This window comes from Amblyomma americanum, chromosome 4 (genome assembly GCF_052857255.1).
Source record: "Amblyomma americanum isolate KBUSLIRL-KWMA chromosome 4, ASM5285725v1, whole genome shotgun sequence".
NCBI lineage: Eukaryota > Metazoa > Arthropoda > Arachnida > Ixodida > Ixodidae > Amblyomma > Amblyomma americanum.
In genome coordinates, this window is record NC_135500.1 from 199,667,103 (window position 1) to 199,739,191 (window position 72,089).

Below are 72,089 nucleotides of genomic sequence, written 5' to 3' on the forward strand. Positions count from 1 at the left end.
CAACGGTTAGTGTGCTGCAGCTGCTTAGATGCTCGCTAAATCTGGACAAATAACGGAGTTTCGACCTTGCAACGCAGTTTAATTGTTGGAAGATGGCGGCATGCGGTGTAGTTGTCGACTGCTGTAAACACGCTGTAAACGACGGCAAAATCATCGCGTTTGGAGCATTTGTGATCGCATGTAGCGTCGCATACGGGCTGTAACTTCATATGGGGCCTTGTTTCTCTAAATTGTTATGTGAACGCGAGTACCGCGACTGTGATGCGCTTGGAGTGCATTTTGTCCGTAAAAGGACATGGGCTTATGTATGTCCTCTGTAATTGGCAGTAACATCGGAAATTTGCTTTGGCTCAGAAAGAAGAACAAAGCACCCAAATGAAATAACACCGATAAACGGCTCTGCCTCATTTGTTTTGTGTGCTCAGTGTTTTGGCACAGTAAATGTCGAAGGTTTCTTGAACTGCCTCGGGCCTCATAATTTTTTTCTATCTTTCTCTTTCGCCGAGGACGACGTTGCCGTGTCTTTTATGGCGCGGGTCGAGCTCATAATGGGTTTATTCGCCCAAAGTAACGCTCACAGCACCATACTGAACGACTTTAAGAGCGGCTTGCCGGTGTACATATTACGTAGTAGCAGCTAGGTGGAAGCAGAAATGCACGAAAGAGTGTCACTTTTACTTAGCGGATGCATTAGTGCTACAAGACGTACTTCAAAACGAATTTAAGGTCTATTGAGAACACTCATTAACCGTTATAAGTAGCACCAATGTGTACTCTGCACCTGTCATGAAATGTGCAGATGTATCATTTGGCACGTTTAATCACAGGTGATGAAAATTCCCGATCCCTTTGTAGCTTTTGTCTTGCCTACAACGTACGAAGGTGGCATCGCGGTGCATGAGAGTGCGAGTAGCTCTTTGTCGTATGCGGGTCCCTCTTTAAATGTCTTAATCCCTTCGCTTAATCTCCTTTAGCAGTCCGAAACCACGCTCGAAAAAGGAAGTTTGAAGGCAAAACTTGAAAAGCTTTTCCTCGTGAATATCGTTCACATTCGTCCGATAATAAATCAAAGGACCCCACTCAATATTCTAAACATCACGAAATATGTTTAAAAATTAGAAAATAGGCGTAAGATTTTAATATAACGATTTTCTCTGCCGCAGTTTTCGAGATTCAAGTTTAAACTTTTATATTAAGCTTGACGTAACGAGAAAAAAAACTCTGCTGTTCACAATAATTAATGTGTTGTTAGAAGGCTACTACTAACTGGTGCGGACTGGTTTGGTTACCCAGCTTTACCCCTGGTCTCCACGGTGGAATAATTATCGCAGCGTTACTTTTCTCTCGAGTTAATATTGTGAAACTCAGTTTCTCTCGGTACTTGTTTTTCATAACATTTTAACCACAAATGAACATGTCTTAAAGTATAGCAAAAGGCACACAGTAAAGTCGCTACGTCGAGATGCAACAAATGCAGACCGAACAAGTAACCCTGGGGGTAAATTTGGCGATGCCCAAACGCCACGGTAACCACAAGTTCCCCTTGAGTTTCCGCCACGTGCCTGATCCCGATGTCCCAATCTGGTCCTGTGTTTGCCATGCGCGTGCAATATACACTGGGAAGCGAAGAGAGAGAGAGAAAAAAAAAAACAGCCGACGAGGAGAAAGCCCAGCGAACTGGGACGCCCCCGAGATCGGCGGTGGTTCCAAAGCTCAGAGGGATTAGAGTAATTCGTTTAAGTTGGGCCGGAAGAGGAGCCCGCCACACTAATAGTAATAGTGCTCAGCTAGTGAAGATCAAAAAGCTTCCCGGTGACGGGGCGGACGTACCCCGAGAGTACATGCCCCGTGTGGCGCTCTTCGCTTCTTCCCACTTTCCACCCTCCCTTCTCCTTATAGCGACCCTCGCAAAATAGATTAAACCTTCGCGCAAAAACCGACAGCAGAGGAGCGGGACCAGTGTGAGATCCTCCGGGAGACGCACAAACGTAAGAATATGGCGCGGGGATAAAAACGCGCAAGATTCGGTACACGCGACTACGCGGATAATAATAATAACAAAAAAAAGCGGCCATGAGTACTTCCCCTTACTTACATGTGTCGCCGCTTGTGTGTTTCTTTTTTATCTTGTTTTTATTATCGGCTTGACGCGCGCGCTCTTTCCTTTGATGGGCGCGCGCGGGGGGCACTGGTAGAGGTGCTGGGACACTCGCACGAGGTTAGCAAACGTAATGGGGCTGTAATGGCGGCACGGCGGCGCCTATCGGGGCTCGGCGTTGGTAGGGGTGCCGCGTGCAGTGTGAGGGGAAACGAGAGAGAGAGAGAGTCTGAGCTTCGGCGAATGCGCTCAGGGAGCGTGCCGCGTGTGCCGCCGCCATCCATCTAGAGGCCACGTGTCTCTCAGCCCGCGGATTGGGACGGGACGACCACCTCCCTGCGCATACCTTGTTTCCCTTAGTGGCCGACCCTGTGTACACGTGCGCACAGACACTCGTCGTCGGTGATCGGCCTGCTCAGCCCCGCGCCACGTTAAAGCCGGCGTTTGCCTAAACAAAGCGAGCAATTGGGGGCCGCGGTTGCCTGGCCATTGAGAAGGCGTTTTGTTCGTCGGGTTACTATATAGCTTATTTCCGGCAGAGTGACAGGTGCCGCGCGTAGCTTGTCTTTCTCTTTTTTTTTTCACGCTTGTTTGTCGCTCTTGAGATGACATCTTTCTCCTGTTGGCGTTACTCACAGTAGTCCGTCCCGGACATCCCTGTATATCGTCCCAGTGACGCGATATGCCTTAGATAATAGATGTGGCGTGAGGAACATGGTGTGGTGGATTCGATATTCGGATGCTTGCTTGGAGGCTGCTTTAAACCGTCGCAATGCGTGGTCTCGTGCGCCGAGGTCCCAGCGACCATTAATGTTCTATTCTATCGATCTATTTTAATTTTTCTCGTTTTAATATAATATTGATATTATTCTATTTTTATTTTATGATTTTCTTCTTTCGTCGCTCGTCCATCTAAAGCTCACTAGTGACTCTCCCCTTCGGTTTCAAGTGTCCCATTATCCTCTGCTAAGTGATCACGACGCTCGTAATGATAGCAACGGTAATAGCAATAGTAGTAACGATAAGAAGACAATTTGATGATGAAAAGTTCATACTTTTGGTCTGAGTCTTGAGTGTCTGGCCTGTTACTAAGTGCTGTCGCTTTAGGGGCATACGGGTTGCCAGGCGGCTTGAACCCTTGCTAGCGTTGACGGAATTTTCTTCCCCTATATTTCAATGATCTTTTTGATCTTTTTAGCGTAGATTCCTGTCGTCTTCGACTTAGTATCTCAAGTTTCGTACCATAGGCATCGCCTTTAGTAATATGTTTATAATCCGATACTGTTGTTAGATAATAGTTTTGTATCTCATTTATGTTTCCTTTCTGCTTCAGTTTGTTTTGTGGCACCGCACTCGTAATAATGAATTTGTTCGTTTCTTTCCTGTCGGAATGTAACCTTGACTTTTTATTTTTTTTTCAAGTTTTCCACTCAGGTGCAGCTGCTTTCGCCCTATCATTACATAGCGAAGATGTTCTAGGTGTTAAAGTGAGTATCAGAGTTCACCATCATGATATGCGAATTTAGCGAACGAGAAGTAAAACATGCGACCATTTTTATTTATTGTTATGTATTTGTTTCCTTTATTTGGGCAAGGTCGCAATGAGAAAAAATTACTGGGTCCTGGAATCAATATATATATATATACGCATGTATTCCAAGTGGATGTTTTTCTTCATTAACCTTTCATTTTTGATCATCGCCTAGTAGAGACATTAGTAATGGTTACCTGTTTCTTTCGTCCTGTATCGGCGCCGGTTGCTGCACTCATGTCGAACCAACTGGCACAACAGCACGTTCTGTACCTGTTAAAAGTTTCTCAAGATGGACGAGCACAACATAGTCTTTTTGTTCATGCTATGGCGTGTTTAAGATTAGCCGCAAAGTAACGTCGGTTAAACCCCGACGTTGCGTACCGAAGAGCCTAAAAAAAGTGTTTTCTCAAGTATCTGCACCTGTAACGATTTCTCATTATGAGCTCGAAATTTAGGCTCAGGTTTCATTCGGTTTCAGTCTCTTATTGTACGAAGATGTGGTCGATAGTTCGTCCTAAACCCCATCGACATAACACTAGCCGGCGAAACTGTCGTCGACTAAAACGGTGATGGGTGACATATTCGCCTCAAACGTCCTACCCACTGTACGCGGTGCTTATATATATATATATATATATATATATATATAATATATATATATATATATATATATATATATATATATATATACTATATATATATATATATATATATTATATATATATTTATATATATATGCATTTATTCCAAGTGCATGTTTATCTTCATTAACCTTTCATTTTTGATCACCGTCTCGTAGAGACATTAATCATGCTTACCTGTTTTTTTCGTCCCTGTATCGGCGCAGGTTGCTGCCCTCATGTCGAACCAACTGGCCCAACAGCACGTTCTGTGCCTGTTAAAAGTTTCTCAAGATGGACGAGCACAACATAGTCTTTTTGTTCACGCTGTCACGTGTTTAAGATTGGCCACAAAGTAACGTCGGTTGGACCCCGACGTTGCGTGCCGAAGAGCCTAAAAAAAAGTGTTTTCTCAAGTAACTGCACCTGTAACGATGTCTCATTATGAGCTCGAAATTTAGGCTCGGGTTTCATTCGGTTTCAGTCTCTTATTGTACGAGATGTGGTCGATAGTTCGTCCTAAACCCCATCGACATAACACTAGCCGGCGAAACTGTCGTCGACTAAACGGTGATGGGTGACATATTCAGCCTCAAACGTCCTACCCCACTGTACGCGGTGCTTACAACTGAAAGACGCTGCAGAATAGTTACCTAGCGAGAAAAGATACAACAAAAACAGTGAGACAAAGGCGTATTCACAGGTTTTAAAACACATTTAATGAGCTCCACCGTAGTGTTCGCTTCATCCCCACGTATTTACAAACCACTGAAAATGACACATGCTCGGGAACCGTGGAAACAAACAAAGCAGTGACGACACTTGCAAGCAGTTCTTGAAACGCGTGACTTCTTTGAAAAGGATGGCTGGCATTCAAGCAGGTGCGCTCTTGGCACTCCCCTCACTGCGCTACAAAAAATGCTCGGGTGCTGATCGACAGTAACTTCACCCCACTTCGAGATCAAAAGTCGAGTTCCGTCCGCAGGCTCTAAATTCCACTGGACGTTTTCCTTATCTGCCTCCGACGTGCTTGGCGTACGCGTGAAAGGTGGTTTAAGAAATTTATCAAACAGATGTACAGTCTTATTCAAAAGTCTTAAGGCCAAAGCGTTCAGATGCAGCGAAATGAATGTTCCTAGAATGCTTCCAGTAGCGGATCATTCAAAACACAAGTCAAGCAGGAAGCCTCTCTACCGCAAGAAAAAAACTTTCTCCTAGCATTTCAAGGTCATTCGGTTTTTAATAGTGCCGTAATGACTATGTGCCTTTGACCTTAAGACTTTCGACTAAGACTGCACATCTATGGGTTTTTACCCTAAGCAAGTGCCCCGAGAAATCAAAGTAACGACTAAAAAGCAAGATAAACGCTTGTTAAGAATGGGAAAGAAAAATAGACGTGAGGGATCAGTACATTTTCCCAATAAAAATGTTCTGTTAAAGCATGGCTTTAGCGAACATTCATTTTCACGCGCCTCCGCATAAAAAGTAATTAAGTAGAGAATCGATAACACTACAAAAAATACTTTTTAACAGTTTCCAGAAACTTTGTGAAGTGTAGACGAATAGTTTCGTATTTTTATGGGCGGCATGAAGTACCACCTACGAAAAAGCGCCCGTACACGCCAAGAACGAACGCTGACGCCAGAAACACGGTCTGAATTGTCCACCTTTCTTGCTATTAGCCATTTTCTCAACTCCATTTTTCTTAACATTCCAGCGCTTTGCTTAAGTCCTGGAGTTATTATGTTGTGACTCTATACATATCTTATTTCAAGTAACCGCAGCGCTCACTCCTCTATAGGGACTTGTGAGATCTTACAAATCTTCCCGGCTTGCAATAGCAGTGCATTCTTTAGTCTTCTGAACGCCTGACTAGAGCTTCACTGATATGTATTCTGATATTTCTTGGTTCTTAGTCTATTACGCTTTACTCAAAACAACAGTCGCGCTCCGCCATTCAAGGTTACAGCACTCTCGCTCGAGCATGCCACGCAAGTTGAGTGATGTCCAGGGCATATAAGCCATGCCCGTTCTGTGTCGATCTATCCGGTCAAAAATAACGATAAAACTAACCCTCAAGCGACGCCGCGAAACTGCACTTTACCTGTGTGTTCGCCGCACCACTTATGTCACTGTGTAACTTTACTCAGAAACTTTTTCATCGTTGATGTAGATCACCGTAAAAACAGAACTTAAACGACAAAGAAAAGAAAGGTGGTCACGTGATATTTACCAGAAGCACATTTTCGCCCTGAGTGGTCAGGATCAGATGGTTAGAAAATTGCTAAATGCTAAACAAAACAATGACAACAAATCTGACAGATTAAACCATTTGTTGTTGTTGAGCTGAACCGCTCATTAGCAACATGCTTGATACTTCAAGAGCGCATACAGAAGGAGCATACTTTGCTATTTTTTTCAGAATTGACATGAAAAATTGAAGTAACAGAATTGCGAACCAAATGAACCTCTTTTTCACAGGTTTTCTGAGGTAAAAGATAACGTTTTGAGGAATCGACTAGATCACATGAATTGAAGCGACAGTCCACTATACCATCGACAACCGCGTCGCGACTTCGATATGCGAAACATTAAGAAACCAACTGCATATAGACAGCTGCACTTTTGACAGAAGCGGGCCACTGGACAGTAATGTGAGTCCAGAAGTCCGGCAGAACGCAGTTTTTTTTTTTCACCCGTTTTTCTTGAATAAATTAAAAGAGACGCGTAGAAACATACGATTGCAACACTGGTGTCTCGCGTCCCGTGAGACGGCGAGAGAGCTATAGTCGAGTCGTTTATCGAGGACGTCAGTGTCGGCGCTGAGTTGGAGTCACTGTCACAAAGCCGCAAAACTGCAGCAGTCTCCTTGAGAGCACAGATCGAACGCTGTCCTGAACGGAGAGCTTCCGGTGTTTGCCGAAGAAATCGAGACACTCTGGATGCACCACTAGGGACGTTTCGGGCGAAAGGATTGGTGAAAGCTCCACGCACGCGTCCAGCGACTGAGAGGGCGCTCACGTCGCCGGTGCTTGTCGCATTGCGGTCAAGGGTGTCGAACTCCGCTGCCACAAGCACAGAGAAGTCACGTGCCAGCGTTGCGTTCGTTTGTTCGGCTGTCATTAGCCACGGTTCACGTGGAAATGCCTGCTCAGTCGGCGTCTCATATCGCGACCTCGCAGCTCAAATACCTTAATGGGGGCAGCGACTGTCAGTGAGTGCAACAAAACGTGCAAGATGATGTTAGTCTCAGTATAGTACAGCGTTCTCTCAACGAAACTTAAGTTCATCAAAACACGCCAGATGTCCTTAGTCAGCCTGTAGCCGACTTGCCTTCCAAGACTGGAGGTCACTGGAATATTTCTTTGACGAAGACATCGCGGCCACTGCCACTCGTAAATACATGAGCTTAAACTTCGTCACCGCTGTCCAGAGGTGATAGCCGAGTCTTCGACCGCGAAAGGTCGCCTTTTAGACGCGTCGGTACCGCCACACTGTGCGCTGTGATTCGCGATTGCATGCTGGGTCCCAAACGCGGCCTCTCTGTAGGACTGTACGTAACAAATTCGGGGTCTGTTGTTCGCGTTCATCACGAAACGGTAGCTTTTCTACGCGGTTCCCCCGCGTGACAACTGCACACTTAGAAACTAAAGGAAAACCTTATTTAACGCGTGAGACGAGTCAGCAGTTTTCCGCCTTTCTCTCGAGGAACCCCAGCGCGAGCTCGTTAGCCCGTGGCTCGAGTGGGGAGAGGGGCGCGGTCTCCCGAGAGCGCAGCAGCAGCAGTCCAGCGGAGTGTCGGGAAAGCCGCCACTAGTGCTGCACGGCCGAGTACTTCATCCGCTTCTGCTTCTGGCGCTGGTTGCAGAACCAGACGCGCACCACGTTCTTTTTGAGGTCCAGCTTCTCAGCGATGGCGGCGATCTTCTCTCCCGACGGCCGTGGCTGCACGGCGAAGTAGGCCTCGAGCGAGCGCTTCTCGGGCGCCGCGATCGAGGTCCGCTTGCGCTTCTTCTCGCCCGCCGGCAGCACGCCCGGCAGGTCCGGGTCGGCGCGCTTGTTCTTGGCCTGCGCCTCGGCCGCCTCGAGCCAGGCGCCCAGGATGGGCTTGAGCGCCACCATGTTGTTGTGCGACAGGGTGAGCGACTCGAAGCGGCAGATGGTGCTCTGCGAGAGCGACCCCACGCCGGGCAGCTTGAGGTTCGCGAGCGCGCGGCCCACGTCGGCCTGCGTGACGCCCAGCTTGATGCGCCGCTGCTTGAAGCGCTCGGCGAACGCCTCCAGCTCTCGCGGATCCGAGTCGGCGTCGTGGACGGCCGAGCCGGGGAAGCCGCCGCCGCCGTGCATGCCGTACAGCGGCGGCAGCTGGTGGCCTACGGCGTCGGTGGCCGGAGGGCCCTGCATGGCGCCCAGCGGGCCAGGCAGCGACGACGGACACAGCGGGTCGAGAAGATCCATACCTGCGCACGGGCACGGCCAGTCAACGCACTGCTTCCAGAGCGGGAACTTAACAGAACTAAGTCAATGGTACGGGCTGCCTTCACTGTTTGAAGTTTTAAGAGTGCCACGAACGAAGCAGTCCGCAGTGTCTAAACCCTGCAGAGCACTACAAGCGAAATGATCTTTATCACTGTCTGAAGGCGTTTTACACCAATGCGAACGAAGTAGCTCTTGTTGCTGTCTAATGATTTTACAGTGCAACAAACGAAAGAGTCCTTGCATTTGTCTGATGGCTGTGTATAGCCTCCAGCGAAATAGTGTAGTCTTAAAAGTGCCACAGACGAAACACTCCTTGCAGCCTCCTACATCTTTTGCAGAGCAAAGACTGAAACCGCTCCTGTGGCTGTATAAAACATTTAATAGTGAGCTCCATGTGTTCAAAAAAAGAGAGCGACGCAACGAGGTGGCGCTGTGAGCCGTCGTCGTTCACTTTGTGGCTCAGTGGGAAAGCCGCATGCATGCGACTGCGACATACCCAACGTGCACCAGCGCCGATGTGGTGTCGCTCGATACCTGCACCTTCTGGCTTAGTAAATACTCCCGTGATGTTCTTGTCACTGAGCAAACTATGTAAGTGAGCATATGCTTGACACAGAGCGCTCAGAAAGCGTAAAGGATGAGTGAAGACGACAGAGAAGTGCTTCATTCGTCCTTGCGTTTTCTACATGTTTTGCGTTAAGCCTGAATTACTAACTAGCCCAGACCAGCGCCTTACTGGGTATGTCAGCAGCATGGCATTCTTCTCCGACCACTGAACGCAGCGGCACGGTGGATTGAGGGCTCCTCAACCCTGCCTGGCACACATTTCGCCCTGCACTGCGCCCGCCCGTAGCCCAATCAAGATGCTGGAAGCCCTCCGTTATCATAAAACAGATTGTTCTCTTTCTTTTATTTTAAATGCTGCTGGTCTGCCTTACAAGTACGGCAAAATATTTTTTTTGTATTGCAGTGGTGCAGCTGCAGCGGCGATCACCAAACCGACGCGCTTGCTGAGGCGAATACATCTCTCGGAAGAAGAAATGCGACAAACCAGGAAGGGCCAGCGAGAGTACGATTGGCTAATTATGGGGGGACTTCTGGCCAACGAGAGAAATTTTCTGTGGAAACAGAAGCGAGCGACAGGGCAAGCGATACGGGAAAAACACTTCGCACGCCGGCGCCGCTCGTCACTTGGGCCTTCGCGCGAAATTTTGCTTACATGGAGCTCAGCCTTCACTGTATCACAAGAGAAACAGTCCTTGTGGTTGTCAAAAACAAGGACAAGCAGTCCACTGTACAGTTAGGGTGCATGGCTTCAGTTGCACGCTATCTGGCCATGTGACTCGATCCTGAAAGCCACTGCATTTGGTGGCTGCACACCTCAGGGTATATTATTGCTTCTACTATATGAAGCCCCATGTGAACCGATGTTATTCACATGCCACTGAAATACATTTCCAAGAAATTTCGCTCTCTGCACGTAGCATGTGACAGAAGGCATCTGTTGCTCAAAAGCAAGTGCCAGGGATGACGCCGCCATTTGAAAAGTGCCTGCATACAGCTGCTTTCAATCTTGATGTCGATAAAGTGACAGCGTCATCACAAAATTGTGTGGTAAATTGTGCTGTGAGGACTTTAGAGGCTCATCTATCATGGTTAATTTTTAGGCTTTTATTCAGCTTTCCAATCTCACTCGAAAAATTTAAAACAACTCGCCATTTGGAGCTAATACTTAAACCTGGTTCTCGCTTTCGTGGGGCCGTGTTGCCGCTTTTCACAAAAGAAACCCTATCTGTAAGTTCTGTCAAGACATGGCGAATTAAAGCGACACTCAGCGGACTGGCCCAAGAAAGGAGGTGGCCGCCCTCACCGTCCATGGTGGAAGGGTGGTGGCCCATTTGGTGGTGGGGTGGGCCCGGGCGCGAAGCAGGTGGCGCGCCGGGTGCCCCTGGTCCACCCGGCGGTCCCATCGCGTGATACATCATGTCGTGTCGGATGGGCAGCCCCGCCGCAGCGCCCGTCGGAGGGGAGTGCTTGCTGATGTCCACCAGCGCTTCAGCGCGGCCCATCAGGCCTGCTTCATCCAAGCCGGGAAAAAAGTTGCCCTGCGCAGGTTGCGAAGTCGTCACGGTTGAACACTTCGCCGTACACTTTAAAAACTGACTCCATGGAGTACTTCATAAAAATTTCGTGGATTGTTTCTGGTTTCTCACGAAACTTTATGCAAAAAAAAGAAAAACGCTTACTGAGGTGGCACAATGTAAACGCCGAGGCGACACGATGAATGCATGTAAACTCTCAATACTATTTAGAAGAGCGAGTTGCCGAGCTAGTTGGTAGTACTTCTGCATGGTGATGGGACAGCCCTAGGGACGATACACCGGAAGAAACAAAGGAACAGTGCCGTGCATGTCCTTCATTGTTTCTTCCTGTGTACCGTCCCTTGCGCTGTCCCACCACCATCTATATACTAGTTAACATCGCAATGTTGACCTACATAAATGCACTGCAAGTATCAGGAATCGCTGCTTGTGTTAATTTTTAAAACCAGCGCGAAATAAATACCACGATAAAAATTTAACCTGAGCCCACTGACTCATTTTTCACCGTGATGCAATTTACTGCTTGCATTATTACTCGATCTATATCTCCAGAATTCATCGCAGCCCACGTTGGGCTGACTCATATGGCCGATGGCTAAACTGGCGCGAATATGGAGGTTGAAAGCTTCTATTTGTGTGTCCGTAAACTACCGGAAAATGAAGATTGGCAAATGTTTTTCCACGCAGGGTACCTTTTAGGTGCGACTGTTGGTGAAGGCGTATACTTAAAAACTTCTGCAGTGGGTCTCGTAATATTGTCAGGAAAACGGCTCTTTTCACCACAGTGTTTGGAAACACGTGTTGGGGAAACCCGCATGCTGTCGTCAACAACTTTCAAGTTCCCGATGCATATGTCCCTGTAAAATTACTCTTCCGCGCGTGGTAACGCTAAGAATCCCCATTATGCGCCAGCTTTATGAACTATCAGGCCTCACCAGGTTCTGCATTCGATACCGGTTGTCCGGGTCTTCGGGCCCCGAAGACATGTCCGCGTAGTGGAACCTTGGCGCCGCCGCCAGGCAGCGCCATCGTCGATTGTGGGCTTCCGCTTCCGGCATGGCCTGCGCGCAAGTCATACCCTGAAAGAGCAATCCCCAGACAAAACGCACATGCTGCACAGTACTTTCTGGTTTAATCTACCGCCGGCGCCATTGTTTGCGGTCTCCTTTCGATGAATCAGCAAATGACTGGGCGGCGTGGTTCTCAAAGCACGGAAGCATCCGCTGAGCTTCGCCTTTTTTTTTCTTGTCTTATCCTCTTGTTTTCTGTGTGTCCTCTGCAAGCGTAGGCATGCAACATGGATACTGTTCTGACTAAGCCTTTCTGCTTCTTTCTTGTCGTCTCGTAAATGATGAACCATACTCTTGATAAGATAAAGGTTTACTTCACCGCCAATGACTCTATTTCGGCTTTAAAATTGTACGGCAAAAGAATTTGCAGATAGGTGTGGTGTTCCCAGTGAAAGCTTTGGGCCAACTAGCCCAGCTAGAAGTACTGCTACCATTTCTTCCTTTCCTTTTCTTTTCTTTCTCTCACCAAGGTCACGAGTTCGATCCCGGCCGCGGTGCCCGTATTTCGACACAAAACCACCAGGTGGTCGATACAAAACCACCAGGCACGTTACAAAACCACCAGGTGGTCTAAATTAACCCGGAGCCCCCCACTACGGCGTCCCATATAGCCATGTGTTTCTTCAGGATGTTAAACCCCACAGTTTATTTCGTACATTATCTCACTGGGATTTATTCTCCAGCCTTCTCCGGAAAATCTTTTTCACGCTCAGCAAGATAACTTTTCTCCAGATAAAGCTCTTCATCTGCTCTTTAGGCTGTCACAAGAATGCCTTGCCAAAAATTTCTCGACTCAAAAACTACAATAAACTCTGCTTTCATACTCTATTTGCCCATGCAAGTATTCCTCTTTGGGGCGGGCTGGTGAGGCAGCGTGGTATTCAGCAGTTTGCTTTTCCATCTTAAGGTCTCGAAGCAATACTCTAGGTTCACGCCAAGCAATCTCTCTGTCTGCTCCTCATGAGAACTGGCTCATCTGCCCAATAGGAAATATTTTGACCATTTTTAAGATTTGTTTTCGCATAGCATTGCTTAAACTAGCCTAAAAACTAGCTGCAACGACGTACAATAATAGGACATAAAAGTAATGAAAGTGGGAACACGACGTGATCAAAATGTAGCTTCAAAGTTCTAACATGTGTCCAGAACCACAGTGTAAGCTTTCTTGCACTATCTCTTTCCGGGGCTAGCTCCAGGGAGTGCAGTATCACTGGTCCTTTTATATTACTTTCCGAGTACACATCATGTGTGTTTGTGTTTGCACATGTCAATCAATCAATCAATCAATCAATCAATCAATCAATCAATCAATCAATCAATCAATCAATCAATCAATCAATCAATCAATCAATCAATCAATCAATCAATCAATCAATCAATCAATCAATCAATCTTTAAAAAGGTGAGCCCATGGCATTTGAAGGGGGAAGGTTGATGTAATATATATACATGCATGTTTGCATATACGCATATATGTAGTTGTACATATGTTTAATGCGAGCCGTGTATTAGCAAACCCTCTTCCTTAGATGTGCCGCATGTATGTATTTATATCTTTTTCTGAAGCCGAATTCTGCACTCCTTTTGGGATCTCCAAACAGGCAAAAGTGGAGGTCATCTTGCAACTAAGCTGTTTCTTTCAGCCGAAAAGTAAATTTCACACTTCTGCAGTAAATTAACCATCGAAATTATGACCCAAACGCTGAATTCATATTTTAAAATACGCTAGCTTCAACGGGGCTGCGTGCGGTGGCGAATAAAAACCGTAATCCTCGTTCTAATCAGCCCCTCTGATAAACTGCAACTTGCGAGGCTCAGAAATAAATAGTCTGTGACCACGAAAAATTCATCATAGTTTGACCTTAAATATATTCCAAAGCAACGCTCGTTTCGAGGGCACGTCTGCTGGTGCGACCGCGCGAAGTCACCTTTACACCACGACTGTCGCGATCACAAGGGCGACCTCGTTCCGCAGTTTCCGTTTACACCAGTTGAGTGCACCTGGCGTTGTAGCTGCAGGCTCTATATCCTGTGCTTGGTGTGCATCGTTTTTGTCTGTTCGTTGTTTCTTTTTAACGTGAGAGTGTTAAGGGTCTCGTTCAGTGGAAAACCCAGCGTCGTCGTCTGCGGCGGCGTGAGGGAAAAATCCCCAGAGAAGCAACCAGGTGGGTCACCTAAGTCACGTGGCTTTGTGAGATCATCACAGCCTGCTTCTGGACTGTGAGCAAACTGTCCATCGTGTGCCAAACTGTCTTTCGGGACAAATTAATAATTTGTCCCGAAAGATTACTCGGGAAGAGAGTCGGTTCTCACAAGCCCCACCAGTGGCAGCACCTGCCATCCCAGGGCAGTGGCGCATCGCTTAATCGCTGCACCACTGCGCCAAGAGGGGTACGAGGACTTCCAGCGATCTATGAATGCCAAGTCGAGAATGACCAATTATGCATATATGAGTATTAACCCATTAACACTATCACGTCATACCCTTAAAGCGGAGCATAAGTATATCGTACAGGCATGGAATACGTGTTCGGCCGAATATTTACCCTGTGAGTTGTATTGCATGCTGCGGTCGACAATCGCTTAATCAAGCAATGCATCACCGTAAATTGATTTAAGTACAAGGAGAGGGCTAACGAAGTGGTAGCGAAGGTTCTTTCTGCGACTTTGCCGATGTATGCATCGCATCCATTAAGCAACCTTCCCAGGTGTTCCATCTGGACACTCTTTACAGATATGTTTTTTTTATGTGAGTCTCTCCATTCTGGTGTCTCACTGAAGCATGTTAGAGACGCAGCGCCGCGATGGCTGGACCTAAGCGTGTAGGCCTGTGCGGAGCTAGTCCTTTAGCTTGGCCTAGTATAGCCCAACTATAGCCAGATTATAGCTTAACAAATGGCTGTAACTAAACTCATAAGTATAGCAGGAGTTTAGCTTAGTCAACCTTTTTAGAGCTGTGAAAGGTGGGTGTTGCATTTTTTTTTTGTCAAGTCAAGCTTTCTCGGGCAAGAATTTTGAAAATTACAAAATTGTAAGACATTATTATGGAAATGTTGAAGGTAATGGTTCATTATTCTGATATGCATGAAAATATTTCATTTCAAATGTTTCCAGCGATCGCATCGAACAGTGAAGGCTGACATAGAAAACCAATGGAGAACGCTTTTAACGATAGCAAAAACGTGAATAGGAGAAAAACACAAGACTGACATCGGGTATCTGCGGATATATTGATTGTTATAGTGAAATCTTACATTACATGCAAACATTGCGTTCATAAACGGCTTCCCGCTCAAAAATGCTTTTGTCCAGAATTGCTTGGTATAGAACTCTGCTACGTAAACAGAAAGGAAAAAACAGCATGCTTTCCGCCTCTTCTGTAAACTGTCATCTATACGGAAGCACCAGTGCGTTTTTAAATTGCGGAAATAAAGGAAAACAAAATGAACTTACATCATCCATCAGTTGAAGTTTTCTAGAAGTCCATGAGTCTGCCTCCGTTTTAACCATGAACTCCCCGTTAGCCTTCTGACCCTGGAAAAATGAACAGAAAATGAAGCATAACTTAAATCGGTGCCACGGAAAGGTCGGACAGACATTGAAGAATTGAAACTTTGCTGCATGCGAGAAGCGTTCACAAGCCACAGTTACATGTATATATAAAAAAGAAAAACAAAAACAAAACAGGAATAGCAAGGAAAGCAGGCATGAGTTTTTCTCTCTGTCTATATGAGGTTGATATACGATGCCTTTTCTGCGCCGCTGGAGTAAAATAAACTGATGTACTCAATAGCTTATTAAAATTTTATTCTTTGGCGTAAAGCTCATTCAAGAACTGGATATTGAACACATTGCACAATCTGCCAAGCAGCGGCAGTTAAAAACATTTTTTTTTTACTCTTCGCTTCGGAAGAAGTGATAGTGGATGACAGTGGCGATGATAGTGGCGACTATGCTTCGGATGATAGTGGCGACTACGCGGCACAACTTTGTGACGCACGGAAATTCTTCACGTGACGCTGCTTAATGCCTACGGTGTCAGCTAGGGGTTGACACTGCTGACAGCGCGCAGCGTTTCGCAAAAACTGGCGAAAATGAGGGTGTCATGGACTGAGCTGATGCAGTGGTACACCACTTCCTCCATGCACTGCATAATGATAACACTAAGAAAACGAGGTCAGAGGGAGATGACAAAACATGTTTTATTTGTTTTTTTGTGGCGTTTAACGTCTCTAAGCGACTTAGGCCACGAGGAACGCCGTAGTGGGTGGCACCGGATAATTTAGAACACCTGTGGTTCTTTAACGCTGCTTCGGCACTTAAGCTCTGTAACGTGTTTCTGCTTGTGCACTTTCTTAGCGCTTGCATCGCTGCTCATCAAATACCAGAGGTCACCAAATTTGTGGGCTCCAAGAACCATTGATTCTCACCGTATTGCTGGCACGAGAAAACTCGAGCAGAACAGCTGAGCAGTTGTGGCATCTCGTTAGCGTGCTTACATCCATGAAACAGCTAGCGCTCTTAATATCTTCGACATTGTTATTGCGCTACTCAAGCTAACACAGACAAGAACGACACATACAGAAAGGGCGCAAACTATCAACTGATTTTATTGCGTGGGAAATTCGTTTTATATGGACGCATGCCTGTCAGCAGAAGAAGATTAGACACTCATCGTCATGAAGCTACTTGTTTTTGTGTCTTTTCATCTTAACAGTTCATATTCAACGAATTTCCCAAGCAATAAAATCAGTTGATAGTTTGCGCCCTGTCTGTATGTGTCGTTCTTGTTTGTGTAAACGTTGAGTGGCGCAATAACAATGTCGAAGATTACAAACCAACTAGGCCCATTTGAAGCTCTTCTTAGGCTCCTTAAGATAAATTTTTAAGTAAAAAACTGTGACAACAGCGTTTCAATACGCGGCTAAATATTCAGGAAAACGAGCAAACTACCCTGCTCTGCACGCGCTGATCCTTCTTGCATTAAACTGCGGCGCAGTCCGCAGCGTGGCGTCGATTTCGTGAAAATTGCGTGTAAGACTGGAACCTTGGAGCTCAACAACAACAACACTCAACAACAAGTCACGTTGCCAACCGCCCTCGTGCAATGTCACAGTCTGGCAGTCACTTTGGCCTCGGCATGGTTGTTGCTTACTCAAAGCCTAGCCGCTCCACATGCTAGCCATCCGCAAAAGGATGGCTTCCTACCGCCTTTGCCATATGTAACCAGGCCGTGCTTACGGCTTATTATGTTAAAAGCAGAATAATTGCAATTCATAGGAGAGTAGCGAGGGAGCAGGTTAACGTTGGGCAGGTTACAGGCGACGAGAGCTGGCGACCACAACGTCGCTGCCTCCGTCGCCAGCCCGTATTTTATATTGTTACATCACCCTGGTTATTTTTGGCAGAGACGGTACCTCAGAGGAAAAAGAATCTGAATAGAAGTGCGTGAATATGAATTTCTTTTCATACGATTCGAAAACGAATTGCGTAAACCTTCGAGTATCAGGTCGAATATCCGATGGTGAATAGCGAATGTGTATCATTTACAACAGCATTTTTATTTTCACATATCAAAGCATTGAATTTGTTGAAAAATGAAGTGGTAAGCAGTAACATTAAGGGCATCGGATCAGTAGGATCACAGGATGAAACATAATGCTTTTTTACACAATAAAAATGACCATCTTGTCACAATCGATAAACGCAGAGGAATTGCAAGTTGGAGTGTCGTCATGACATTTATAGTGTTGAGTCCTAACTTGTGCTGAGCAAAAAAAAAAGTTAATTGAAATATTACACGCTGGTATGCAGAAAAGAAAGAGCTGCTCTATGTAGCAAAGTATCAGGCTTTCTCTTCGGGCACGTACAAAGGAACGTGTGTGAATACAGTTGCACATATTTGATTGGTCGAAAACACAGGGGGGGGGGGGGGGGGGGGGGTAGCACATCAGACGGATCACTCGATTTTTCCCTACCTCTCCCATCATGTCTGAGAGAGAGAGAAAAAAAAGATATCATTATTATTATTCGCGCCGTTTGAAATATTCTAAATGCTTAGGAGGTTGAGCTTTCCAGTGGAGTACGAGTATTCAACTCTAATATTCTCATATATCTGCCCACCGCTAGAGCTAACGTATGGCTTTATGGTTACTTTTCCTACTTACTACTGCCCAAAGCAACGGTCTTTTCTAGCAGACTAATTTTAATAAAAGATCTGAGAAACAGCGAGCCTATTGCATATCTTCGAACGAAGTATTGTAACCAGGCAGAAATTTCAGATAGATTTTCGATGTTATCATATCATGGATGCCGTTAAGTGACATTCTGTCGGAACATGTAGCACCAGCTTAATGAACTTGAGTCATCGTTATTACCATCCTTACAATGGCCACCGCATGAATAGGCCTCTCCCATGTCTCTCCAACTAACCCTGGTCTTATCCAGCTGCGCCAACCGTATGCCCGCAAATTTCTCAATCTCATCCGCCCACCTAACCTTCTGCCACCCCTGCTACGCTTACTTTCTCTTGGAATTCAATCCGTTACCCTTACTGGCCATAAGTTGTCTTATCTTGCCTTCACATTATATGCATCCATTTATTTAATTTCGAGAAGGAGATAACTCGCGTTTGTTCCCTGACCCACTCCGGTCACTTAACGTAACGCCTATCACTTTCTTTTATATATAGCTTGCTGCGTTCTCCTCAATTTAAACCCGACCCTTATCGTTAGCCCCCATTTTTGTGACCCACAGGAGAGCGCTGGAAAGATATAGCTGTTACGTACCATCCTCTTGAGGGGTGCTGATAAATTGCTATTCGTCACCTGAAAGTAGTGTCAAATGTGTCTCGCCCCATTCCTATTATCTCAAATATTTCACTATCGTGGATCGGACCTGCAATCAATGCCTGTCACAAGTAGACATATTCCTTTAATATCAATCTGCTGAAAACTAAAGCAATGTTCTGCCGTCTCGAAAGGGAACATAAGTTTACTACAGGTAGCGAAGCATTGCAACTCCAGGCGTTAAGTACTTAATTGTCATTTCTTATGCTCCTGTGACATGTACATCGCTTACAAGTAATGATGCTTGCATTTTTAACAGCTAGAACAATGTGAAAACAACGCATATTAAACATTCAGCCACAACAACAAGAGTAGATGGTACGCCGTATGAGACGGTATGAAAGTACGCACAGCATAAAAGCACGTAATTGTTAACGCAGAACACTGCACTGCCCACGCCTAGCCTTCTTCTTGGTAAAAGCAGGAGACAACACGAGTTCTGTGGTGTATCGCTTCGGCGTATAGATAGAACTTTTCGTGTTTTATTTTTTCCAGAATTTGGAGGATAAAAATCTGCGATGTTTTGTGAGCTGAAATTCGGGTACAAATCGGGTTAGTCAGCAAAAATTTCCTTAAATCGGGCCTTCTTGGGTGCCTTTTGGACCAAACACAATCTGCTATAAGCGCGTCGTTTTTGTTCGGGAGCCAAAATGCCCTATTTTTGCTCAGTATTTCCCATACAACATTTGAATGGCAGCTTGCGATGAATAAATATTTCCCAAATCAGATTTTTTCTTATCTATTAAAATTTTTTCTCGTACGCTAGCAGTATACTACGCCGCACTTGTGCGTCCGTTCAGGACCTCCCTGCCTACCTTCCTTTTACACTGCGAAAACAGACACTGAACTTCACAGAGGCGATTTTAATTGCACAATAACCTTGGAGCAGGACATTGTTAAGCTGTATAGCTCTTGATAAAATGATGCCGATTAAATGCTTAGCCAGTGCCCATATTTTGGGCACTTGCTTCTAAAGAGTACTTTTCGAACATGTCTATCGTTCCACGCTCAACTGTGTTCACAGTGTTCTTAACCCCGAAAATTATGTGTATAATTCAAGTGCTTTCCTGTTGCGTGATAATATCAAGAAGTTTTATCGTGCTTTTGCTAATTTTATATAGGGCTCCACAAATATTTCCCCGCACAAATCTTTCCGAAGAGCTGGGGTTGTGGGTTATCTTTATGCTATTTACTCCTGAGGCAATTTGTCTTACGATTCATGTTCATGACAGACGAGCGAGACCCGCTTTTGTGCGGCTTCCTGCACACCCACTGCAAAGTTCCGCGTTTCGCACCCGATTTGTGTACTATTTTTGTCTACTATCTTACTATTTTTAACTCGTTGTTTTTCTTTTCGGTAACTAACCACTGTCACAGCAAGCGCTTGATGAAGTACCTGATAGAAGCTGTTTTTCCAATCCATATATACCGGTCCATGCACCGGGCAGGAGCACATCGGGGCGTCCTGAGAAAAGTTTAAAAAAATGCGCGGGCTGCCAAGGAACAAAACATCATTTATCAAACTACATGCGCAAACGCTGCCCGTTAAAGCATAGCTAAAAGAAAATGGCATATACATGCTGTGGAGCATGGATTGCCTCCTCTGTAACAAAAGTGAAACTGTACAAATTATTTTTATTTTTGGATTAACAGCACCGTTTTCTTTTGGCGCTTGCTTCGTCGGACCTTTTAACAACTCCTGTCCCTGACACACACAAAGACATTCCTGTGAGTGGAAGGAGACGTCATACCACATGACGTGCCGCTTCAGATCGGCCTAAACACCGTGTGGTGAAGCGTCATGGGGCACAGACATTTTGACTTTGATGAAAGATCGATGTATTCGTATTTTATAGAGGGTGTTACTTAAGTTCGAGATGCTTGCACACTTGATGAGCATAAAGCACTTGTGATTTCGCTGTCCTCCTAAAGAATACAGCAATGTGTATTATATCCATAGTTTGCTGGCTTGTCGTTGCTTAAGTTCTAGCCCATTAAGGCAAAAAATAAAAAAAATAAATAGGTGCGGTCTAGTAAATAGCATGCCCGGCTTCCAACCGACGTGACAGCGATTCAGTTCTCACCACGGGCACGGAAATTTTGATCTTATTTCAGCTGTCGCTCTCTTAAAATGAACCACCTGTTGATCTCCTTGGATGAACGGAAGAACAGTTGCGCCCTTAGGGATGATTCGTAGAAGCCGAAAAGTTCATTCCTTTTACATTTAGTCTCTCGAAGGACTAATGGTTGTGACAACGCATTTCGTCCGCAAAAGGAAAACTCGCTTAGAGTATACAGACTAAATGTGTACAAGCTCGAGACCGGACGCATCCAATGGCACCGCATAGACAAGCACGACAGTTCGATAAAAAAAATTAACGCCGACCGGTCATGTGGAACGAAATCAGCGCACAGGATTCCTCCGGCTACACTTGTTGGCTCTCTGGAAGAAGAATTCGGGTTCAGGTGCCAACGTGCAGAGGCTCGTGGGGATCACCAAGCCAAGCAAACAGGCGATTAACAAGCTGTAGTGCGAGGGACGAATTCTAGCACCCGCAGACAGGTGAGTGAAAATTCAATAGAATGCTTTTCGCAAAATCTGTCGAGAGTGTTATATCCGGCACATACACCCATAGTAAACACACGTTGATTGACACGACCTAAAAACACGTTAGTCACGCTGTCGTCTCTGCATTCATTCTCGATTCGGGCAGGGAACCTCTGTAGCTCTTACAGCGCACCTGTTAGGCGCCCATTTCGGACTTGAACGGCGTCCTATGGTGGCGTAAATTATGACGTGGCCATCTCGTGGTGACGTGACATCACGAGACCGTTCTTCACTTGCACGTCACCGGATACTGGACATCCCGTGACAGTGACGTCACGTGATCAGCGTCGTTCACGTGACCAGTGGCGATCACTTGAACCTGCGTCGTGACGTCACCGAGAGCATGCAGCAATATGAGCGCGGTTTATACTTGCTGATCATATGACTACTCGACGCTTCTGATTGGCTGAATGCGTCCCATCGAACTTTGTTGCGTCGTTGAAAGAAGGGGTCAGAACGTGCGCAGTGGGTTCAAGGGGCTAACGAGCGCCAGAGTGACGTCACGCAGTTCGAGCCGCAAGAGCACAAATCACAAAAGCGTGACAAAGCATCGTAGGTCAAGTGCATAAATAAGAAAGCATATAATATAGGGTCACTGTTTTCTGTTTTTTTTTGTTTAACAAAATACTGGCCTTACATTTTCTGCGCACACTTCTTTTCGTTAACAGAGGTAGCGCGAAAAATAAGAAAGTCAAATAAGAAAGTCAAGCGAAGTGCGTCTATGTTTGTAAACTTGTAATGAAAATTTCTTTTCATCAACTATAGCTAGCGCCGCGATCTCCGGGGCCTGTGTAGGTGCTAATAAAAAAACAGGGGAACACTTCATGTATGCCACTCCTGGTGGTCCAGCGCTGACAACTGTCGTTACGGGCATAAAAGCGCTTCGAGCTTCTATGCGTAGTCTTGGAGGCGCGACAGGTTTTAAATTATTGAAAACCGAAACCCATCTCCGGCCAATGGTTAACGGTTCTTGGGCAGAGAAATCTGCTATACAAGAGGAGGCTGTGGAATTTAATGGATGGGAAATAGAATCAAATGTAACTCCAACAAACTGTGAATGCCTATACTTCGTTGCTGCGAAATAACATACATTGTATGCGAACGTAATTAATCTCGGCGATATGAATCACTTTTCAAGTCTGCTGTAAACAACGAAGATTAGACGCGCGAGGAAATAAGTTGTATATGAAATGATCGGCAAAAAAAAGAAAAGCTGAGATAGGAAGAGACACCATTAGGATTAAACTAAACGCTGCCACCGCCTATGAATAGAGCACGATTTTTTACCTCGTTAAATTCGTCAGCAGGAAGCAACGATAGCCTGATTCGTATTTCTACTTAGAGGGCTCCTGGCAAGTTTATACGGATCACTCTCTTACACATCGGTGTACAGGAGCAGAAAACCTACTTTTAAGCCGTCAAATACAATGCAGTAATGGACATATTAGGGCCAAAATATGCAACACTAAAATGAAGGATTTCAGCAAAAACACGACTTAAGCTGTATACGCAGAGTGCGAAGAACAATGGGGACCGGAGTGGGACAGGCAATAACACGTGTGCTATGTTGTTGTCTGTTGAAGCCTGCTTGTTTGTCTATGTGCGATTGCCACTCTTGTCCCTGTTTCAATTGGCGCTGGACCACACTATACCGTAATGTCGAGCCAACAAGCCCACACGTGCACCGAGTACCCCGAATGCGACGGCGAAATGTGTGTCTGTGTACTTTCAGAACGGAAGGGCACGGCAACAACTTGATCTGATATTCGTCGCTAGAGTTGGTACCAGCAGAGTAAAGAGAGCCACAATAACGGGAGTGACAGTGATGCTGACAAAGCTTAAAGTATAGTAATTACACTGCGCTTTTATAGAAGAAATTTAGCGTGCCTCTGAATGGTCGTTCCGTGCACGACCAATTAGCATGCACGACCATTTAGTAGCAAACCTTACAACGCAACTTTGCACGTAAAAATATAATGGGTACAAGGTTTACCCAGGACTGATGCCTGGCAGTTTCTGAGTTCAAATGTTCAAAAAGAAAAAAAAAAGGTCTTTAGCACTGCCTTGGGGAGACCGAGACACGTTAGCCATGAAGGTCTTTGGTCAAGCAGCCCTTGAAACAATAAAAATCAAAATATGGTCATCATCAACAATGCATTAATTTCTCTCTCCCCCCCCCCCCTTTAGAAAACGTTAGCAAATGGCAAAGCGCCATCTTGCGCTACCGTTTTACCGCGAGAGCTGTTACTGGTACGGCTCCTGCCACAGGGTGGTTTCGGTAGGTACGCGATCACTTGAGTACCCCCTTCAAGCAGCCACAAAGAAAAAAGAACCTGCCTGGATTAGAGCCAGGAATCTTCTGATCTGCAGTCAGACGCGTTATCCGTTGCGCCACATGCTTGGGTTTTTTTTTAAACATGCTATTCTTTGAAGTGAAATAATATTCGATGTAGTACATGAACTAGCTACAAGACCTGCAGTAAGCGGTTTCAAAGACGTCTAAAAAAAACGTTAAGGCTACAGAGCATTAAAATGGAGGCAAGGCTGGGTACATCACCAGTGGGAATGCCACTGCGCTTTTAAAGTCTGTCACGTGATGCACTTCCCTAAGATGGATAATGATTTGGCTGAAAGGGGATTTTGTCGAAGCAACAAATTCACAGTCGCGGTGCACCATACGTGTTTTTCATGATGTGTGCAGCCAAATCACAAAGATGATATCAAAGGGATCATCAACGTATTGCAAAGCAGTAAGGCGTTCTATAGTATGAGAAGCCAAATTAATTCGCTTTTTCAAGGTCTGCTGCAAGACATCCCGGAACAAATTTGCCTGTTTACAACTGATGGAGTAATGTTCAGTTGTTTCTGGAACGTCAAAGAGACGGGAATCTACCGATGAAACAAAAAAAGGTCTTTTTCTAAAGCCATGTTTTCACGGATAATATCTCCGTATGCACCTTGTATAAAAGAGTCTTGGTGCACGGTAAAAGTGACATATTTCAAACATGCGCCAGTTCAACATGTCCCGCAATCAAAATTACATTGGGCCGTGAATTGGGTTAAGGGAAGAGCATTGAAATCAAATATCTGTACCGACGTTTTTGAGGCACTGAAAACTAAAATTTATTTTAAAATCAGGCTGCGAGAGAGCGCACAGCAAATGCACCACATGCACGACATGCATAAACTCCCATAAACAAAAGGTCACAATAGTTAAAGGATGCAACCAGTGTGCACAAAGCGTTAACTTAATTGGTATGCTAAGAACGCCCGAACTATCGCGCTGGAAGTGTCTCGAAAAAAAAATTACGCACGTAAAAATGAAATAAACCACGGTGGATTAAACCTAGCGCGTCGGTTGTGACAAGTCGGAAAAGATAATCATTTTGCTTAGTCTCAGATATCAAATCCGGCACAAGTGTCGTAAATATTTTTGCAAGCGCTGAATATCAAGCAAGGCGCAGTGAATAATCTACAAAACATAATAATTTTTTGTTGCTAGCAAAATGTTACAAGCGGTAGCCTTGCCGAGCATTGGCATTGTTTGGGACTAATGTCTGAGCATTGCGCTAAAGAGTCGATATGCGATCTTTCGAGTAGCTTTCACTTCGATTGTGTGAACTTAATGGGACGCCCAGGTGCTTGAGCGGACCACGCGTCCGCCACACCGGCCTATTCAGCTGATATAGACTCCCACAATACAAGCCACAGACCGCAACTCTTTTAATTAATTCGTGTGGGCACAGAAGTCTGAGCCAAGCTTCTCAGTCAAACGAAACAGCTTCATCAACGCTTGTCTTTTGTGCATAGAAAAGCGCAATATAATCTGCATAGGCTACCATTTCAGTTCGTTATCCGTGATACGAAAACCTCAGATGGCACTACTCTGCAAACCCGCCGCGATGGCTCAGTGATTGGGACGTTCGGTGACTGAGCCGGAGGACCCGGATTCAATCCCGGCCGCGGTGGCCGCGTTTCAACTGAGGCGAAACGCAAAAAGGCGCCCGTGGGCTTTGTGATGTCAGAGCACACATATGTATCTCAGGTGGTCGAAATTATTCCGGAGCCCTCCACTACTGCCCCTCTTTCTCTATTTCATCTTTCACTCCCATGCTCGCCGCTTCCTTCACGGCGCGGTTGAGGTCTCCATCGAGAAATGAAACAGTTACTGCGTCCTTTCCTTTCCTCAAAATCAATTTTTGTTTCGTTGTACTGTGTAGAATGTGCACTTATAGCGGCTGTAAGCATAGTGCAAAGAGAAATGGCTATGAGGGACACCTTTCTTGGACGGAGAAAAAAAACAGTAACGCAGACTGTGAAAGACGACCATTAACAATCGAACCTGTAGGGCAGGTATTGCAGAAAAGACGCATTCCTTTGTGGACAACGGAGTAAACATTGACATGTTCTAAAAGGGAGAAAAGGAATGTGTGACGAACTCGATCAAAACTCTTCACAAAGTCGACAGGCCCCGAAGCGCGCCAGACATTTACAGCGAGAGCTGTTACTGGTGCGTACAGCGGCTGTAAGTAGTTACAAGGAAAGGCGTGGTAGCAGTCTTGAAGTGGCTGGACACAGGGGCCGTACCCTGAAGGAGGGGATTCAGAAAGAGGTGAAGGGGGCAGATGTTTAAAAAATGAAACTTTTACGCTAGCAATCGTAGAATTCAGAGATTTGTGCAATAATCGTAAACTTTTTTTCACTTTGGCGCCTTTTTGGTGCCGCTGCTAAAGGAATGACCGCTCACAACAATTAAAATCAGTGATACACGAATGGAGGCCTTTTGAGTATTCTGAAAATAATATAAATAAAATAAAAACAAGATTGCCCCGTTTCTTGCGGATGCTCTGCTAAAAATGTTCGCCAAAAGGTCCAACGAAAGGCACTGTCCTGTTATCGAACACTTTTTCTGATATCGATAAATGCTCTGTCGAGTGATGCGAAAAGTAAGGGAAAAACATTAGGAATCCGGGACACAGCGAAGGCCGCGTTTTTCATAAGCGGCCGTGCGCATCCTTAGGATCCTTATGGACCGTTGCTTTTTTTCATTTTTATTTTTGACTGAGTTTGACACAAGAGCAGCCGATAACTGACGAAATGAAAGAGTTTCCGAGCATACCCGTATTCGATGGCAAAATGCAGGTGCAAAATGCAAAATCGAGCGCGCACCCACAAATGCCCGAGAGGCTGGAAAGAAGAGGTCGAATGGGTGAATAACAACCGGGGTACTCCGCGATCGACACAAAACGCCAAACCGGCACTTTCATAGTACGCCTAGCACGCACTGTTATACGCGTTGATTGCGCATTTCTAACCTCTTGATAGCGGCCGCCGAACCATCATTCAGGCCTGCGCCGATATGTTTGCCCCATTGAAGCCTGACCCCCCCGCCCTAGCTGCATTCTGTGCTTTTCATTCGTACTCACAACAGTGAGGGTAAAGGGGAGGTGGATGGAGGCGGAATGGGACACAAAAGAGCGCGTCTGCCTTTTGTCCACCCGATCGGGGCATCTCGACGTGGCTTCGAGCGCACCCCGCATTGTCTGGTCGCCGCACACAATGGGGCTCTTTTTGCGCCAAATCGAGCACGGGGCGGACGAGCACCTATGCCACCCTCTCCACCACCCTCTGTCGGGTTTCAATGACACGAGCCCTCCAAGCTGCTGCTGCTGCTGTCGTGGGCAGCAGCACAACGCTGGGCGTGGAGAACTTTCCCTTTTACCTCTCCACCGCCCCCCCCCCTCCCCTCCCCTCCATCTGAACAGATCGCGAAAACTTTCGACATAACTTGCCCTTTTCGGCTCGGCATTGTTTCGCTCGCATGGCAGGCAGTGGTCATTGAGACTACGCATCTTTTTTTTCTTTTGCTTCGATTTTCTTTCTTTCTGCTCAGAGCAAGCTTAGTGCTTTGTTTCTTAACCCGTCCCGCCAATCATATGCGGGTATGATGATTGTTAATCATCGTCTTGTTCAAGAACGAAACTTGGGCGACGTTCGATAGCCCCAGCGAATGAACGCGTCAGAGGAGTTGTATTTCGTCTCAGAGAGACATTTATTTTCCTGAATAGTATCGAGTGAAATTCGTACACCGACGAAAATATATACCAGTAAATTTTGCCTACTCACATGGTAAACAAACCACTTCCTGCACTTAACAGTTATCGGGCGGAAGGAAAGTTAATGGGGCAAATTAACGAGGATTCGTAATTCGACTTTAAAGCGAAACTATGGGAGGGGCGAAGGAAGGCAACGAGGCAATGTACAAAAAGAACTGTTCATAATATTCGCCCACACACAGCCACACCGCAGTTGCTATTGTCGTGTGGCACGAGTGCTTGAGATGTTCATTTAGTTTTTGTACCACTGGACCAAACAGCCATCAAAATTCGGTAGAGCGTTCGATACGGGGATGGTGCCTTTATTACACGTGCAGAGCCTCCGTGCTTTTAATAACTTCCAACCTTCGCTGAACTTTTCATCCCGAATTTCCACGGGACATAGGAGGGGTAAATTCTTCTGTTCGCTAAATTACCTAGGTGTGAGTGTTTTCGTATTTTGCAGCGTTTTATGCAGGTCCTGCATTTTTGGGCGACACTTTTAGTTGTGAGACAACTGTTAAATATTGTAAGGCACTGTGATGCACATATTAATGGGAATGGTCTAACCATCGATGCGTACCAAATCTTGCTCCTAAAGTTTGTCTGGCGCTGTAATCGAGTACTTAGGACTACCGTAGAAAACCAATGGAGTGCGTTTTTGACAATAAATAGCAGAAAGCTACAAGCGTACCGAGGAGGCATCTGTAGATATATTGATTGTTATGGTGAAATCATAAGATGTGCAAAACAACTGTGTCCATAAACAACTTTCCGTTGAAAAAATGTGCTTGTCGAAAATTTCTGAGCATGAAACAAAGCTTTATAGTTTTCCGACAAGCTTGCAGGAAGTTGCCTCAGGGCAAGAAATGGGAACAATGCGTTCTTGCGCTCCAGAGATGCACCGTGTGTTATGACAGAAGCCGTGTCGGAGGACTCCGGATAATAATAATAATAATTGGTTTTGGGGGAAAGGAAATGGCGCAGTATCTGTCTCATATATCGTTGGACACCTGAACCGCGCCGTAAGGGAAGGGATAAAGGAGAGAATGAAAGAAGAAAGGAAGAAGAGGTGCCGTAGTGGAGGGCTCCGGATGCACTTCTGCTACTCGGGGTTCCTTAACGTGCGCATGAATCTCAGTGCACAAGCGTTTCTGTCATTTCGCCTGTCGGTGGTGGTGGGTGTGTGGGGAGCACACCCAGCGCGCCTGGAGGATCGCATCGAATCGGGGCAACTACTGGCCACCCTGCGGGCCTAAAAGGCGTCCGGAGGTGCTCCCACTGGAGGGTTGTCCGTAGGGTCCCGGAGCATCCTCCATGCAGTAGCTGCACCGCCGGGAACCTGCCAAATTCGATGGAGCACGGTTGCAAGAAGACCCAGGGTGGGCTCCGTTTATTCGGCTGTCACCGCACAAAATTAAAAATAAATAAAAATACGTAAATAAGAAAATCAGCTTGCAGGCCATTCCTTGGTACGCTTGGATTACGCTACTACATTTCATGCATGCAGTAAGGAATTTCAGTGCTTCATGCATTAGGGCACTAGACACTTCTCGTTTCATTCCCCTCTGCGATGCGCTATAATAGAGGTCCGCGTATTCTTCGTGTATATCATTTACACTTGTAGATACATGCTAGCTCCTCTGTTTTCAAGCGGAGCTTAGACCTGTATTAGTGAGGTGGGCTCCGGCTGAAGGCGACGTATTACAGCACTAGCTGTTATAGGGACGCTGGTCCATTTCTCGGCAATCGGCATCCGCACAGGTGCACGATGCAGTTGTACGCAGGACAAGCACACCTGTAGAGCCGGGGTAGAATGACCTTTGAACAGGTGAGTTTGGGCGGATGGACGGACGAAAATGAACGTACGTTCGAGATTGGGACATTTATTAGTTGTGGCGTTAATAAAATAATTAACAATTGGCGAGAAGCGGCAAGCACCTCGTCAAGCTGCTTGTAGCAGATTCTTTGCTCTTGTCCTGGCATTTGTTTTGTTATACGTGGAAGACTGCTGAATAAAAATTGGTTTGATTTGACTTGGACAGCGGGAATTCGGGCACAGGAGAGTCAGAATGTAAAACGTATAATGCAGATCACTTATTAAAGCTCTGAAACTATTCACCTCTCTCGACGCAAACAAATGACAACGATAATCTCAATGCGTCTCACCGCCTCCTTGAGTGAAATAAAATGAATGAATTAATGAGCTCCCTTCCATGCTTGCCTGGACCACGTGATTAAGAGGCAAGACGCACGCCGGTTCACATGTGCCTTATGGTTTCCGCAGACCTGGGTTTCATACTTAGATTATCTGTGGGCGGCAAGTGAACATGGCAGTGTTCAGTCGCAACGCGCGGCTATTGCGATAAAAACACACGTACACGTTACGACTTGTTTCATCACCATGCAATGGCTTTCACATTCTCGTACACAACACAGCTGCACACGTATGCACAGGAACCGCGTATAGCCTATTGAAATGTGAGGTGGAGGGGGGGGGGGGGGGGGGTCAGTTCAACGCCGCAAGAGTTGCTACCAAGGCTGACCGTGCTTTTTTTTTTAGAGGGACGCGCAAATTTTAAAATATAGAGGTCCTGTTGACCGCGTCACCAATGCGGGAGGAGCGGATGAAGGTGGAATGAAAGAAGATCCGAGCATTCCTGGCGGCGAATGCGCACGAGGCGCGTTCCGAAGCGCATATCGAACCACTGGGCTGGTCGGACAGCTGAAGCTCGGACTGTGACGCGGAGGGGCGGCGGTAGGCGCCGCTAGTGGCCACTGCGGTCTGGGTCTATTGCGGAGAAAAAGGCGGAGACTGTGAGACCGTCACGGGCAAGTATAGGGCGTGCGCCTATGGTATCTTCTCTATGTTGCAAACGAAAAAATTAGCTGCGGTTTAAACTTTGGTTAACTCTGAATCTTCCTTTGCATGGCCCCGTTCACAAACGCCACACACACTGCCGAACGGATTGTCTGCAAGCGCAAGCTCTCCGTATCTGCCTTGGACTGCCTAAATGTGCATCAATAGCAGCAACTGTTCTCGTTGCCCGGGAACATCCTGTTACTACATACATTGCTGTCGACACCATGAGAACACATATTTGGCACCTCACACGGGTTCCCTGTCATCACCTCGCAACACTCCCAATAATTAGGCCGCGTACAGCATTCGCCAAAGTCATTGAAGCCCATCGCGCATATCTTCCATCGGAGTTCACCCCTGCGTCAAGACCGTGCTCACCCTTATGGAGTCTTCATGAACCTCGGGTTCACCTCTATATTCCTGGCATTACGAAGAAAGCTGGTGTATCACTGCCCGCTCTCAAACAACTGACATTGAATCACCTGTACTCTTACCACAGTCACCGCATACATGATTACACAGATGGATCAGTTCACTCGACCAGTTCTGCTGGGTCGGTGGTGATACCGGCCAGATCCATCTTCATGAAAGTGAAGACGACCTATCCAACATCTTCAACTGGTGCGGAACTCGCAGCCTTACGGGCTGCGGTTGAGTTCATCAGTCAAGAACCTCCACATGACTCCAATCTCCTGGTTCCAATAAAACGTCGTGCGCGCGACGTAAATGTGGTTGTACGTATAACAGCAGGCAGAAACAATACAAAAAAAAACGGAAATAAATGTGATTGAGAGCCATAGAAATATCAGCAGCAAGATAGTTCGGCCCTAGATGCTGGAACGGAACTCAGCAAATAAAGCACCGCGATGGAACAAAACAAATTCTGGGGCACGTTTTCGTTATCGATAAAATTATTCGTCTTTCCTTCAAGCAATTGCCGTGAAGTAAACGAATTCAGAAATTATAGGTTATATCCTCTGTTAGCAAAAAAAAAAAGAAAAAAAAACACTTCTTAAATTTTCGCCGGCTAAAAGAGGAAGGTGGAAGGGGTAGTGGCTTCTGTGGAGAAAGCAGTTATTTCTGTTGCCGCGCAAGAACAAAAATTGTGCATTTTGGTGCACTTCTCATATAGGCGGATTACAAAGCCGGTAAGTTCTGTTCAAATTGATCGAAGATAGTAGGAGTGAGGAACATAAGTTTACAGCGTAGAACTTTTTATGGTATAGCTGCTAAGGCCATGGTAGTTGGCACTTGCTATTCATATGAGACTAAAAAAAAAGAACTGCAACACTGCAAGAAGCGACAAAAAATAAAATACGAAAATACACTACGACTTGTGTAGCTGTTCTTTCGATCATCGTCTGCCGCGGGATGGGGAATTTTGCTGCATCTACTAGAGCACAGTGAGTACCTAAAGGGAGCCTGAAGCTGCTCCGATAAACAGCAGCAGGAGATTGTTAGGGCAAAAAATAAATAAAGAAAGGAACCGAAAGCAAAGGAAGAGACTGTAACTAAAGCGCACCCGAAGTGTTCGTAGCACGCAACTAGCACTCATTCTGGAAAGCTTTCAAGGGCTGAAAGGGTAGGACCGCTTTATGGAACGATTTCCCACGCGACGAAAAGAGCTTAAGAGCTCTTTCCGGGGAGTCGTAAACCCATTAAAATTACATCGCACCCGCTGAAAAAACACGACTCGCGCTTAGTTTTTCCTCGGCCGCTCGGTGAGTGCGCCATTTCGCTGCGCGCACTTAGCTAGAGGGAGAGAAGCAGCGCATTGCGTGAGGCGGAGGGCAAGTGTTTCCCGCGTAACTGGACACGAGAGCAGTGGTTGCGTCATTCCGATCGGCATCGCCGCTGGCAGCGCTTAACACTCCCGAGGTCGGAGGACGCTCTGTTCCTTTTTTTTTTTTGCTGTTTTCTTGATTACAAAAATATCTTTTGGTTTGGTTTATGGTTTATGGGGGTTTAGCGTCCCAAGCGACTCGGGCTATGAGAGACGCCGTAGTGAAGGGCTCCGGAAATTTCGACCACCTGGGGTTCTTTAACGTGCACTGACATCGCACAGCACACGGGCCTCTAGAATTTCGCCTCCATCGAAATTCGACCGCCGCGGCCGGGATCGAACCCGCGTCTTTCGGGCCAGCAGCCGAGTGCCATAACCACTCAGCCACCGTGGCGGCTACAAAAACGTTTTTTTGTATTGGGATGAAACATCTTTGCAAATGTGTTCAAAATTAAGGAAAACAGTGCTTATATCACTTTCCATAATTGCGAAAAAGCATCGGCGTTCTTCTCCACTCATTTTTTTCCTTGTTTGTAAGGTCATGTTTTTTTTTTAATTCGTTTTGGGGGAAAGGAAATAGCGCAGTATCTGTCTCATATATCGTTGGACACCTGAACCGCGCCGTAAGGGAAGGGATAAAGGAGGGAGTGAAAGAAGAAAGGAAGAGAGAGGTGCCGTAGTGGAGGGCTCCGGAATACTTTCGACCACCTGGGGATCTTTAACGTGCACTGACATCGCACAGCACACGGGCGCCTTAGCGTTTTTCCTCCATAAAAACGCAGCCGCCGCGGTCGGGTTCGAACCCGGGAACTCCGGATCAGTAGTCGAGCGCCCTAACCACTGAGCCACCGCAGCGGGGCTAAGGTCATGTTCTGACCCCACTTTCATGAGACTCATGTGCACAGTGTGGCAAGCAACATCGATGCGCTACTTTGTAATAAAGAGAACTGATGCGAAAATACTCTATTCGAGGAAGTAGTAACTATGACTGTACTTCCAAAGGACATATACTAAAATTAGTATCTACGACTGCAATGCGAATGAATTGTTTCAGATAGGTGGTTGCTATGATTTATTTAAAGTCCTTCGTTTATACTTCCCAATCTGCCTACGTCATAGTTCATGCACCGTCATTGCTAGTGGTTCGAGCCGGCGAATGAGAGACAGAGTATGCGCGGAGAACTGAACTTGATGACAGGAGAGGCGGAGATGTTGGCCAGAGGTCTCGACTGCATTGGTTCAGTCCTCTTTCACATTAGGTTTACGGGCTTCATTTGTTGGAGGCATATACAAAAAACATGGTTCTAGGGCTCTGCACTACGTTTCTCCTCACGTAGTTCTCCTGTAACGTTCCGTGTAAGGAATTGGACTACGCGCATTTGCTCCTCACTTTCTGCCGAAGTCATCGGAACTGTCATCTGACGTATGATTAGTGCATTGCGAAGGGTCATGTGTCGTGAGCGCTGCCCGCATCATTGTGGGACGATCACATGCCGATCGCTCCAGGTGGAGAGGATGATATCACCAATGACTCATTGGATGAGCTATCCACTGAAATGTGGTAAAAACTGGGGGTTGGAGCGCCCGAAGGTCCAGAAGGGATACGGTAGCCTGTAAAAAAATCTGAGCTGTAAGCACTGAGCGCCCCTGAATCCATTCCCACGACATCCGGAACGCTGAGAAGATTCCGGTGTCTATCGGGTCCGGTCCCATGCGCAATATTCTGCCAAAACTATGCGTTTACAGCTAATTACAGTGTTAGCATTACATAAATCTAAACGTTGCCGGGCCGGGAGCCCATTCTTTGCAGGTTACCGACTGCTGGTCTGAGCGCGTATTTCTACGCACTTGGGAGGAAAGCAGACAAAGCATGCGCAGTCGCTTAGCTCAGTAACAGTGATAAGCGGGATTCCACGCAAAACACAGACGCTTCTCCAACTTTTTTTTTTTTTTTCGGCGTGACACTGGGACATCTGAATTGGCCTCTTCAGTGTACGAAACGCAGCTTGTCGTCGGTCGGGGGGCGTGCCTCCTCTCCCGACAGGAGAGCGACGCTCAAACTACGACGATCAAGTTGGATACGCAGACGACGACTGTGCGTGAGTAGCCGCGATGGTTAGTGATTCTTATAAACGATAATTATAACGTGAATAAGGCTGTTCCCATTCTGCTGCGGACGCTGACGAAATTTTTATAGTGGTAGATGTTATCTTTTTCCTCAGTTTCTCGCTTTCGACGTCGACGCCCGCGACGCCGTCTGCAGCGCACAATGAAAAGAAGGCGATGAACACGAAGTGCCAGACAGGCGCGCTTCTTCGTCACAGCTTTTCGCCCGCACAGAAGTCTCCTGCTTGAGGTACGTGGTGGCGCCGTTGATGGTTCCAGCCCGATCTGCCTTACCTCCTCTATGTGCTTGTGGCATATTCAAATAGAATAACGTTTTTAATCCCCTAGCTCGTTCCTAGTTGTAGTGTCGTCGGCGTCGGAGCCGATATCAGCAAAGACATTGGCATCGCGCTAGGGTGCTGGGCGCCAGTAACCGCACTGCGTATTTGCAGGAGCACCGGCAACGGTGGTTCGCTCGGCGAAATTGGCAGCGCGCCAGGAAGCTGCTGCTGTCGACTGCGGCAGTGTATACAGTCGACTCCGCTTATAACGGCCGCAGCTATAACGAACGCTCGCTTATTACGAACGAGGATGATGCTACCGCCAAAATATGTATTACGGCAGTGGCACTGCGCCTCAGATACAACGAACCCCCGCGGCTGCACGAATCGGTTACATCGAACCAGGAGGCGTTGTACACTCAATCCCGCTGTGAAAACCATAACTATAAATAAAAATAAGAAATACAGGGCGTTTCGAATGCGGACAAAGCTACTTCCCAGATACGGCCTTTAAAAATGCATGCCTTGAAAGGCGGCGCCTAGCGCCGGTCGAGAGTGCAGTCAGCTCTCGTTGCCGGCTTTCTGTGCACGATCATCAACGGCAGCGACCGGTGGTTGCCGTTTGCCATTGAAAAGACTCGCGAGGGCGCACTGCTTTGGACGCTACATTCTTGTCAGCTACATGAACGACGCAGAGCTGAATGAAGCGCGACTTTTCTTTTTTTGACGAGTGTGCCGCTAGATATAAGTTTTGAAGGGCAAAGGGATTACAGGCGACTTTTTCGCCGAATGGCTTGTTGGGTTCGACCATGACATACAAAAAAACTAAAATAAAGAACGTCCTTCTCACGCTCGACTACCGTGCGGTGCGGCATGCGCTGCCTTCCCTCACTGCATTGACCACGCTCTTCTGTCATCGAATGCGACGAGCAAGACCGGCCACTTGACATGTGCGTCATAGCACTGGACCGACCAGATGTCGCGACGTTTCAGTTCGAATTTCTCTGCTCCCCGCCGTGAAATGATAAGATCACGTGGATGAAACAGACAGCGGAGTGCATCAAGAATCGCTTCTGTAAGGCAGTGTTTAGGAACAGTGGAACGATGAACGACGCTGTCTAACACCCGCGTTATGGGATGCATTTGTATTTGTGGCAACGTGTCGTCGAAGAGCAGCGGGCCTGACCTGATGTCGCCTGGGATGACTTCGTTGATGCGGATGATGACGGCGACATCGGAAAGTCATACAAGGACGATGACGAGGTGGTTGAACTATCACCTGCTACCGTGAGTGCTTCCAACGTAATTAGTTATATCGCGTGCCTAAAGCAGCTTGTTTGCAGGAAGAATATCGGCAAGCAACATGCGACTGCTGTGCAGTGCTTGGAAAACGCCGAAATGGGGTCTACTTTCAATAAGCGTGAGCGCGCATAAAAGAGTAACACTGGTCGACTTGTAGTTTTGGCTGCAACATTGAACGTCCACTTAATACGTACCTTGGATACAACGAACGCAATGCGCGTTACCGTCAGATTCGTTACAAGTGGGCGCGACTGTACATGACAAAGTCGGATCGACTATGCGGAAGGGGCGTGGTGCACAAGGCGATGTGCGTCGCAATATATGGACTCGAGAATCTGAAAGGAGGCTAATAGTTTAGGCCAGAATATTATAAAAATTATTTTCTCTCGCAACACAGATAACGCTGAAACGTTCGCGTTACACACTCGTAACCGCCCTTCGAGATTTTTTAACGGGTCGATATATTCTTTTTTTTTCCCGAGTAGTGCTTCGTTTTGCGCAGCAAAAAAAAAAAAAAGGACGATACTATGCCTCTCTTACGTGTGGTGTGACTCGTCAGGCAGATCTGTGCTCGCGAAACCATTTAACTAGAAGGCGTGGCCTATAACGTGTACTTAAGTTGTCATCTGGTGGGCAGTTTATCGTTCCTGCGCCGTCATTGCTGCAGTGTTGTAGCAATGCGAAGGAATGCTGTGGCATAGCTCCCGTGTGGCTCAGGGTTGCGAAAAGCAGTGACAGAGACAGAGATAGAGCGGTGTAGGAACGGCGGAAGAAGCCCCACCATCCCCGCTCAGCGGCGCTCGATCCCACAGGGCTGCCTGGGGGCCGGGATCGCACCAGGGGCAGCCAGGCCCAGGCGCATAGCCGTCAGTCGCGGCGGCAAGAGATCCGGGAAAGAGCAGCAAGGTTTGCTTGCTCTTAGAGCTGTGGGGGAGAGGGAAAGGGTATGGACGAAGTAGAAGAGAGGAAGGAGAGAGGGGGGGAGGGGGTGCAGCGGGGCAATTTCTCCCGGCCATCGATCGCAGCCGCCGGGGCCGTGAATATTTGATGGGGCGCGCGTTGCTGCAGCAGCGCCACCACTTCGACTCTGTGCAGTGGTGCTGGCCCCCCTGCCGCCGCTGCCCATCCGCTTTTGCCGTCCGGTCGGCGGCCGGTCTGCCGTCTCTGCCCGGCCTCGCGACGACGAAGGGGATGCCGCGTCGGCGACTGCCCCCAGGCGTCTCTTCCTTCGTTCGATACGCTTCCCCACTGCGTGATTCTTTTTGTCTTCCCGTGCGGCCTGGGTGGGGGAGGGCGCAGACCGCACGATGGCGTCTCGCTGCGCGGTCTGCGGCGGCTCAATCCTGATTTTGGGAATCACTTTCGCCCCTCCACGAGGAGGGGTTGAACGACAAGCGTGCGACGACGGAACGTAGGTATGAAGGGCCGGTTCTTGATAGCGAGAGGCTACCGAATGCCGTGGTAGCCGAAAGAAGTAAAAAACAACGGCACCAAGGAGATTTTAGTGAACTGTAATAACGGCCGCCGTTGAGGAAAAGAAGTCATGTCTCTACAAAGACTCCGAACTTCGAGGTGCATACAAGCGTGAACATTACTTCAGCGTGAGCATTACATGACAGCATTATTTAAGTTAAATGAAGCGTTACACCCCGCGTCATGTTGCTCCGGAGGCTGCTACAAGATTGCTACCAGGTTACGCTCTCTCTTTTTTTTTTCAAGATGGCCATTGCACGGTGCTCGATTGACCAACTGATGTCGATCATGGCTGTCGTTCAGACGAAATCTAAGCCTTAGAAACGCATATTAAGGCGTGACGTGATCTTATTGAGGGCAAGCATGCTGCCGCTCTTTTTTTCGTAGCTAACGAACCCACCATGAAGGGGCAAAAGGGGAACAGCAACTGGGATATTACTTCATACCAAGTCCCGGACACTCCTCACCTTTCATCCCATATATGTTGCTGAGTCATCGGGAAAGTAGCAAGCCGTAGTGTGGGTCTAACTAACAGCACACATGCTATAACGATCCACGTGCGCTCGCATCTGTATCGGTGCTCGATTCGACATCCCACGTACAAGGTTCGAGGTCAGAGCACGTTAAAGAGCCCCAGGTGGTCAAAATTTCCGGAGCCCTTCACTAAGGCGTCCCTCATAGCCTGAGTCGCTTTGGGACGTTAAATTCCAATAAACCAATAAACCAAACCCGCGTACAAGGTGGACGCAGCAGCGTCCTCCAACGGAATGTTGGAACCATGGCCTCATTATCCTATGGCTTACAAGGCTGTTCGACTACTGCTGGAGTATATTAAATACTCCAGGACATGCTTCAGTTAGCAGCAGTACCTCAAATTTTCCAAACGAACCGGTCACACATTTCATATGTATCGATGCGCATGCACCCAAGTTGGGCACTATCTCCTGTTCCTTCTTATTCCGTTTTCTTTTTTTTCCACCTTGATATCCTTCTCTGAGTGCAGGGCAGCCAACCACACACAATTCAGGTTAGACTTCTTTCCTATGTTTTGTCTGCTTTCTTCCTTTGCTAATTCCTCGCGCGCACACAAATGGTGCCTTCGGGACAGCTGGGCATTTCCTTCTGTGCGCCCTGACGACTTGGTCACTCTGTGCATGCCACAAAGAAAGTCAGTTTGAGGTTTATTTTCCGATCCTGTGGAGCCATTGAGAACGCACACGCAGGTCGGATCCGCTAAGGCTGACTGGAGAACTGAAAAGTATGCATTGAACACTTCCTTGAGACCGATAACGAAAAGGAAACACTTCGTATTCTGCACCGGGAATAAAAACATGCATTTAATGCAGGCGCAAAGTGCAGTGAATTGCGTGAATTGACTACGTATGAAGTGCATTAATTAGTTTCACACTACCGTTCTCCCCCTTCCCCTCCCAGAAACAGAACATAAATTAGACATCCGCGACGTGCGGGTGTGCTGCAAGTCTCTTATTACCATCACAAAGAACACGTCAGATTGCTTCGGCGTATGTGGGGAGAGACGCAGACTTTGGCGTGATTTTTCTATTGATGTGCCTTGCGCAAGAACTGAAGAATTTCAACCTATCAAGAGAGCGAGATGGAGAGAGAGAAAACATTTATTTAAACGCCCTATGTTCGGGTCCATGTTTTTGTGGGAGAGAGAGTTATCAAGACAAAAAGCCCTCTTTCCAGCATCCGTCGAAAAAGCAGTCGCCTGCAAATGCTGAGCGTTTTTTCTTGTGTTTTCGTGCAAAAGCAAAAGACCATCGCTAGAATAGACAAGCCGCAGAGAAAGCAGTAAAAAGGAATATACAGGATTATCATGAAGCTGCTGTTCATTCATATTCAAGAAGACCTCGGTTATTTTTAAGCCGCAAGTGTTACGGGGCGCATAATGTATAGACACCCTGTATACTATAATAGATGAGCTGCAGAAATCAAAACCATTTGCAGCAGCTTGCTTCAGCGCAGGTGTTTATAGATTAGACTAGAAATAACATTTCTTATATAAAGTAAAGCGATATAAGGAAGCCGTTTAGCGCTGTTCCGGTAATATCGTTCGTATAAAGTACCCATACTGCACTCATAAACAGAAGTCATGCCGGTTAACGCAAGTCAATTGTTAAAAAAACATCAATGAAAGTTGCGATAATAAAACATGAATGGTATCTGTGGCTGCCGCCTGAAACAAGACATTATGTTTTAGTTGATTGAAACAGACATTTAGGAGCCCTCCGGGGGTGCAAGAGCTATTTTTTTTTACTCCACTTGTAGCGTAGGAGCCACGCTCGCCCACTGTGGTGAACTGTGTGAGTTAAAGACGACGACGACCCAGAGGTTCTTCTCTTTATTGCGACAGTGTGCCTGCTGGCATAAACTATTATTTGCAAATATAGGTGTAAAGCTCGCTGCAGCCCGAACGGCTGGCCTGCAAAGCCTTGCGCATTGCGAAGCGACCTAGGTTCTGCTGAGCCACAACCCCCTTTTGCACACTAAATACAGTTTATTCTTCCCACAACTCTTCCCCAATTAAATAAGTAGTCAGCTTTTAAACCATTGGAAATGTACGAAAAGTGTCAAATAAAGGTTCTTACTGCTTCAAAAAGAACCACAAACGGCGCAGTTTTTGTTGTATTCTAACATTATCGCAAGAAGCTTTCCATCTCTCTTGACAGATTGCGTGGTTTCTGAGCCATTCGCGGCAGGAACGCGTGTTTCGAACTTCTGCTGATGCGGTGCAGCCGTGTTCAGTTTGCCGCAGTTTATACAGGAACAATAGGTAATCGCTATGAGCGCGCTCTACACGTTAGCCTCGCTGTCCTCGTGTGTACGGTACAGCTCCTTTAGAGTGTGGGTGGGAATAAAGGTTTGCAACAAGGCTATCTCGGAAGTTGAGACATTTGCCGTTTCATTTGGCACCTTGGCACTTTCTGCCTGAAACTTTTAACGTGCTTTCAACTAATTCTTTAAGTGTCAAGAAAAACGCCAAAATGACCGAAGCGTGGCCTAGTGGTAGAGCATCCGCCTCGCATTCGGGAGGTGCTGGGTTCGATCCCCAGTACCGCCGGGAACCCCCCGGTTTTCTAATGGGCACAAGGTTTCCCCCGGCCTGGTGCTCGGCTCTTGTGGGGTGAGATGCTTGGGAAAAGGGTTTTGACCACAGTTGCCTTGACGGATCAGAGATAAGTTCCGCCGTCAAGCAATCCTAAATCCGCCTCGTGCGGTAGGAGCCCATTTGTGGTCTTTTTTTTTTCTCACAAAGTCGGGACAGCCGGCAAAACCGGACTGGCCCATGACCACAGTGATACTCTTAATCGCTTCTGACGAAGGATTATAGTGTTTGAACCTGACGGTGGTTAGAGCGTACGAGTCTTGAGTCGAACTCTTCACTGGGGAGTGAAGCACGAACTACCTTTGCAGGTTGAGTTGTTCGAAACTGGGTTTGCCCCCGAAGGGGCACAGCGGAGTTTGCGGAGCCTCCTCCAAGCACACACCCCTGAAGAAGCCGGGCGCCGGGCCGTGGCTGGCTTGTACCCGTTTTTATTGATGGGTGTCCGGCGGTGGGTTTCGAACCAACCACCTCCTGCAGCCTAGACGGGCGCCCAGACCACCAGGCCATTTCCTAATATTCGGCCTAAGTGTCAAGAAAAGAAGAAACACCTATTTGCTTTAGGAGCACGCCAACACTAATCTTTAAATTCTCGAAACCTGCAGTAGTTGTTTTTAATCCTGTGACGCACGTCATCTAAGCGCATATTTAATGAACTGGCAACCATATAGAAGGCAACTGTTACGCGGTAGATTGACTTGTATTTTTAGATGTTAGAATAAGTATATTTTAGCTTGCTGTTGCTAGCTGTCAGGCAGCTTCAAAATATCATGGTTAGAAACATGCTATCAAAAAAGCGAATAGCAGCTCCTGTTCCGACCTGCCGTACACAATAAAAATTTACAGCGCGTCTCAGCTGAGCGTGATAAGAATAGTGCAGATAAAGCTTCATGGTCGAGAAATTGCAGCATTGCTGTCTGGCAAAATATATACTGTACACTACAATCTGTCAAGTCGAAGGAGAAAGGGCGCTGTCGAGCCTATTTTAGAGGATTTCTGTCAACTGATGACACTCTCATTTCCTGAAGTTGTTTGAGTAAATAATAATTCAGTTCAACTTTATTAATCTCTACGTCGACTATCCATCTCAGTCGACTTGTTCTACTCTGCTTCCCTTCACCCTCTGCATTGGCTAACGCGATGAGACCGCCACTGCTATCAGCGCAATATCCGCATGCGTGAGCAGCACTGGCTTATGATACTATGGTAGCTTCAGGGAATTATACATGTTTATAATGAATGCGGCTGCTACCAGTGAAACGCCGTCGATACTCCACGCGGTAACGCAGTGATTAATGGCGCCTAATCTCGAATAATTCAGACCAGACGCCTGCAGCTTGCCATCGTCGTCGTAAACAGTTAGCTTTAACTATTATTTGTTATATTTCGATCACCGTGGATAGCTCGTCTGTCCCAGCAGTGTTTCTGGTTTTTAACATGATATAATTAGAAGCCCCATGAGGCCGAAATGCGTCCTTGGTCATAAAATTCGCCCATTGGCTGGATGAAACTGACATCATCGGAGCGATAATGACGTCACCAGACCAGAGGTGACGTTACTTCCATTAAAGTCATCAGTGCTATGACATTGCCAACGCGTAATGAAATTTGATGTCCCTGCGAATTTTTTACACCCCAGCAGTGTAGTCGAGGGTTAAAAAAATTCACGATTTACGCAAAAAACTGAGATCATTCATGGCGTTCCCATAGCGCATTTATTATAAGCTGACCGCCGCGAACGAACGGAGAAAACATTATATGTTTGCTTTATTTACTTGCGTGAAAAGCTAGTTTTTATTGTTAAGTTCACATATATTTTGATTCCGTATATTTTGTCGTTGTGACCTGCGGTAACTTCTTTAATTGCCTTCATCACACAAGTGTGGATCATATCTTTGCACATTGTTTTCACTGCAGATTACTGTTTCGCTGTTTTGCCGATGAAAGATTATGCGAGGTACGCTCACTTTTCATTGCATCGCTGGGTGCAATAGAGAAAAGAGCGGCGCTGTTCCTTCATTTACCTATTAACTGGTAAGTCATAAATTTTTTTCTCATAGTTAAAATATTGGCCTGCTCACATACGCAAAACTTTATACTAAATATAATAGGAGCCTCCAAATGCTTGTACGAAGCCCTGAGTGCCTTCATTAGGCCCCTACAAAAAGGCCTATCAAAATCCTCTCGACCAAGCAGTAATTTGCTTCGTTAAGTCTGGAAACAGGAATTTTAAGAGCAAATATACATGCAGAAATTCTGAAATAGCTAAGAGAAACATCATGGGAGGAGAGAAAACCCACGACTCTCATATGTCAAGTGCTGTACTCTCTTAAGGCCCTGCAGCTTTCGGTGATTCATTATGCGCTAGAGAATGTCACAATATAGCCGTTGGGGGAGAGTGGGGCAAAATGAGCCGAAAATTTGCACATAATCGCCATTACTTTTTGTTCACACAGATCAAAAACGCACATACTGCCTCATTATTTCCTATCCTCCTAGTATCACGCTCACCAATTACAAAAAGTGCTAGATGAAAAGGAAGACAGTAAAAATTTAATGAAACTTGAAACTTCAATGTGTTGAATTTTGCTCCACCCCAAAGGGAAAAATAAGACAGTGCACGGGGAAAAATGAGACGCCATTCGAATACCACTGTATCACTCATCCTTGCAATGAGTGCACACGTAGCTTTCTCTATGGACGTCTACATAATCTTAGCAAGCCTATTCGAAAGATAAATACTGTTCTAAGACCGAACCCGACCCTGTTTTCTTCCATGGAACAACACAGTCTACGTAGTTCTACAGCTGGGTTCAGTGTATAGCCTGGTTACGTGATATTGTTGAATTTCTTGCCTTCATTGCAACTTTTTTCTGTTTTAGTGTCACAGCTGTTGCTCTTTCCCTCAGCTGCTTCAGTCGAACATGGGGTTTGTTTCGATTCGTAGCGCGTGAACACATCGTTTATAGTTATCATAGAACAGACCGAGCAGACCTTGCTCCATTGCCAGAATGTGTTGTAGAAATAAATGTTGACGCCCACTGGACGAAGTGCGACGCTTAGGTTCGCAAGTCATTTTGTGCAGTTTCTTCTTTCATGTTCTCTCATTTAATTTACTGCTTTGTGGTGGGCGCCTTTGGGAACACAAAAAAGCTTGATGACATAGTACTGCTGGCGTCTCTTCAGAACTTTCTTGATGTTTTCTGCGTTGGAATTCATTGCTTTCGTATTTTACGTTCAGACTATCCGAGAGAAAGTTCGTGCATTGTGAACCGAGGAATACACAGCGTTGAAAGAAACCACGAAGGCCAAGGGAAAACAACATGCTTGTCTATGTCGTTCTCTGATGTCATCAATGTTTATTTAGCGGTGTGTATTCCTTCGTTCATTTTTTAATGAGTAGGCGCATATCTAGCTTTAAGTACTTGTCAAATAATAGTGAGTCTTAAAATATCACCGCTTTGACGCAGTCAGCATAAGGTCAAACATGCATAGGGTCAAAAAAGAGCCGCAGCATAATTTTTTCTTCTGTATGCGCTCAGTGTACAATGAATATGTATGAAAGGCGGATGGATCTTGCGCATGTTCACCTTTTCAGAAAATGAAAATGCATGTGAATAGGCTTTCGACAAATAAAAAAAGCTGGAAGTGGCGTTTGTTTTCTCTTTATTGAGTGTGCATTCCTATTTGACACAGAATCCTCTTCGTAAGCAGCCGTCGCGGAGGCTCAGTGGTTACGGCGCTCGCCTGCTGACCCGAAAAACGCCGGTTCGACCCCGACTGCGGCGGTCGAATTTCGATGGAGGCGAAATTCTAGAGGTCCGTGTACTGTGCGATGTAAGTGCACGTTAAAGAACCTCAGGTAGCCGAAATTTCCGTAGCCATTCACTACGGCGTCCCTCAAATCCTGAGTCACTTTGGGACGTTAAACCCCCATAAACCAAACCATGCTCTTCGTAAGCACGTACTAGTTATAGGCTTACAACGAGTCTTGCTCAAAATTAGGCAACTTGTAAGCGCTGGTTATTGTTATGCTGCCCACTGATGGGCTAGGAGCTCGCATACGCAAAAACGTTTCGCATAATTGAAATAATTCGCACGATATGGTGCAGTATAAGACTGGAACAATTTGTTTAAATTCATGATTCTGAATGCGTATTAACGTTGTTATATTCATAAGTAATACACAGGTTTTTAAACGGAGATGCTCAAGCTTTTAAGGAATCCATTTAAGATATCGCTTCTTTTTGTGTTTTGGTGTTAAGCATTCAAAGCCCAGTTTCGGTGTATGAACAACTCAACCCGTCATCGTTCGCGTTGTAAACAACGCGAACGATGACAGGTTAAGTATGTTCATGAAAGCTTCAGTACGACAAGATTTAAATTTTTTCCCTTCTAATTAAGTTTATTACTACTACTACTACTGGTACTTCATCTGCGCGTGCTTTCGAAGTGCCAGAAGGACACCCGAAGGAGCGCGAATGTCTACAATGCGCAAACTCGTAAAGAGGCAAGAACGGGTCTTGTGATGCAAGAGATGTGTTTGCAAAACCAGCGCCATCGTCATTTGTGCTTTTCTGATACAGTAGTGGCGCGGCTAAAGGTCTACATCTTTTGGCCTCACTTATCTGTTCTTGTTTATTAGTTACCGCCAGAAATATACCGCAACCAACTGACCCAGATTTCTTCGCTAGAGGCATTCATTCGCTAGGGGCATTCCTTTCGGAGCAAAGGCCGCAGCGATGTTGCTGGGAATCAGCAGCTTTCATGAGAGTGTATGAGGAATTTGGACAAGAAGCTCTCATGCCTCCTGGCCGAAAGCAACGATAACAGTAAACTGCTCCGGGTTTGCAAAGGCGGTGCCGCAAGATGCCCTCAAAATGTTAGATGCGAGTCGGAGCCGACAGAGGCCCCTGAAGCGTGACAAGACACGTATGTCCCGTGCCTACTTATCTTGCTTCCCCCACCTAGTGTGTGGAGCAATCCAACGAAGAAACAAGGTCATTGGGTTCGATGTCTGGGCCAACACCCGACACGACATAACGCCGAAGGTCTGAACCGGATTCCAGATAAGCTTGAACAGTCACGGTGGTCGTAGCAGAGGCAGGAACAGTCTTGAGTTAACGGAGGCGATTTACGAGCGCATCCAAACGGTCACGGGTGTTGGTGGGACGGTGAATTGCGAAGCCTTCAGATCCAAAAAGGTGCTTGTGTATTTTGTATCATATTTTTTTATGTTTAGAGTGGATATTTGTTTTTGTAACAGGACAACCTCCGTATGTAATGCCCGAAAAGGGCTTTTAACGTGTTTGAATTAAAATAAATGTGCTTATGTATTTGTTCCAAGGCGCTTGTCGAGGGTCGGTAGAAGAGACAATGTGATAAAATTGACACACCAAAGCATTCACGCGGCTTAACCGCCACCTCGCAGAGCGACGATAAACCAGGCTGAGATGAAAGGCAACCCGTCTTCTGAGCGCTTCCGTGGAATGATGCTTCAGACTGGGTTGCCATTTCGGCAGCACGTTTGATAGGAGACGTTGTGCCGAGACGATGAAGACGTTCCATCGTAGTAGCCCCGGCTCGCTGCAGTCACCCCCAGCCTCGGCGAAAGTCGCCGACTATGGGTATGGCGAGTCCGCAATCAGATGGCGGCTAACCAGCGTACGCAGCAAAGCTACGGCGATGGCTTTGCAGAAAATCGCTGGGCAAGTGGTCATAATTGACAGAGTTGCCCATACCCATGCGGGAAGATTGGTCAATCTCGGCTGCACTTCATATTCATCGGCGGAACGACTTCACTGTCCAAAATATACTGCCTAAAAGTACCCTAACAGTGTGAAATAGAGCACGAACAGTTTTTGTAAACGCGAAGTGATTGACACGCAAAAATAAAACGCCGAATAAGTGCACAGCCGGTTCGAGCGATTTCTGTGTGTCGAGCGACGCAAACAAAAACACTTGGTCGCCGGAACCTCGTTTCTAACCCAAGCACGCGTCGCAGGGTCTCGCTTCGGTGCACTGGGATGCACACAGCAGCCGCGACCGACCGCCATCAACAGAGCGTTGAATAACCTCCAGATCCTCGGGCCCGTACGTACCACGGGGGGCCCGGAGCGCCGACCGTGACTGTGGGCCTAGCCTTGCTGCACTGTCGTTTCTGCGGAGGCACTCGAACGCCCATTAACCACGCCGTGTGTACCGGCCCATTTAAGGGCACTCCCGGGATTGCAGGCACTGGTCGCATCAACCGGTAGAGAGCAATAGTGACGCTGAATTAACACTTCACTGAGATGGCAGATTACATATGGACTCTCTTGGCCTTCGGCCCAATCGCCAATCGCGACTGAACAGCATTCACTTGCTTGCGTGCTCTTTCTAATTATTTGGCTCGCTCTTTATCCGATGCAATCACTCGCTACGATGTTTACTACAAACTGCATAACACAATTCACTGCCTAACTTAAGTGCCTCCGCGATCCTGTAGGGGGGCTCTCACTGAAAACGCAGAGAAAAGCCTCAGCTATGCAGTTTCTGTAACAAGTACAGAGAGATTTAACGCTTCTTCGAAGAGAAGCCACACTGTAGCAGTTGAAGTTCAGATTTTTAGTTCGTTTCTATAACCTCAGGTCGGGCCGGGTAAGGTCTAAACTTTCCAAAAGCCGCCTGCCTCAATGGCGATGCCCATCATGGAGGACACACATCGGGTTAGGTGGATTGACCAAGTGTTGCAGCATGAAAAATTGGTCCGTGATAGGCCGTGGTGTAAGCTCCGAAAATCCTCTCCCCGAAGCTACAAGAAAAAAATACCTGAGGTCTATCAAAGATGCCGTGAGTTTCCAAGTTAGCTTAAACTCGCTTCGAGCCACCGATCATGCTGAACGGCTTCCGTGCGATTGACCGACGCGTCGAGTATACACGGCGGCATAAAACAGACACAATGGGGCTCACCGCAAAAAGCGGAATTACGTCCTGCGTCAACAATCCGCCGACACAGGGTTGGCCAAAGACCCTTCTCCCGAGAATTTCACCCAAGAAAAGCCAAGCATCAGGCCGTGGGAAAGCTTGTACTCATTAGAAAACCAGTGGGTGCCCGGCGGCATTGGGGATCGAACCAAGCACCGGTTGTAGTTGCGATAGCTCTAGAAATAGCGTAAGTTTTGGTCTTTACAGGTCCATTTACCCCTGCGGTGCATTTTTGCTTATGCTATTCACAGGTGTGCTTTTACACCGGTGCAGACGCCGAAAGTCGTGAAACCAGCCAACATCTCTTATACAATATATGAATAAGCCAGCGCTGGTAAACTTTCGGATTTCCTAACGAACAAATTTGCGCGAAAGGCGTATTCCGCTAAGCGCGAACGCGACTAATGTTTGAAGTGCACTTAAGGTTTGAACCCCCCTTGACCATTCTTCGGTCAAAGCATGCACGGACTAATGCTCAGGTGGCGTAAATATATTACCTCTGGCGTGATCTGCATAGAGAAGCGATGTGCTCCTGAGAAAGACGACGCAGAGAGCTTTCATTTGGATGTGAACTTTCAGTTCCATCATTTACGAAAAGCCTGAGCGGAAAGCTGTATTAAACACTCCTTGCATAGTTTTACACCGCCGTGGTAAAATGCCGTTCGGAGCAAAGAGCGTTTGGGCGTGTTCAGTTGGTATATCTAACGGGTCTGAACCGTGACTGTATCGATCCGCCAAAAGCGTTAATCGTTTTCCAAACACATCCGACGCATGTCCGAGAACCTGAAAATTTTCTCCTCTCCTCTTCTCAACCATTTTCTTCCCTCACTCCAGGCACCGGCAGCAGATAACACGTGTCCGCTCTCCCAGCGTCCCGCGTCGGAACACGCGTGCCGGCTTCGTCCGCGCACTGTCCGTGCTCGCCGAAACTGGCTGCGCCGGCGGAAGCGGCGGTGGAAAGGGTTGGCGCCGAGAGAGGAAGGAGCTCGGCGGCTTTAAATCTTAATGAGCCGGCGCCTGTAATAATTCAGTAGGTTTGGAAAGGCAGATTTGGGCCAACTCGAGCCGCGCGACCACTCGAAACAACAGGTCCTCGCACGCCTCGCTCGCTGCACCCCCCCCCCCCCCTCTTATTCCCGCCGTGGGAAGGACGGCGGCGACGCTTTAGCGCCAACCGGGACGGATCAGCGCCCCATTGACGGCGGACCGAGAGCGGATCGGCACGGCTGAGAGCGCGCGCCGCGGCTGGAGTGGGCCCCTCGGTGATCGAGTTAAATACGCCTTGTCTTAAAAGCGGTATACTGTGATTGTTTTTTAATAACTGGAAGCAATTAAGGAATATTCTTCTATATATCATTTTCGAGCTGTACGCACTATCTACAACATGCATAATAAATTGTTATGATTATTTTGTTTTCATGCTTAATTAAAGGGTTTGGAGTGAACTCTGTAAATGTGTATGTGACGACGTTGCACGTTGACACGTGGTGATCGCATCTCAGTGGGCTAAAACTGAGTGCCATGACACAGTATGAAGGTATAGTTGAACATATAGCATGTCCGATTTCCGGTTTAGTTGCCAGTATTTCATGCTTTCGTGCTACTTAAAAGAAATGAACAGTAACGATCTTGCCAAACTTGGCCCTAGTGCACTTCGATTTACATCCTCCTGTATTTTCATGCGTCTCTCTTCGCCACTGATAATTGAAGAGGAGGCTTGGCGTCATTACATAGAAGTCAACCCTCGGGCACTGTAACGTGCATTTTTTATATAGGCATGTACTCTCGAAAATGTCATGATTATGATGTCCTTTGCGACATGTCCATTCCAGCATGCAGCGTACATGAATACGAATCAATGAATGCGAATAAAACTTTATCATCAATTGTCTATGACCAGGAAAGAAAGGTAAGCTCACTCAAAAACTGAGTGGAGCCAGGAGGCAAACGGGACCTATTGTGTCACATGTCCACCAGTTTCAGCTTGTGCATAATGAGCTCTATAAGAGTTTTTGCCCCTTGTCTGATGACAGCGGCAGTCCGAACCAACAGTTTCCAGCTGAAGTATAAGACGGGAAGCAGTGGCGGCATTTCTATGTTCATTTACAGTAGATGCCACATCAGCGCGTAAAAGGATGAAGACATTAGAAGGAATCATGTTCTGTATATGGGAAGCGAATTTCAAGAGGTCAGACAGCATGCTCAAAGTTTTTCAGAATCATTTCAATTGCTCTAAATATTCTCACTTAATAATAACCATGCGAAATAAACTTACAGAACTGTTTTCTACTGAAAAAAAATTGTGTTCTGTTTGAAAACAATTAGGAAATATAATCCGACACCAACATCACCGCATTGATGTCTCAAAGAATTTCAATGTTACTGGCCAACAAACAAAATAAACAGCTATATAACTTTAAACTGCTGATTAAGAGCGCCGGTGGCAGCTCTAGTAGGCAAAAGAAGCACCAAATAAGAAACGGCATTCACAGAACAAGGTATAAACTTGATTGACCATGTCCCGTACTCCTCTTCCTCGGAAGGTAGGCAAGCCATAGGAGTGTTGTTTCCAGTGCCCTAGTTGTTTCCGGCTTATTTGTCGCTTCTAAAGATATAAAAGGCTAGTTTGTCCTGTGTTACAGCAAAATAATAATTCTACACGCCTAATTATGCATGTATTGTAGATCAGAGTATACATGTGCGGACAACATCAATGAAATCGCGCACTTCTTTCTAGCGCACCTTCCGAAATACGTTAACTGCTATCTTGTCTTCTTGCAGTCACCCACAAAAAGAGACGTACTGCTTCAATTGCAGCTATAAGTAATGACAATCAGGAGCTTGAGATCGCCAGTTATATACATTTAAGAATGTTTTCGCAAAAACCCGAACGGTGCATTATTTCAGTAGCCCTTGCGGTACCACGAAAGGCGTATTAACAATGCATTGATGTCTGAACGCTGAAAATTTTGTAACAGTAGGCAAGGCCGGATATACAATCGCCTTTTCTTTAAATTTGAATCTTGAGGCCGCCACATGAAACGCAGGCAGACTAGTGTTGCGCCTTACACCGAATAGAAACGGGTATTCACTGATTTTCCGCTTATGGTAATGCTTGAATCTGTTAGCAACACGTGAAGTACATAAGTTATACTTGTGTAGTTCTGCGTTTTCAGTCCGTTCATTCGAGAAACAAATAGCAAATAATGAATCAATAAATTATGTAATGGTAAGGGGAACATGGCCTCTGGATAAGGAAGCAGAAAAGGAGTTCAAATATTGTTGGACACTCCACTGGCACAAGATGTTCATCTCTGCTTCACTATGCTTTTTTTCTCTCTCTAAAATAAAAAAAATGTTCAGTTTGCAAGCAGAAAAATAAGGAGAAAAATAATAGCAGTCAGAAAAGAAACAAATCGCTTCGACTAATTAAATATTCCATAAATTCTCACTTTACGCCGAGGTGAATACATCAAAATGGAAGTTATACTGTCCCTTTAATGTGACAAGAGCGACCACTAATTTTATGCATTTTTTAAGTGTTTGTTTCAGTATAAGTGTGAGTTGATTGATGATGCATCAGTTCTGCGGATGAGCATGATATCACTACAGTGATTAAATCACGAGTACACAGATGTCTCATTGTGAAATCATAATTTTAATGGCGCAGAAGCCGCTGCTTCAAACAGCGCCGTGGCTGACGTGTTGTTCTGTATGAAGTAGGATCAAAGACCAGTTTTACGAGAGAGGACGAACTCAGAAAAGCTAGGCACTAGGCCAAGGGAAAGCTCGTACCCATCGAAAATCGGATTTGTACCAGACGGCACTTGGGGATCGAGGACTGCACCTCCCGCATGCGAGGCGGATGCTCAAACCTCTCGGCCAGCGCCCCTCACTATAAATCACTTTATCGGGGCCTCTTGTGATAACATGAGCACTACTACATGCAAAAGCTGCTGTGACTGCATTATATCAGTTACAACTGACATTCTCGAGAACATTCAATCACTGATTACTTCAATCCCAAAGAATTGTTGCTGCATAACGTCCTCAATTTAAATCTAAACCATCTCCTCGCCAATCTCATGTTCTCTTCTTATTGCTCGACACCTAGCCCGAAGAAACGAGCAGTAGCAAAAAGTTATATATCAACTTACTATGTTGGGGGCTAAGCATCAGCCCCAAAATTAAGGAACGAAAATAAGCATTAATACACCGTGAACAGTTTGAAGCTGGCAACCGCTCAGTAAAGCATGTTCACAAACGGTAGCAGTGCTTCATGGGCTACGAACAGCTGATCGTCCCGTTAATTTAGCCTTGGCGAGCACATGCATAATTAGGGTAGCTTTTTGTGAACATTCGCTACGAGTCCTTTCCGGAAAGCGGTCGGCTTGAACCATTTCCCTTTGTGCGTTTTCGTCACGTACCATCAATTTTATTCGTGCCCGGATTGACGTGGGTTGCAAGTGCAAAGTAAAAAAAATGCACAGTTTTCATACAGATGCGGGTTCTTCCTTTTCATTTCTTTAATTATTTTTCCGTTGCATGTTACCTGTCATAGTAACGTACTGTCCAGACAGTATGTATTCCGCTGGTCATTTTATCGAAACTGCGCGTTTGCTTTACCGACTGCGGTGAGCTGAGTGATGCTCCTGTTTCTTTGACGAAGCAGAAGAGCAATCTCTCACATCGTCATTTTCAGGATAATGTGACCATTGAACTCTTCTGTTTCAAGACTGCATTCGTGTATCTTGTGGCCCCAGTAAAAAATGGTCAGCTCGTGACTCAAATGTCCCATGCTGACAGAAGCGGCCTTTAACTTCAGTGTAGAGGCTAAAACGTGAAGCAAAAGGGGAAATGTACGTCTCTTTTGCAACAGAAGCTGACACTAACGACAATTATTTAATGTGATTGAATGTGTGCTTATTGAAAGTCATAAATCGTTTCTGGCTGGTCTTAAGAAAACTAGCCCACCGCATGCTACTGAACAGCCCTTTCTGTCCCTTCAAAAAAGATACAATTGTGAAGGATTCTGTGCTGACGGATCCAAATGCGCAGATTCTGTTACGTGTGCAATTAGTGAAAATTCGTTCTCGGCCAGCAAAACCTTAAACAAGGATACGAAAGTTTTCCCTGCTGCAACAGACGCGATTCTCTTAGCTGTAGATGATGTTTTAGAAAAAAGAATAACAAAATCTGTTTTATACACGGGCTGACTTAATCTTATCTCAGCCCTTTCGGGTGCACGGAGCGATATGAATGCCACTTTAAACACATCGTTATCGGTAGAGCTTATCATGCAGTCCTTGAATAAAGGTCTGCAAACAGCATTATGTGTGATCCTTAGCCACTGCGGAATACATCGAAATGAAGAAGTTGACAAAACGGCAGTGTGTGCGTCCAAAATGTGGGACCTATTGATATTACTCTCATTCCTTACCAAAGCTACAGGCATCACATCACAAAATGACTCGAATGTGGCAGACTGAACGGGGCAAAGAAGCAGACCGTAAACTACATGTTGTTAGGCCTCGTGTGGGTGACTGAGCGGAATGTTCAAGAAATGGCCTTAACAAGATTCAGAACAAGTCTAACAGACCATACCGGAGAACTTATTTTCGTAAAGTGCAAAAATAGTTCATACCACATTACATGGGAGTGCAAACGCAAATATGCATTTCACAAACTCAAAACCCCGAGTGCGGGGCAATGGGGGGGTCTGCTCACCAGCAGCGAGCTCACAGCCCAAAGGGCCCTTGTGCAGCACGCATGCGAAGCAGCAAGACTCAGCGGAGCCCCGGAATAGGAGCCCGACCTTGCGAAGAGGCCAGACGTCAACGATGAAGATGACGACCCACCGCTAATCTCATTGAGATTTCAATAAATGTTTTTCTCTCTCTCTCTATCTCACCCCATTCCATCCTAAACTCTTCAATGCACCTGATTCAATGCTTCTACTGGCAAAAACTGACAAGTTTTAGGAAAAAAATTCATTTCATGGTGTTTCTTTCATCTAGATGAACATTGGACATGAGACCGGAAGTTCATGCTGTCTTCGCAATGCAGATTTTTTATGTCACTTGTGTTGCAGGCATTCTACCCTGCTGTCAAAATTTATCAATATTATTTCTTGTTTTCTAGCTCCCACCTCTTACCATCAATTTATGCATTGTTCATGGCTCATCCTGTATCAGATTCTGGCGTTTTTTGTCCTACATACCTTCGCGCCAAAAACACCATCAATCGTCATAACATTTTGGCCACCTCGTGTTTATGCGTATGTCGAGTTATACTCTTCTCTTGCCAGCGTATACGACCACCGAAACTCTATGTGGACGCTCGAGACTAAGAGCGTTTCTCTCTGGCAGTATTGAAGTGCTTGCACCTCCCCTCTGCACGACTCAGCGAAACGAGGCGCCCATCTGTCTTCAGACCGAGGCAATCGGTGTGAGTTCCTCCCGTGTTTCTGCCGAAATTGGCAATCGGTCAATGTTTCTCTGCCATCGGGAATTCAGTTTGTCAGGAAGGGCTGCCTTACCGGAAGGCTTGGAGCTCGCTCTAAGCCGGGCAATTAGTTCACAGGATTCACTTGTATTACCCACGGCTCAGGAAATTTCTCAGTCGGTCAGTCTTACGAAGTTATTTTTGCAGAAATTAAAAGCCCGAGGTTCAAGATTTTTAGATGAGAAACAAAGAGCACCACAGAACCTTTCTTAGAGCTAGTAACGAGGTTAAAACAACCTTATTTTGCGACGTCTACACATTGACGGTGAAGTTGAGATTTGGAATGTCACCGAAAATCTTGCCAGTAATTCTGCACTGCGTTACTACAGTGATTATAAATACAAACAAAAACGTTCATTTTACAGGACGGGAGCATGAAACCAATATCATATTTACCCTGCTTCAAAGGGCTATAAGTAACTGTAATAACGGTGGACAGAAGTACCTTCTTCATTTTCGAGGCCTTCACGGATATTCGCTGAAGCCTTATTGATCGCCACTCTGAATGTTTATTCATGTTAGCTGAGCATTGAATGTGCGTCGTTGAAAAATTTACTCGAATTGCCAATTTCGTTGTTTTAATTCAACGAAAAGATCTGTGTTCATGTCCCTGCATGCAAACACAGACAGGAGAGCCTATATCTACGCAATACCTGCCTTCAGGCTGCGCAGATTCTAAAACTATCACAATAAATAACACGAAAATTGCTACTAGTCAAAAGAATTCTCATTGCGAACGCACGTGCCGCTGGGGAAGAAATAGCAAGAATGATAATGCGGGGCTTGTGTGCGCTTTCTTCTACGCCGAAAAAGAGAGAAGCCAATCGGTCCCGTTTCATAATTAATTTGATTTCCGCCGTCTGGTGACGGGCGCTTCCGTCTTCGTATTCCGACGCGGGACTTGTTACTTAATAGTGCATCCTGTTATGAATGATTTATTCACGCCGTCGTCGAGGCGTGAAAAGCTCGACGCCGGGTGGGCGAGCCGGAACGCGTGTCGCCTCTTCGCGCTGCGACGCATGCAAATGAATTCGCAGGGGAGATAAACAGGCGTCATTTACGCATGGCTACTTGGTCACGTTCTCTTTTTTTTCTGTAGCACTGTTGCGCTCTTTTATTTTTGGTTTTTCGCCATTAAATTAGGTTTGCACTGCTGTAGTGGCTAGCGGTACATCTATTGCGGAAGTTGTTATGCACAGCGACTGATAATGTAGTAATGGTAATTCGAATGATCGTCAAGATCTATTTCCCACTATCACTATGTGTCTCTTTTAAGCACGAATGACATGCCGATTTCATAGATGATTGATTCTTATTGCATATTAAATATAGAAGATAATTCTGAAAAAAAAAAAGATCCTTGTCCGGCCGTGTTTATAAATCGGCCTCCCAGCATAAAACCGAAGCGCTCATGCTCTTAGGTCGAGTAGCCAGTGGTCTGGGAGCAGTGCTATGCTAGAAGTAACATTTGATTGCCGAGTCATATGCATTTGCCTGTCCTGTTCGCAAGGTTCTCTTGCTCTACATGCATTTTTGTTTTGTGAACTGAACCAAAAACATTCTCATATTGTTTCTTGATGTGCAGCATAGTTAGTTAGGCATTAGCACTGCTCTTTAAAAATAGTCAAAACTTCATCTCAGTTGACCCGGTGACAGGCTCTAAATTCCCATATTCTTATAGTAGAGCTATCACGATAGCGGATTACTCCTATATCATAGTGTAATGTTATGCTGAGCATAGCAGAAAACAGAGTCGCTACCATATGGTGGGAACACTAACATTTAAAAGCCACCATGTTCGTCGTGGGTATCGTGACCTATAAAGCATATCCCGCACTCTTTCCTTCTACTAGATCACAATGTATAAATGCGATGGTCATAAACCTCAACGTTAACCACATTGATCATATTTAAGCCCTATTGAAGAAACAGTGTAGACACCCCTAAATAAACGCATGAAGTAAATCAGTCTTTCTAATGCTTACTCTAACCCAGATTATATGTTCACTTAACTGCCACCTCAGGCGGAACTAAAGGGAGTGTGGTAGACTCCAGCTCTCCTCTCGTAGACGCATAAATTTCTAAATTTGCTCACTTAATTGCTTTTGATGTGCTATTATTCATTCTATTCCCTTCTTCTTTCTTCTGGAAACATGAACGGGGCTAATGAGGTCCACATCTTTCATCGAGTACCCAACGTCCATCCCAACGCTGCCGCCTGCAGGGTAGCTTTTGTTGCACTAAGAACGTATATGCAGCCAAACAAGCTTTACAGAATGCACTTGGGCAGATTGCGTTTTTCCTACGGTCTCCTTGCATGTGTTGGGAAATCGGAAATCGGTAAGAGAAGAAATAAGGAAAAGGGCCCAAAGAAAAATAAAAACAGGCCGGTGGTAGGCCAAAACCAGACCGAAACAAAAGAATAGGTACGCCACAATCTTGGATAATTCAAAATGGAATATAAATGTTATGATGAGTAGCGGACGGTAGGGAATCATACCCAGGTTTCTTGGTTAATCTAGAGTAGATATTCAAAACATATAGCCAATAGATTGATAGTCAGTTGAAACATGTTATTTACGTGCTGGCGATTAAGTAGAAAACTTTGGCAGGAAAACTGTTTTATTTGGAGCGCGTTCTTATCATCGGAGCAGGTTTGCATACTTCGCTAAGCACTGCAACCGATAATGTTATAATCACTACATATTCATAATCACTTCTGTACCTCCTGGCCTCCTACCCTTTAGCGGAGTTTCTAGCCATCCACAAAGATGAACCAACTAGCGCGCAAGAAGAACGCCCTATTTAATACCAACTTTATTTGTTGTGATAATCTAGTTGTTACTGGATGCAAGACCTTCGGAATTTTCGTATGTAATCAAAGTGATCCATCTACATAAGTATCCGCGTACATAAGTATCCGCGTAATTGTCACATTCACGAAAAAAGATTTATATTTGCAATGCAGTCTGCATTGAAAGCCTAATGCACCAATAAACGGGAGTTCAGAATTATAATGTTCAACGCCATATAGCGCGTTCTGTAGCGACTCACTAAGAATCGTTTCTCTTTTTTTCTGGCGACCGGCTTGAATATTTAACCTGTCTGCCCTGTATAGCGATTGATGCAAATTGAAATTTTTATTATTTGCGTGCCCCTCGGTTCACGCAAGGAGCTCTTGAAAGATTAAATGCCAGGGCAGAGGAATATTTAGAGAGTTTATCTTTTCGGGGATCTCCCGCGATGCATTTGTTTCTTGGACCTCTGCTTGTCGAGCTTTTAAGGGTACGAAGGAATGTGATGAGGTTGGCGTAAGTACTGGCTTCTTGCTTTGTGAGAGTGGACACATGTTGCATATGTGAAAAATAATTTGCAGTACTGACAAGGTGGCGTCTTTGACAGCCATATTTGTGAGAGCAAGCCCTGCTTGCAGCCTCCTAAAGTGCAAGATTCATGTTAGGAGGTGGCGAAACATATCGCGCGGCGTAAAATTGATTCGTATAGAGTAGAGTCCTGAAAAGTAGCTGCGTATAAGTTTCTCCGTGTACGCCCTACAGCGATAGACGATGTACATTATCTAAAGACACATATATATTAATATTTAATACAGACAACGAAACTCTCGAAAAGGAAGTATTGTTCATAAAATTACATGTCCGGGCATGCAATGGCCGCGTAAACTACGCTGGCTGACTCCGACTTTCATGTTTCAATGACGTTTCTGCATGCAAGGAAGGCTAGATTGCTGCTTAATTATTGTCCAATGTTGCTTTGTTTTGAGAAGCGCGTAGCGCCCCAAGATTTCAACAATCAGCATGCTCTAATTACCTGGGCCACCGAATCACGTGACTGCCATTCCAGAATTTGTCTACCGCTAAGAAAAAGCAAACCTAGTTATTTATAAAAAGTAAACCTGATGCCTTGGCACTTTAGACTTGGCCTCACTTTAGATCGAAGCGAAACTGGGTCACCGACGACAACCGGAACATGTTCAGGAAAGCAAACAGTAGAACCAACAACAATGCATAAGTTGTTTAAAGCGTAAATCATACGTTCGCTGTACTGTACGCTGAAGCAGCAATTAAATTTTTAGTTAATACCAATGACAAGAAACTTCAGTGCCGTTTAAGGCTGTACCCGTTCAAATGGTACCAAATTGGTCGCTGGGAAGCGACATACAGAAATATCGCTGCATGCAGCGTTTCTCTGCAATCGGTCTGTTGACCTGAGATGCGTTTAGACGCCACTTGACAAGCACAGATCTCATCCCAAGTTCTTAGGGGAAAGAATACTTCAGCAGGTTAAGGTGTGATAACTGTATTACGGCGTGCACGTACTAAATTTGTTGGGGCTAGTACTACGTTCCTTCCTTTTTGTTTTCCTTAATACTTGATTTACTTTCTTGTTGCATTTACTCAACCGGATCTTAAACCTTCTTTTCACATTGCTTGTTGTCATTTTCTCTTTACTGAATTTGTTCGATCATGCGAGCAGCTTTGCGACAGCGAAAAGCGCTCGTGCTCGACTTGATTCGTAGAATAAGCAAAGAACGCGCCGTATTCCAAGACATTCGCTGAAATTATCCACGGTGCTAATGATCAACAACGTGGAGGTGACTGCGCATAGCAGTACAAAGAAGAAAAAAAAGCACTTACGCTGAACGAACTTCATAAACGTTCAAGTCATCGTAATCAATCTAGAGCTTTTCAGCAAACAGTCAAAGATAAGTTGGAAGACGCGCACACTTAAACATTTACTGATCACTATCATCGGGATCAGTTAGGAAAGCACGGGCCAACACTAGTGCGCAGCGGCAGGAGTGTACAATGTGTTGCGCGTGGCGCATGTACTCACGGGTGCCGCGGCGTTGGCGGCCATGGCGCAATGCCTTGCGCGCATGGGGTCCGGGGGCGCGGCCCGGTACGTGGGCGAGTATCGTCCCGAGAAGCAGGAGCCGGCCGCGGCCGAGCCCAGGTGCGGCGGCAGCGGCATCGAGGCCGGCTGCTTGCCGCCGTTCATTATGGCTGCCATGCAGTCCCAGTTGAGCGACGAACCGCCCTCGTGCTTCGTCGTGGCGGCCGTGCTCGACACCACGCACCGCGAAAACTCGCCGCTGCCGCCGACGCCGCGTCGATCACCACTTCAGTCGCCCGCCGAGCGCCTCATAACTCGCGCCGCTTGCGCGGCATCGCTCCCGCTGTGGCCGCAATCCTGCGCAGGACGAACGCAGCTCGCTGGAGCCGGTACTCCCAGGTTTCGCTTCGGCCCTGCCGTTCCCAGCTGAGATCCGAACAGCGAGTCGTGGCCGATGGGAGTGAACAACTCGCACTGGTGGCCTAACGCTTGTCACACCTACGGTCTTCAACTGTCTCCTGAAGGACCATACGCGAGCTTTCCCTGTAGGGCCTGAGGTTCTAGTGATGACGCGGGAGTTCGGCCTTGTGTCGCCGCACTTCCTTTTCGTCCCGTTCCGAGAAGCGTTAGTACCGCCTTCAACCCCGAGGAGGGCTCGCAGTCGTCCTCACGGGTCTTCCGTCGAAGTCTCTCGCTGTGTTCGGGCAGCAGCTGCACGCATGGTGAATCCGCGGCCAGTGGATAAGCCGGAGTAATGCACGCGCGCGCAAGAACCCTATTCACACAGGGTGGCGCTACGACTGTGCCCGAAGGGTGGTGGGGAGGGAGGAAGGCCGAGTCGGCGCGCCATGCGCTGCGACGACGAGAGCTCGAACGACAGCAGCCGGCGACGCGGCGCCCCGGGTTCTTGTGGAGTTGGCAACTCGGAGGCACCGCCTTTTTTCGCGGACGGCGGCGCGGGACGTCTTCGGCCTTTCTCCTCCACGCGGCGCGCTCACCAGCGCCGGCCTGTCTTTTTTCTTCTTCCCGAAAGTAGCGGCGTGAGGGAGAGGCCCCGCTTTCTGCCGCAGCAGCTGTCGGAGCCTCCTCCTCTCCCGCACCGTGCTTCCCGCGCGGCCTCTCAGCTTCCCCTTTTTCCCGTCGCCTCCCCTTTTTTTCGGGACGTCTAGGAGAGAGAGAGAGAGAGAGTGCAGCGATCTTTTCCCTCTTGTCTCTCTTGCAGGAGAGCGGGAGCGCTGGCACGTCGTGTCGCTTGGCGGCGCTGCGAGAGAAGGCGTGAGGAGCGAGCGGGGCGGGCGTGCGCACTTCTCCTCCCCTCCGCGTTTGCGCGTGCGCAGATCACCGGCACGTGACGTCACGTCCGCGTCGATGCGAAGGGAGGGAGGAGTGGAAAGGAATCCATGTGGCAGGCGTGCGCGCCGAGCAGTCGCCGCGCAGCTAAGGGCCAGAGCATTGCAGTGGGAGCGACCAGCGGTATTCCCCTTCCAGCGCAATCATAAGAGCAGCTTTGGGCGCGAGTCTGAGAAGCTTAGTTATCTGTTTCAGATAAGCCTTATAGCCCCAAAATGAGCAATACATATAGAGAAAGGGGAGGGTGGATGGAAATGAGCAAAAATATATTATTAATTAGCGAAGTGATGACAGTAGCCCTCAATGAAACGATTTAAAATCGTTAATGCTACCTGGCATCACCGGTCCTTTCAGAATTTTATTGGACAACTTCACTTGGCGGGATAACAAGAATGGTGTTCCAAGCTTCATGAAGAAGCAGAAACTGAATAGTGTAGACTAATGGTGATATCCGCAACAGGCCGAAATTAAGACGTGTGTTGCAGAACACTTTAAAATATATGATTACTCCTCCGGTGATAAGCTTAGAAGTTAGGCCAACCGGTGTAAAGTCGAGGTCATTGACTCTTTGTATTTATTGTTGCAATTCTAGTGGATTAAAGAGTTTCGAATTCGAGTAGTATGAAATTATTTGTACAAGAGCAATAATCTTTGGGGGAAAAAAGCGTGAAACAGATGGTAAAGGAAACCTTTTATATTCGCCCTATGAGAGATGAGCAACAAAATAAGTTATTTGAGCCGCCGGGGTGGCTGAGTGGTTATGGCGCTCGGCTGCTGGCCCGAAAGACGCGGGTTCGATCCCGGCCGCGGTGGTCGAATTTCGATAGAGGCGAAATTCTAGAGGCCCGTGTACTGTGCGATGTCAGTGCACTTTAAAGAATCCCAGGTGGTCGAAATTCCCGGAGCCCTTCACTACGGCGTCTCTCATAGCCTGAGTCGCTTTGGGACGTTAAACCCCCTTAAACCAAATCAAAATTAGTTATTTGCTTGCAAAAGGTGTACATATTGCATGCTGTGAAAAAAAAAAAAATTAGTTCAACGGTAACGATCGAGGCAGGTCAGCTGAAACTCTCTAAGGCCCAATTTTTATGGGTTCTTGGAAAGCGATGTTGTCCGAACTAGATAACACACCTATTTGCCTAGAAGTGAACAGAAGAGTTTTTCAAAACGTGAGCTGTTGGACTTGTTGGTAATTCAGATTTATGTGCATGTCTTTATCACAAAAAGACAAAAGAAAGACAGAAATCGCCCGTGTTCTTCATGTCTATTTTATCTTTGCTGTTTTGCGCTAAACACGTGAACGAGAGTTTTTCGGTCAATACATAATACGACACTGAAGCCAGCGCATTTCACTAGTTAACAAGTGAACGCATCTGGGAAGAGAAGATAACAAATGTAGCTGTCATGGAAGCTCAATGTCGGATGCACGTGCCTGGCACGTGTCTGCTGCACGCACTTGCGTTCCTGGAGAGAGGGTTTTTTCTATCGTGCGGGGGCCTCCTGTTGGCATATGCAATTGTCACGGCATTGGAGGTCGAGGGTGCTGTGTGCGCGTGCTTTTATGAAGAGACTAGGAGTTGGAGAGGCTTACCACGGAATGGCACGAGCTGTGCAGTGAATTGTTCCACGGTTAACATAGACAATATTGAAGAAGGGCTTGGACGAGAAATACGCGATGCAAACAGAGAATACGTCACGTCATGCAAACAAAGCAGGAGAAAACAGTGTGTTTGCAGGTATGTATGTACGAGTAATAATTATTAACTGCTTACGTACCCAGCTAAATGGTCGGGATTACAGTGATCTGTAGCTTTTGGCCGTATTTTCATCTAAACAGAAACGAAGTAAATTTAACTAAAAATAAAGAGCACGGCTTCTGTTGCTATTTGACCAGCAGCCTTGCTGAGATGAATGAACCAAGAAACTACAAGAACTAAAAATGCGCCCCCACTAAAGGTATCTTCCCGATAGACGTGAATTAGGGCAGAGAAAATCTGAATGCAAGAAACCTCGTTTTTATTCTTGTTTTTGTACTTCATGTGACGTTCCAGCTAGTGCTGTGTTTAGATATCTATTTATTGGGTATGTTGCGGTTTTTATTTTACTTAATTTCTTCCCTGCATAATGTATTTCTTCTCTTCAGGTAGTCGAATAAATAAATTTCGAACCTCATGCCTGATAAAGAAATTGTGTCCCATTAAGGTCTGCCAGCAGATCAATAATCCATAATTATTTCCATCGAGCTCTCTTTCTCAATATAACTCTTACTCTGTTTCACCGTAGATTGAGCTTTCACATTATATAGCTACTTATGCAAGTGTCCGGCGTGCAGACTGTCTCCTTCGCACCTTCTAGAGGAAGACAAGCTTGACACTTGCTGTTATTGCGAATAGGTAAAGTAGACTGCAAATCTGAATTAGGGTTCTACTCAGGAATGACCTTTACTACCATATACGATAAGGGAGAGCTTAGTTATTGTCTGTCGTGAATAATAAAAAAATGCATTTGTTTTGTGCTTTTTGGTAGAAAAGCATCTATGATCGCATTTAACAATATTTCTGGAGTGGATTGGTCAGTTATTGTGCACCGATAACATTGTGGGGGGATTATACAAATTACGCTTTGTGTCTGCAACGGGAGAGCAGACAGATTGATGTCTTGACATATCGTAAAAACTTTACAGGATGGAGCGGCTATATTCAGCACGCTAATGAAATAGCCTTTCGATTGAGTTTTCTCTATACGCAAGTACAATCATGCATTAGAATCTTCGCGCTTCTAAGTCCTGGAAGTTACGTCAATTTATAACTAGGTGTGACGTAGTATCATTGACAGAACAGTGATAAAAAAGCCATTTCATTCTTCGCTTTTGTTGAAAGTGTGTCTCTTTTACTTTATTTGTAAGATAAGCCTTGCGGAATTAAACTTTGTTATTGAAAGCTTCGTCCGCTCAGTACGCAGTTATAGAAGAATTAAAAAAAAGTATTGCACAATTATTTTGTCGTTTCATCTATTAATTTCAAAACACATCTCATGTTCGCTGGTGCAGGGTATTACATGAGGAATGGTGCATTATCTGGCGCAGTGATTGCGCGGCTAGGTACTCCTTTGATTTGCCTTTTTTTTGGGGGGGGGGAGGGGAGAGGGGGCGGTTACACGACAAAATACTGTACCACATGGCATGGGACCTGCTGTATAAGCGTGACAAATGTAACAGACCTTCGGTTAGCAATTAACTCTGAAAAAAACCCATTAGCAAGTATCTTAAGATGAGTCCCAGCCTTATCATTGCGTTGGAAACGCATTAGTCACAAACTGCGCATTATTATGCCCGTAATACCAGTGTTCGAGAGTTGCAGAAGATCCTCTGAGAGAGAGAGAAACGTTTATGCATAGAATGTTTGGGTAGGCTCTCATTTCAGGAGCCCTTTGGCTTTTTCGCCCCTCTTTCCCAGTTCACCATCCAATGCTGGTCTTCCGAATGTGAGCTGGACACTGGAATGTGAGCTGGAGCGCCTATTCCCAGTCCTCTGTTGTTGGGTTGCTGATTCTTGGTATAGCTGGGTTTTTCTAGCGTGCCCATACCATATGGTTTAAGTCAGTCATTTCACCGCAGAGGGCGCTGTGCGGATCATACGAATTTGGAAACACATAGCTGAATTTGACGCCATTTATAAAAGTATTGGTTGCGATTTCCTTAAAACGGCCCCACGCTCTTTGAGATTGAAAAAAGGTAAACTGGACGCCAGAGCTGAGAAGAACGTGCTACCGCGGGCGGTACTGCGGATTGCATTTGCACATTGCATTTACGGCCCGTACTTAAGTGGGCACTCGTATCTCGGGGGCCTTTTGAGAAGCAGCAGAGCTTGCAGAGAGTGAAACATGGATGGATTAGACAGGACAATGGCTTATTTCCAGCAGGTTCCTCGAGGGTATGAGGAAAGTGGAAAAGGGGGGGGGGGGGTATGGTGAGGGGAGGAAGTCTTAACAAAAGTACTTTACTGGCTTTACTGTAACTAACACTTTTTCATTTTTTGATACTGCGACCCTTTGGTGTCGGGATATTAGAAGGATAGTAAAAAGAAAACATTTACAAAACAGGCAAACGTAAGCAATAAAATAACAGTACAAGTTGAAGCTCTGCTGTCAGCACCAGCAATACAATAATTTAAAGACGAATTTGGAAGCAATTAAAAGAAAATAAAGGTACAATAAAATGCCAATCTGACATATGCAGCAATACAAGCTAGGCGATACGTTCCAATCTGAAATAATTCGTTAAAGAAATGAACATTTGCAGCAGTTATTACGGGCACGAAATGGACTTAGAATTAGCTGCTGTCTTTGTCGGGTTGCATATCCAGACAAAAACGCAAGCAAGTTGATGAATTCAGTTCTGTAGCGCCCTTTAATTATTGAGTACAGGAATTTATGTCGCCTAGAAAGAATTCGCGCTGCTGTTACTGGCAGGTCAGCTTTGGTTAAAAGATGTGATACCGATGTACGTCGTAATTGTTGCATATATATCGAGCAGCCCTCTTTTGAATCTTGTATAATTTGTTTATATTAGTCGTACTGAATGCGTCAGAGATAATAGCAGCATAATCTAAGGTAGGCAGAACAATAGATCTTTAAGCAAGAAAGCGGTAAAACGGAGTGAACAGCTTCAATGCCCGTCTTACGAAAAACAGTTTACGAAAGGCGCAAGGCGTTACGTAATCAATATGATTATTCCAGCTAAGTTTGTTACTGACCCAGTGGCAGAGATATTTATACTCTGTTACTTTTGAATGTATGACACCATTAGTACTGTAATCAAACGAAAAAAAGTTCTTTTTATGAGCAATCCTTATGAAAAGTTTGTTCAAAGTTAATAGACATTTGCCATAATTCGCACCGCGCAGAAACCATTTGCAGTGCATTATTCAGAGGTAGTTGATCTGAGGCACTTGCTACGTCTGTGTAAATAACGCAGTCATCAGCATAAAGTCTAATTTTGACTGGAATGTTAACGGCAGTATCATTAACATATATTAACAACAAAGGTCCGAGAACAAAGCCCTGAGAGACGCCAGAATGGATTTAAAAATGTTCCTGTAGCGTAGACAAAGGTTTGTGGTGCGTTCGCCAGATTCGCAAAAAAAAATAAGGTGCTTCAAACACAAAAAAAGCTAAATAATAATAATAATTGGTTTTTGGGGAAAGAAAATGGCGCAGTATCTGTCTCATATATCGTTGGACACCGGAACTGCGCCGTAAGGGAAGAGATAAGGGAGGGGGTGAAAGAAGAAAGGAAGAAAGAGGTGCCGTATTGGAGGGCTCCGGAATAATTTCGACCACCTGGGGATCTTTAACTTGCACTGACATCGCACAGCACACGGGCGCCTTAGCGTTTTTCCTCCATAAAAACGCAGCCGCCGTGGTCGGGTTCGAACCCGGGAACTCCGGATCAGTAGCCGAGCGCTCTAACCACTGAGCCACCGCAGCGGGTAAAAAAAAAGCTAAATATGGCTGAGTGATTTTTATATATGATTTGTGTATTAAAAACAGTTATTCAGAATGTATCCAAGTGCGAGGACATGCCAACCGAGCTTAGCATCGTTCTGTCAACACCCCTTGTACGTAAGGGGCATCATAAGATTGACCAGCATTTTGCAGCTTTTCGTGTGTGCATCGGGAAGCCGCGTAGCTTACGCAGTACTGCGCAGTACTATCGATCGAGACGAAGTACAGGCAGTGACAGCAGTTGTGCGCCGAAGAGCAGTATGTGTAAAAAAAAAACACTGCTTTACGAGCACGGGAAGGAACTGGGAGGTTCGAGAACTGAAGCTCATCAGTGCCGCCCGTATACCGTATGCTAGTGAGGAAGACAGGCAACGTTTCACAAAAAATAAAAAGGAAAAAAAATGGAGGGGACACACAAGCTCCGCCTTAAGAGTATAACGCGATAGCATTAATCGGTTGTGAAGTTGAGAGTGTACCGGAATGAGTTAATGGGCTTTATATGCGGAATTGGTCATTCTCGACTTTATGATTTACAATTCCTGCACTGGCTATTCTTGACTTAACGTTCATAGATCCCTGTGAGTGCGCATACCACTGCTGACGATGTGGTGTAGCGTTTAAGCGATGCGCCACTGCCCTGTGATGAGTGTGCTGCCACCGGTGGGGCTTGTGAGACCCGGGTTTGTGTTCCCGAGCAACCTCTCGTCGCCAATATTTAATATACCTGCCACCTGCCACGGTGGTGTGTATGCTCACAATGCGGTGGGAAGGTTGTGCTGACGCCACAAGGCCACGTGACCGACCCATTTTTCGACAATTTCAGGTTGTGCGAGTTGATGCAAAATGTTGTGGCCCAGGCCCCCAGGTGAATCGGGTGGCCAGCTGGGCCACCCTATCCCGGCCGATTTTCCGCTCACAACGCCGGCAACGAAGACACCATATTTCCCGCAGAACAGGAGCCTTAACGCTATCGCTTTAAAAACATGAAGCCGAGCGGCGTGATGAATGACAGGAAGGAATTCGGTCAATTTTTAAGGGAGAAGCGACTGGGGACATGCGGCTATTGTTGCTTTAGAAGTGGGAATAGAGTGAATGTCAGACGATCCGCGCGCGCTGCTCGTGGTTTCGAAGTGCGCGCGCACGCATTACAGACAGGTTCGTGAATACGCGGAGTAGCAGTCAAGGCTCGCCCAACTGTGGCGGCGCCGGACAATGAGGCGGTTCTCTGGAGTCGCATCTATTCGTCCCGTCTCTCTCGCGCGTCCCCTTGTGACAGGGATGAGTAAAGGAGGAACCCTCCGGGGAGAACATTTGGACCGCGCCCGGGGTTCAAGTGGATTGTCGCTGGGACGCGCGGGAGCAGCAAAGGCGGCGGTAGGAAAGACCCCTCCCCTTTCCGGGAGCAGCAGCAGCAGCAGCTGACACGTAGGACACGTTAGAGGGTCATTTGAGGCACGCTCGCGCCCCCCTCCGCTAATTGCGTGCTTGCCCGGTGCACTTTGCCGATTGCCTTTTGTAAGTCAGGCCTCGGAGGACGCCCCTCTCTCTCGCCACCCTACTTTCTTCCCCCATCCCAGAGCTGCAAGAGGCTCGGCAGAGCTCGAACAGCGCCCCCCTTCGTCGACCTACTGTACAAGCGCCCCGGCTTTGTTCCGTGCGCGGAGCATCAGGACCGGTTGGCGTGATGCGCGGAGAGCAACAGAATCGCGAGTAGATGAGGGGGGAGAGGGGGACACGCGGAACAGCGGGTCGAGGGAGGGATGGGTGGTGGCGGCGCAGTCATCGAGGTGCTCGTCCCTTTGGGAGAGCACCTGGTTCTAAAGAGGTTTTCGCGTTGTGGGCGTTGTTGGGTGCGCGCGAGCCCGCCGGCCTTCGTGGTGCGAGGAGAGAAACCACGCTGCCGCTTGGTCCCTATCGTTCGTGCACAACGCTATAGTGACGGAAACAAAACGGGGGAGGGGGGAGACGAACTAAAACCCATCCCCATCGCTTCATGGTTTTCCACCCTGCTTTCGCTTCTCTCTGCGGACGTGGTCTTCCATTGGGTGCCGAGAGTGTGGCGCCAGCTTCCTACGAGCGATTGCGGTACCAGGTAACTGTGGGAGAAGTAAAGGGTGTCAGTGTTGGCGTAGTACGCCGTAACCAAGAACGTCCCTCTCTGGTCATAAAGCATGCTGTTTAGGTGGGCCTGCATACGCCGTAGTCCGCATCGGGGAAAAGGAGAGGTGCCTCCTTCCCGTCCTCTATTAAGGATCTGGAGCGGGCACATTTAGGAGGAGAAGGGATAGGGTGGGACTAAAGTATAGTTATAGCTGTTCCATCTGAACCTCAGGTGAAGCTAGGAGTTTTTCTTGTAATCATAAAGGCTGCTTGCAACACGCCGCGCTGCTACTTGGACGGTGTGACGCTCTCTGGAGGAGGCAGTCATAGTACTTCCTCATATCTCTTGAGCGCTCGATAGATAGCAAGACTCTACCATTCATCAGCGTGCGAAGTGCAAAATCCTGGCCTGCACAGATGTCTGTTTGTGGGTAGTGATCTGGGGGTAGTGATCTCGTTACTCTGCCCGGTGCCACTGCTCATAACTACAGCATACCACACGCATACGCCTACGAAGTACCATGAATTTTCTACTATTTAGTTTCAGAAAGATAAACATAAAAAAAAAGACTTTTGAGTTTTTGGCCTGCACGCATACACTGCGGATTTCTCCTTCCAATATATTGGCAAAAATCACCAGTGAAATCCTCTAAACGCTCCCTGCTGTAACCTCTGGTGGACCCGTTGGCAAATATAATCCAGGATTTAAGTGGGGTGTGCAGTCCACTGCTGACACGATATCACGTACCTTCTTACAAAACATCGCAGCACTGCGCGCATGAGGAACTCTGGAGGGGTGAAGGGAGGTGCTGGAATCACGGGCGGCCCAAGCTGATTGATTTTCGACGGCTGCGGGAGCGGCCCGAAAAGCCCGGCCGATCGAAGGTCGGCTTCTTTTGAGCCTCCTTAGTAGAGGCGGCACAGTATGTACCCGATGTCCTAGAGGGGACATTACGAGACAATTTTAGAAGAAAGTAAATCTAATGATGGAGGCGCCCTTCTTTCTATAGAAGAGAAGAAGGGGCGAACGGTAACTTTGACAAGCTTGTTTTGCGGCCGACCCAACCAATTTAAGTCGAGCCTGTGGTGTCCGCCGTTGGACGGACAGGTGCTTCGGACCCCGGACTACCCCCTGTTCCTACCTTCTTCCTTGCTCAGGGAGGTTTCCCGGCAAAGAAGAAAAAAAAAGATCCTCGCGATTTACTCGGGCCTTTCTTTTAAAGCCCTGCCTGTCTCCTACCTCCAGCCGCCTTCTTGCTTTATTTTCGTCTACCCGGAAAGCTGTTAAGAAGTTGTTGTTCGATCATTTATCTTTCGAGGAGGCGGACGGTAGTTGGGCTCTCGAACGACCGATAATGGCCACTTATGCGAGGCCAACATGACTTGGTTCGTTATACATTCTCGGGTTTCTCTCGAAGCCTTCTTGGTTGTTTCACTCGCTGAGAAAGGCAGGCCCCATTTTGTATTTTTATTGTTTAATTTCGGAGAGCTTCAGCTATCTAGATATGAGAGAGTCGAAGAGGACAGCCTAATTTAGATGACATGAGAATGAATGGACGCTAACGGCAGCATAGGCAGCTGAGGGTGCGGACAAGCATTGCGTGAGAAGAGTTATTCTAGTTTATTTTAAGGCCAAAGATCCCAGGGCTATTATTACTATGACGATGTCGATGATCCCTTTAAACTTAAAGAGGGAAAATGCTGTAGTGGGTGGCAGGAAGTAAAATCAAGTCCGAAAGTACCTCCTCGAGTTGGGCGTCTGTTGTTCAATATTACAAGACAATCGATGTAAAGAATGATCAGAAAAGCAATAAATACCTTTAGGCGCATTCTTTAGCATGCAGAATGCTTTAAATAATGAATAAGTGCGGCATGACGTGTACGAAAAGAACTATATGATGGTTACTCATTCGTGGTAATGTCGATGATGAGCACTAGTTTGTTTCCCGCCGTGTAATTAATTATTTTGCGATTTATGCTTTTGAGCTTTATGGTTTAGCTAGTCCACCTGGTGCGGCTGTTAGATGCACTGCTACCGCAGGCAGTTGCTGGACTTGATGACCTTTCTGTCTCTCATGGGTTACCTGGAGCATGTGCACCTGCTCTTCGAGATTCGCATGCGTCTTACGTTTGGCCTCGGCGCAGTGCTCCTGATGGGGACGGTACGGTACTTGCACCACTCGTTCCACTTCCTGCTTGCGAGCTGCGTGTTTCGCCCGAGCCTCTGCACAATGTTGTTCCTCCATGTTTCAGACACCAGCTTTGCCTGTAGTTGCTAACTCAGCGACCAGCCGCGAAATGACAGCGCTTAAAACTCCCAAGCCGAAGACAGCATCCTAACACATAGTCTAGCGGCTACGGCCCCGGAGCAATGCTGCGGCATCACAAGTCATAGCACAGCTCGAGACACGAGGGTTATAGCTTTGCTGATGATGTGTCCGATCGCCTAAGCACCGCGAGAGACCCAAACCACAGAATGCGCGTCTGGGCATTTCATTTATTTTGTGGGGGCTTAACGTCCCGAAGCGACTCTGGCTATAAGAGACGCCGCAGTGAAGAGCTCTGGAAATTTCGACCACCTGGGGTTCTTTAACGTGCACTGACATCGGACAGACACGGGCCTCTAGAATTTCGTCTCCATCGAAATTTTATCAATGCTACGTGGCTATGGCATTCTACTACTGACCTAGACTTCGCGCGTGCGATCGCAGCTCCGAAGGCCGCATTTTAATGGAGGCGAAATGAAAAGACACCCGTGATGCTGAGATTTCTGCGTTATTTAAAGAGCTCAGAATGGTTACGATATTAACGTGAAGACCTCCACTGCGGCGTGTTACGGAGCTCATGCGTACTGTTTCGTTGGTCGTTAAAAATTTGCTGACATATTAATCGTGAACAAAAAACAGGGTAAACTCTCCAAGTCGCATACAACTCTCATGACGCCCGACCAGTTGTCGATCCACATGCTGGGCCTTTTCATTACAGACCGGCCGTGGCCTAGGGGGTTGGGCGCCTGTCTCGGCTGCGGGAGGTGGTTGGTTCGAAACCCACCGCCGGACACCCACCGGTAAAAATGGGTACAAGCGGCCCCTGGCCTCGCGCCCTGCTTTATTTAGGGGTGTTCGCTTGGGAGAAGCTCCGTAAACCCCGCTGCGCCCCTCGCGGGCTAAGCCCCAGTTTCGAACGACCTCGCAGCCTGCTAAGGTGGTACTCCGGTCAACGTGTGATGAACGCACTCTTAATGGAGGAATAGGCCAACCGGGCGAGTTACCCAACGCAACAACGCAAAAATGATGTCAAATATCGCGGTGGAAGGACAGATAGCTGAGAAAAGCGGATTTAAAATACGAAGGCGACTCATCTTAGTTTCTATTACACGAGAGAGCGGACCTAGACATGGGGAACTATTGGCGAGATGAGAGCGCACTTCGAGATTGTTTTTTTTTTGTTCTGGCGTCGCAATAAGACAAGGATGGATAGAAGTGTACACGTGCATTGAGCTGGCTTGTGAATGAACTTAATGTGGAAGGTTTGGTTTGGTTTATGGAGGTTTAGCGTCCCAAAGCGACTGAGGCTATAAGGGACGCCTTAGTGAAAGGCTCCGGAAATTTCGACCATCTGGGGTTCTTTAACGTGCACTGACTTCGAAAACATACATAAGCAGCACAATGGTCGTGTAGTGCAGTTGAAGTCAATCGTCAAATGATGAGTACAAACAGAAAAACCTGATTTAAAGTAAAACAGCACAGCCAATGAAGAAACAGTGATGAGAACAAATATCTTCAAATTGCGCCCATTCTGTTCAAAAGACATTGCAGACAGGTTAAAAATAAATATTGATTTTTCGATCGTACTTAATATAGCTGTTAGACCTTGGAAGGTGTTTTTCCGGTTTAAATTTATGGTAGCATCGCCAGTGCTCCTAGAAACTACATTAAACTCACAAGGTCGTTTTCTTGCAAGTCTTGGGCTTGTTTCTACTGTGAGCCTTTGCAGTGAAGGCGAGACTGCGTGATCTTTGTACAGCAATACTAAATACCGGCGGCTACAATAAGAATTCAAGAACTACTGATGGACGCTGAGCACGAAGTGCTTCTTTAGTATTTTTAGCAAATTGTACAAAAGCTCTAAAATGCAGTTGAATTTTCTCTTCCAGTGAGAACCGATAGCTTCGTCTGCGAACTGACGTGCTTGACCTTGAATGCTAACACGCCCCTAGCTTTTCTTTAATGGAAAAGCGCATTCAGAAGTTTTCAGCAAGATTGCTCAAGAATAGTGACGAGAATAAGGTTCCTAATAGTCAGAGACAACTGCAGGTTGTTAGGTAATCAGTGCACTAGTGCTCTGACCTATCACACAAGTTTTGTGGGACACAATACTTTTGTATCTATTGACAGAAAAAAGACCCAACCAAATATTTG

General features: G+C 46.5%; 1 protein-coding gene across 1 annotated transcript; it reads right to left on the reverse strand.

Moving 5' to 3' along the window:
- Positions 1–4,950: 4,950 nt before the first annotated feature.
- Positions 4,951–59,682, reverse strand: acj6 (abnormal chemosensory protein 6). The gene is made up of 5 exons (XM_077660502.1): positions 58,714–59,682; positions 15,357–15,437; positions 11,769–11,894; positions 10,602–10,836; positions 4,951–8,712 (listed from the first exon to the last, which is right to left on the reverse strand). The coding sequence occupies exons 1-5, from the start codon at positions 58,888–58,890 to the stop codon at positions 8,066–8,068; spliced, it is 1,266 nt and encodes a 421-aa protein (XP_077516628.1). The 5' UTR covers positions 58,891–59,682; the 3' UTR covers positions 4,951–8,065.
- Between the last annotated feature and the right edge of the window lie 12,407 nt (positions 59,683–72,089).

Excerpts from the sequence above, each read along its gene's own strand:
- acj6 (XM_077660502.1), bottom strand. The coding sequence starts at position 58,890 with ATGGCAGCCATAATGAACGGCGGCAAGCAGCCGGCCTCGATGCCGCTG. Across the intron at positions 11,895-15,356 it reads AACTTCAACTGATGGATGAT|GCCATGCCGGAAGCGGAAGC; the intron begins GTAAGTTCATTT and ends ACTTGCGCGCAG. Across the intron at positions 10,837-11,768 it reads GGTATCGAATGCAGAACCTG|GGCAACTTTTTTCCCGGCTT; the intron begins GTGAGGCCTGAT and ends CAACCTGCGCAG.